At 42.7% G+C, this 72,089-nt stretch overlaps 1 protein-coding gene across 3 annotated transcripts; it reads right to left on the bottom strand.

Moving 5' to 3' along the window:
* Window positions 1-24,013: 24,013 nt before the first annotated feature.
* On the bottom strand, window positions 24,014-40,402 carry LOC140718935 (E3 ubiquitin-protein ligase TRIM39-like). Of its 3 annotated transcripts, none has more exons than XM_073033236.1 (6): window positions 39,743-40,402; window positions 31,803-31,898; window positions 30,453-30,686; window positions 30,342-30,364; window positions 29,650-29,762; window positions 24,014-27,123 (listed from the first exon to the last, which is right to left on the bottom strand). In XM_073033236.1, exons 1-6 carry the CDS (start codon window positions 40,151-40,153, stop codon window positions 26,537-26,539), a joined length of 1,464 nt encoding a protein of 487 aa, XP_072889337.1. In that variant the 5' UTR covers window positions 40,154-40,402; the 3' UTR covers window positions 24,014-26,536. The 3 variants fall into 3 exon arrangements, with proteins under 3 accessions (XP_072889337.1, XP_072889338.1, XP_072889347.1); XM_073033237.1 differs by having other exon boundaries at window positions 29,650-29,684; XM_073033246.1 differs by lacking the exon at window positions 29,650-29,762 and having other exon boundaries at window positions 26,918-27,123.
* Between the last annotated feature and the right edge of the window lie 31,687 nt (window positions 40,403-72,089).

Here is a 72,089-nt window from a genome sequence, read left to right as displayed (position 1 = left end):
AACTAAATATGTCTGGGATGGGGTAAGAAGGGGAGGAGGGGCATTAACGGAAGTTAGAGAAGTCAATGTTCATGCCATCAGGTTGGAGGCTACCCAGCCGGTATATAAGGTGTTGTTCCTCCAACCTGAGTTTGGATTCATTTTGACAATAGAGGAGACCATGGATAGACATATCAGAATGGGAATGGGATGTGGATTTAAAATGTGTGGCCACTGGGAGATCCTGCTCTTTCTGGCGGACCGAGCGTAGGTGTTCCGCGAAACTGTCTCCCAGTCTGCGTCGGGTCTCACCAATATATAAAAGGCCACACCGGGAGCACCGGACGCAGTATACCACACCAGCCAACTCACAGGTGAAGTGTCGCCTCACCTGGAAGGACTGTCTGGGGCCCTGAATGGTGGTGAGGGAGGAAGTGTAAGGGCAGGTGTAGCATTTGTTCCGTTTACAAGGATAAGTGCCAGGAGGGAGATCAGTGGGAAGGGATGGGGGAGACGAGTGGACAAGGGAGTCGCGTAGGGAGTGATCCCTGTAAAAAGCAGAAGGGGGGGGGGAGCGAAAAATGTGTTTGGTAGTGGAATCCCGTTGGAGGTGGCGGAAGTTATGGAGAATTATACGTTGGACTTGGAGGCTGGTGGGGTGGTAGGTAAGGACAAGGGGAACCCTATCCCGAGTGGGGTGGCAGGTGGATGGGGTGAGGGCAGATGCGCGGGAAATGGGAGAAATGCATTTGAGAGCAGAATTGATGTTTGACGAAGCCCCTTTGCTTAAAAAAGGAAGACATCTCCTTCGTCCTGGAATGAAATGCCTCATCCTGAGAGCAGATGCGGTGGAGCCGGAGGAATTGTGAGAAGGGGATAGCCTTTTTGCAAGAGACAGGGTGGGAAGAGGAATAGTCCAGGTAGCTGTGAGAGTCTGTAGGTTTATAGTAGATATCAGTAGATAGGCCATCTCCAGAGATGGAGACAGAAAGATCAAGAAAGGGGAGGGAGGTGTCGGAAATGGACCAGGTAAATTTGAGGGCAAGGTGAAAGTTGGAGGCAAAGTTAATTAAGTTGACGAGCTCAGCATGCGTGCAAGAGGCAGTGCCAATGCAGTCGTTAATGTAGCGAAGGAAAAGAGGGGGATGGATACCGGTATAGACTTGGAACATGGACTGTTCCACAAAGCCAACAAAAAGGACAGGCATAACTGGGACCCATACGGGTGCCCATAGCTACACCCTTGGTTTGGAGGAAGTGGGAGGAGCCAAAGGAGAAATTATTGAGAGTAAGAACTAATTCCGCTAGACGGAGGAGAGTGGTGGTAGAGGGGATTTGGTTAGGTCTGGAATCCAAAAAAAACCGAAGAGCTTTGAGACCATCTTGGTGGGGGATGGAGGTATATAGGGACTGGATGTCCATGGTGAAAATAAGACGGAGGGGGCCAGGGAACTTAAAATCATTGAAATAATTCAAAGCATGAGAAGTATCACATACATAGGTGGGAAGAGATTGAACAAGGGGGGATAAGACAGTGTCAAGGTATGCCGAAATGAGTTCAGTGGGGCAGGAGCAAGCTGAGACAATGGGTCTACCTGGACAGGCAGGTTTGTGGATCTTGGGTAGGAGGTAGAAACGGGAAGTGCGGGGTGTGGGAACTATGAGGATTGTGGCAGTCGTTGGGAGATCCCCAGAGCTAATAAGGTTGGTGATGATATTGGAGACAATGGCCTGGTGCTCCTTAGTGGGATCATGGTCAAGGGGTAAATAAAAGGAGGTATCAGAGAGTTGTCGCTGTGCCTCGGCCAGGTCGAGGTCAGTACGCCAGACAACAACAGCTTCCCCCTTATCAGCAGGTTTTATAGTGAGGTTGGGATTGGTGCGGAGGGAGCGGAGAGCAGAGCGTTCGGAAGGAGTGAGGTTGGAATTGGAACAGGGTATGGTGAAGTCAAGACGGTTGATGTATCGTCGGCAATTAGCAATAAAGAGATCCAGAGCAGGCAGAAGACCAGAGCGGGGTGTCCATGAAGAGGAGGAGGGTTGAAGACGGGAGAAGGGGTCATCGGTGGGGATAAGAGAGTCCTTGTCCAAGAAGTAAGCTCGGAGACGGAGCCGGCGGAAGAAGAGTTCAGCGTCAAGGCGTACGCAGAACTCACTGAGGTGTGGACGAAGGGGGACAAGGGTGAGGCCCTTGATGAGGACAGAGCGCCCTGCCTCAGAGAGTTGAAGGTCGGAGGGAATGGTGAAGACCCGGCACGGATGACAGATGGGATCAGAGGGGGGAGGAAGGCTTGTAGTGTCAGTGGAGAGGGAATGGGTTGGGGTGAGAGGAAGATAGAGCCTCTGAGGGCCCAGGAGCTGACGATGGGATCTGAGGGAGAGGGGATTGCCGAGTGGTGGTGGGGGAAGGGGAGACGGGAGTCACAATCGCAGCATGTGAAGACCCGGCCTGGAGTTCAAGGCTGGAGTCGCAGTCGGTGGTTGCGTAATCGCTTTGAAGCTGTCCATGGTCGTTGGAACCCGCGTCGATGGTGCTGGAGTCCGGGTTTTCAATATGCCCTGGGTTGCTGGGGCAGCCGAGATCGACGGCCGGGCCCGGGGCCGCGATACGAAGTCCATGCTCTGGGGTCTGCAGGTGGAAGATCTTGCGATCCTTGCAGGACGTGATAAACTCAAAGAAACGGCGATTGCTTGCATGGATCTGATGGAGGATGAAATAACGGACAGGTCCATTGCAAACGGAGAAGAAGGTGTCCCGGAGGCGTGGAAGGGATTGTGACAGGGACGCCAGGTACCTTCTCATGGCGGACAGTGTCGCCCTCAGAGCTCGATGGGAGAAACAACGGGAGGCAGTGTCAATTAAATGTCAGTACCTGGGATCCTCTGAAGGTCCAAATTGAGAAGCTCACTGAGAAGGATATTGCTGACTATTGTAAAAGGTGCCATACATGTCAAGTGGTAGGAAAGCCAAACCAGCTTATCCCTAAGGCACCTCTCAGACCGATACCCGCTTTTGAGGAGTCCTTTTCCGGAATCATTGTGGATTTTGTGGGTCCTTTGCCTGGAACTGCGAGTGGGCGGCAGTACGTCATGACCATGATGTGTGCTGCTACTCGATTTCCAGAGGCTGTGCCCCTGGGAAACATTAGGACCCCTGCGGTGGTAAAGGCACTCATTAAATTCTTCACCACTGTAGGGTTACCTAAAGAAATACAGTCAGGTCAGGGGAGTACATTTACATCCCATGCATTTCAGCAAATTTTGACACAGATGGGAGTGAAACAAATTTTAGCCTCTGCATACCATCTGGAATCTCAAGGAGCGTTGGAAAGATTCCACACGACTTTAAAGACAATGATCAAAACTTCCTGTCAGGAAAACACTCGAGACTGGGATGATGCATTACCATTTCTGTTATTTGCAGTGAGGGACACGGTTCAGGAATCTCTGGGGTTCAGTCCATTTGAGCTCGTTTTTGGTCACAAGCCCAGAGGACCTTTAACCTTACTTAAAGAGAAGTGGTCTAGTCCGAACGTTCAAGTCAGTGTGATTGACTACGTTTTGAAATTCCGGGTAAGACTCCATAAGGTATGCGACCTGGCAAAGCAAAACCTTAAAGACTCCCAGACTAAAATGAAACAATGGTATGATAAACGAGCCCGAGAGAAAGAATTTCACGCGGGAGACAAGGTTTTGGTCCTGTTCCCTGTCCTTACCAACCTCCTACAGGCAAGGTTTCAAGGACCGTACAAAGTGATTAAGAAAATAGACTCGCTGAATTATGTGATCGAAACACCTGATAGACGAAAGCCGAGACGGTTGGTTCACGTAAACATGCTGAAAGGTTATCATGAATCGACCCCCGCGGTGGTCGGTGCGGTCACGAAAACCGATGAGGCAGAAAAGAGTGTGGAGGAGGGACCTGAGCGTTTTGAAAAGATAAGCATAGTACCCACCAGACTAGAGAACTCTGTTATTTTAGCCAACCTTGCTGATAAGGTCAGTCATTTAGAGCCTAAACAAAGACAGCAGCTAACACAGCTCATTAAACGGCATACAGATTTATGTCCAGATGTTCCAAGGAGGTGTAAAGGAACAAAGCATGATGTCATTGTTACCTCGGCCCAGCCTATTAAACAATCCCCTTATCGGATGAATTTGGAAAAGAGCAAGCTAGTGGAAAAAGAAATTGAGCATTTGCTAGCTGCTGGTATAATTCGTGAATCTTCTTCTGCGTGGTCCTCTCCCTGCCTGGTAGTACCGAAACCGGACGGTACCATAAGATTCTGTACAGATTACAGAAAGGTGAATGCTGTCACACAGACAGATGCTTACCCTATCCCTAGGGTGGACGATTGTATTGATAAAATGGGGAAAGTGAGATACATCACTAAGATTGACTTGTTAAAGGGATACTGGTGCGTTCCTTTAACGGACAGGGCTCGAGAAATTTCAGCCTTTGTCACCCCATTCGGGTTTTACGAATACAATGTCTTGCCGTTCGGAATGAAAAATGCACCAGGGACATTTCAGAGGATGATTGACATAGTGATAAAAGGGTTAACAAACACCAAGGCTTATATTGACGATGTAGTAGTTTGGAGTGACACCTGGGATGAACACATTGAGGCTGTAGAAAACCCGTTTAAAAGAATGTCTGCAGCCCATCTTAAAGTGAACCTCGCAAAAAGTGTGTTCGGTCATGCCACGATCACATACTTGGGGTATGTGGTAGGACAGGGGCAGCTGGCTCCTGTGCAGGCTAAAGTACAGGCTATTTCCGAGGTTCCTGTACAAACAAATAAGAGGGCACTGAGAAGGTTTTTGGGCATGGTGGGGTACTATCGAAAATTTTGTAAGAACTTTGCGGATATCGCCCTCCCGTTTACAAAACTCCTACGGAAGGACAAAAAGTTTGTGTGGAGCAATTCTTGTCAGGAAGCTTTTGAAAAGTTAAAAACCATACTGTGCCATCACCCTGTGTTAAAAGCACCTGACCTTTTTAAACCTTTCTCCCTGTCGACTGATGCAAGTGATGAGGCTGCAGGGGCAGTCCTATTGCAGAAAGCAGGGGATGGAGTGGAACACCCCATGGCGTATTTCTCTCGAAAGTTCAATGTGCATCAGAGAAATTACTCTACTGTGGGAAAAGAATTGTTGGCACTTATCTTGGCGATACAGCATTTCGAGGTCTACATTTGTTCAGCACAGAGGCCATTAATTGTTTATACTAATCACAACCCTTTGGTATTTTTGGCTAATATTAAAAATAAAAATAGGAGGTTACTAAGTTGGAGTCTGTTGTTACAGGAATTTGATATTAAGATACAACATATTAAAGGGAGTGACAATGTAATTGCTGATTGTTTATCTAGATGTTAATTTGAACGTGTATCTGTATTTTAGTAGTTAAGACAACTACTGTACTTGTTAAACTCTGTAATTCAGTCATGTGCTTTATTAGTTAATTTTCCCCCTGGTGAAAATTCCCAGAAGGATGGAGGTGTTTATGAGTGATGAATAGACCTGATGGACAATGGGGTACAGAGTTAACCATTCCGAGAAAGAGAGACGGAAAAACAAGCAAGAACATCGGCGACAGATCACAGAAAGGGGGACATTGCTGATTAACCATATTGTGACTCCTTTTTGAATTATTTACTGTTTCGCTGCAAGGACAATAGTTTGCTCATAAACATTCCTCAGTGGATTGAAGGAGTGGCCTTATTTGATGGACATAGTCATTCAGGAGTGATGGATAGCTGAGTCCCCGTTAGTTGGGATAAAAAACAGGTCTGGAGACGCCAGTGGACACTTATTGAGTGTTGGAACCCACAAGAAAGGTGGGGGCTTCGAAGACCGAACCAGGAGGTCGGTCATTAAGGCTATCAGTGTTAAAGCTGGGCCAGTGGGGACTTGTGTGTGTGTGTCCACTCATTCCAGAGTGACGAGTCCACCACAGAAGAACGGTCTAGCAGAAGGACGGGGAGGTCATAACTGAATGACCACACCAATACGACGGATTAAGAAAGCAAAGAAAGGTTTGCCTGACGGTAGCTGTTACATCTCGCCCTCTCTCTCTCTCTCTCTCTCTCTCTCTCTCTCTCTCTCTCTCTCTCTCTCTCTCTCTCTCTCTCTCTCTCTCTCTCTCTCTCTCTCTCTCACACAATTACAATACAACAACTATATCTACATCAGCACTCATGAACTGAACTTTATACTTTTCTATGACAAATTATTTACCCCTAGACATCGATAGAGCTTGTTTATTATTGATTATTATTATTCCTACACTTTTAGGTTTATTACTGCTAACTGGTTTTATATGTATATTTGCATTATTGATATGGTTTTGATTATTTTTTATTAATAAACACCTTTAGTATAGTACCACCAGACTCCAACGGATTCTGCTTTCTCTGCTGGTTAGACACCCAGTTACGGGGGTACTAACAACTTGAATACAAGAGCAGGGATGTGATGCTGAGGCTTTATAAGGCACTGGTGAGACCTCACCTTGAGTATTGTGAACAGCTTTATGCTGCTTATCTCAGAAAAGATGTGCTGCCATTGGGGAGTGTCCAGGGAAGGTTCACAATGATGATTCCTGGAAATAAAGTTAGAAACAGAGAAGTTAGAAAAGAGTTTAATTGGAGTAAGGGGAATTATGAGGCTATCAGGCAGGAAATTGGAGGCTTAAATTGGAAACAGATGTTCTCAGGGAAAAGTAAGGAAGAAATGTGGCAAATATTCAGGGGATATTTGTGTAGAGTTCTGTATAGGTACGTTTCAAAGAGACAGGGAAGTTATGGTAGGGTACAGGAACCGTGGTGTACAAAGGCTATAATAAATCTAGTCAAGAAGAAAAGAAAAGCTTACAAAAGGTTCAGAGAGCTAGGTAATTTTAGAGATCTAGAATATTGTAAGGCTAACAGGAAGGACCTTAAGAAGGAAATTAGGAGAACCAGAACGGGCCATGAGAAGGTCTGGGCAGGCAGGATTAAGGAAAAGCCCAAGTCATTCTACAAGTCTATGAAGAGCAAAAGGATAAGACATGAAAGAATAGGACCAATCAAGTGCAACAGTGGGAAAGTGTGTATGGAACCGAAGGAAATAGCAGAGTTACCTAATGAATACTTCAGTATTCGCTATGCAAAAGTATTTTGGTGATTGTAGTGATGACCTGCAGCAGACCTAAAAGCTTGAGCATATAGGTATTAAGAAAGAGAAAGTGTAGGAGCTTTTGGAAAGCATCAAGTTGGATAAGTTGCCGGGACCCGGATGAGACGTACCTCAGGCAACTGTGGGGGGGGGGGGGGCGAGGGAGGAGATTGCTGAGCTTTTGGCAATGATCTTCGCATCATCAATGTGGACGGGAGAGGTTCCGGGGGATTGGAGGGTTGCAGATGTTGTTCCTTTATTCAGAAAGGGAGTAGAGATAGCCCAGGAAATTATAGACCAATGAGTCTTACCTCAGTGGTTGGTAAGTTGATGGAGAAGATCCTGAGAGGCAGGATTTATGAACATTTGGAGAGGTATAATATGACTAGGTATAGTCAGCATGGCTTTGTCAAGGGCAGGTCGTTCCTTAAGAGCCTCATTGAATTTTTTGAGGATGTGGCTAAACACATTGATGAAGGAAGAGCAGTAGATGTAGTGTATATGGATTTCAGCAAAGCATTTTATTAAGGGACCCCTTGCAAAGCTTATTGAGAAAGTAAGGAGACATGGGATCCAAGGGGACATTGCTTTGTGGATCCAGAACTGGCTTGCCCACAGAAGGCAAAGAATGTTTGTAGACAGGCCATATTCTGCATGGAGGTTTGTCACCAGTGAGTTGCCTGAGGGATCCGTTCTGGGACCCTTAAAATGACCAGGATGAGGAAGTGGAGGAATGGGTTAGTAAGTTTGCTGATGACACAAAGGTTGGAGGTGTTGTGGATAGTGTGGAGGGCTGTCAGAGGTTACAGCGGGACATTGATAGGATGCAAACCTGGTTGAAAAGTGACTGATGGAGTTCAACCCAGATAAGTGTGAAGTGGTTCATTTTGGTGGGTCAAATATGATGGCAGAATATAGTAAAAATGTTAAGAATCTTGGCAGTGTGAAGGGTCAGAGGGATCTTGGGGTCCAAGTCCATAGGACGCTCAAAGCAGCTGCACAGGTTGACTCTGTGGTTAGGAGGGCATACTTTGTATTGGCCTTCATCAATCGTGGGATTGAATATAGGAGCCTAGAGGTAATGTTGCAGTTATATAGGACCCTGGTCAAACCCCACTTGGAGTACTGTGCTCAGTTCTGGTCGCCTCACTACAGGAAGGATGTGGAAGCCAGAGAATGGGTGCAGAGGAGATTTATAAGGATGTTGCCTGGATTGGGGAGCAATGAGAATAGGTTGAGTGAACTCTGCCTTTTCTCCTTGGAGTGACGGAGGATGAGAGGGACCTGATAGAGATGTATATGATGATGAGAGGCATTGATCATGTGGATAGTCAGAGGCTTTTTCCCAGGGCTGAAATGGTTCCCTCAAGAGGACACAGTTTTGAGGTGCTGGGGAGTAGGTACAGAGGAGATGTCAGGGGTAAGTATTTTACTCAGAGAGTGGTGAGTGCGTGGAATGGGCGGCCGGCAACGATCGTGGAGGTGGATATGATATGGTCTTTTAGGAGGACTTTTAGATAGGTACATGGAGCTTAGTAAAATAGAGGGCTATAGGTAAACCTAGTAATTTCTAAGGTAGGGACATGTTCGTCACAAATTTGTGGGCTGAAGGGCCTGTATCGTGCTGTAGGTTTTCTATGTTTCTATGAAAGAGTTATCATTCTAGGCATGTTTGATGGCTCTGTGTCTGTACTTGTTGGAATTTAGAAGGATGAGGGAGGATCTCATTGCAAGCTTTCAGAATTTGAAAGGCCTAGATAGAGCAGATGTGGAAAGGATGTTTTCTAGGGTGGGGGAGTATAAGACAAGAGGGCACAGCATCAGGATAGAGGGGTGTCCATTTACAACAGAGATGCAGAAAAGTTTCTTTAACCGGAAGATGGTGAATTTGTGGCACTTATTACCACAGGCAGCTGTGGAGACCAGGTCTTTGGGTGTATTTAAGACAGAGACTGATATGCTCTTGATTGGACAAAGCATCAAAGATCAAACAAAGAAGGCTGGGGAAAACAGGATCAGCCATGATTGAATGGTAGAGCAGACACAAGGGGCTAAATGGCCTAATTCTGCTGCCACATCTTCTGGTCTTAAGGAGTTATCTACTTGTTACCCTGCTGGCTCATCCTCAGCTCTATCATACTGGTTCCCATCACCCTGTCATATTAGTTCAAACCACTCCCAACAGCTCTAGTAAACCTGCCAGTAAGATTGTTGGCCCCGATCGGATGCAAGTGCAACCCAACCCATTTGTACAGGTAGCACTTGCCCAGAAGAGGTCACAATATCTGAAACCCACCCCCACTCCCGCTCCAATGCTTCAGCCATGCATCTATCTACCACCTCCTCATTCTATTCCTATCCTCACTGTCACTTGGCACAGGCAGAAAAGCAGTCTGGAGATTACTACCGATGAATTCCGGCTTCTCAGCATTCTTCCCAGCTCCTTGTATTCTTTTTTCAGAATCTGCTCCCTGTTTCTACCGATGCCGTTGCTACCAATATGTACCACAGCTTCTGGCTGCTCACCCTCATTTTTCAGGATATTGTGGACATGTTCAGAAACATTGCATACCCTGGCACCTGGGAGTCAAACTACCATCAGTGTTTCCTTTCCATGTCTGAAGAATCGCCTAGCTGTCCCCTATTACTGCTGCAATCCTCTGCGATTCCCTGCCCTTCTGAACTACGGTCCAAACTCAGTGCCGGGTACTGGAATTTATTATGATGAAACCAGGGTACAATACAATGTCGTGTTTGCATGAAGACTGCATGATCTGCAGTTCCTTACAGTCACAGCAGATCAGTTGCTACTGTCATTATGCGTCCACATAGAATGCTTTCTATGCTGTTTTCTTAAGTTGTTATGTATATTGTTATCAATAAAATTGGTAAGAGTTGACAGGGTTATGCAAGATTTCTTTAGCCTTCTGAGTATGTGAATGATTGGCCGGGTGTCAGCCCTCTGGCATCTGTGTCTCCATGTGTGCCTGTCAGTGAGAAGGCTGTTCTTCGGTCCACACTCTCGCTACCTCCTATTCTGCCCCTGCTCCAGCACTCTTGTGATGAAGTAGCCTTTATCTGACAGAAGCTTCATTTGTGAGATCAACCCAATAAAACTTCGTGCATTGACAGATTCAGTGATCTCTTCACGCATTGGATTTGGATTCAGATTCAGGTTAGTAAATTGTCATGTACTGCAGCGTGCAATGTAATTCCTCACTTCCGTGAGGCTCACAGAGTAAACAGTGTGCATGATAATAGCGAGTACATCAGTGAAGTTAGTGAAAGTGCAAAGCAAAGGAATGGTGCAATCAAGAGCAGTCCTAAAATAAATGCTAAAGAGATGATAAGGGAAGAGCTGGAAGTGAGAGTCCAAGAACATAGTAGAAACACTGGACGGGGATGGGAAAGATGTGGTTTGTTCAAGAGTTAGCAGTGGGGAAGAAACTGTTGTTGAGTCTAGTCACCCAGAATTTGTCGCTCCTGTATCTTCTCCCAGTTGGTAGATGAGAGAAAAGAGAACTGGAAGGGCAACATGCATTTTTGATGACACTGTTGTCCTTTCTGATGCAAAACACTGTGTAGGTGAATGGTTAGAAAGAAATGATGGGCCTGTGATGGACTGGGATGTGTTTAATACGCTTTGCAGGTTCCATTGTTCCATTGCAGAGCAGTTGCAGTATGTGACGTGAGATGTAACCGGTTAGGATACTTCCTACAGTGCAGTGGAGTAAGTTTGATGATATCTCATGGAGAAGCTATATCTTCCCAGATGCTGGATGTACATCCTGCATTCCATTCAAAGCCCAGTCACAGTGGTGTTTGTTGTGCCTCTTCTCTCTTTCAATAAGGTCATGTCTGATCTCCTACTTCAGCACCGTTTTCCTGCTCTAACCCCACATCTATCGGCCCCTCTGAAATCCACCTTTGCCCTGAACTCAGTGACTGAACAGCAACCAGCCTCCCATCTATGGATTCCGTCTATACTTTTCACTGCATCAATAATCAGTTAGTATAATCAAAGAACCTACCCACTGCAAGCATTCTCTCTCCTCCACTCTTCCATCAGTCAGAAGATTAAATAAAACTGAAAGCACGTAACACCAGCCTCTAGGACAATGTCTACCCCTCTGTTTCTAGACAACTGAATAGCTCCCTGGTATGATAAGTTGGACCCTTGACCTCAGAATCTCCCTCATTATCTGTTTTGCTCCTTTATGTTCACCTGCACTGGAATTCCTCTACAGCTGTTACACTTTATTCTGCATTGCTATTTTTTTTACCTGAATGCACTGTAATGATCTGATCTGCTTGTACAGTATGTAACACAAGCTTTCCAGTGTGTCTTGGTACATACAACAATAACAAAACAATGCCTGTTCCATCATCTATAGCACTGAGCAAAATTCTTAGGCACAAGAGATTTGTTGTATAGTTTCAGATGATCTACCTACACCAAGCCCTGATTTCAACATCATCAAGGCTGTCTGGGATTACCTGGAGAGACAAAAGCAATTGAGACAGCCAAAATCTACAGAAGAACTGTGGAAAGTTCTCCAAGATGCTTGGAACAACCTACAAGCTTGTTTTCTTATAAAACCGTATGACAGTTTACATAAGAAAATTTTTAAGGCAAGTGTGGTCAGAACAAATATTGACCTGATTTATCTTTTACTGTTTGCTGCTTTTTATTGCAATTTTTGATACTTAAAAACTTCTCAATTCATTACTTTTGAAAGAAGCTACTTTGCAGATTTTTATTTTGCATCTTCCCAAGAATTTTGCACAGTACTGTAGATGAGATTTCTTCTTACTTTATCCAGACAGGTAGAAATGTGAAATAGTAGAGAGCGTAGTTTTACGTTGAGAGGAGGAACATTCAAGGACATTGCAAGGTAAGTATTTTACACAGGAAGTGGTGGCTTGCTGCGGGAGGTGGTGGTAACAGTAATGTTTAAGAGGCATTTAGACAGGCACATGACCAGTCAGGAAAGGAGGGATATGGATCATAGGCAGGCAGGTGAGATTAGTTAAAATTGGCATAATTGACAGCACAGACAAGGTGGGCTCAATGGCCTGTTCCTATGTTCTAGACCTATAATTTCCTAACTCTTTGTTTTACACTGTGACCTGTCATTCTGAACATGCATCCAGGCAAAACATTATTCCCACAATATTCTGTCACCCCATTAATATTTGTCATGTTTCAAAGTGATGAGGCTTTTTCTTTTAAACCCTAGGAAGGCCCAGTTTTGTTTTGATACTCTATGTCCTCCCATGACACATCTGCCAACCCAGGAATCATTCTGATGAACCATAATTACACTGTTTGTACAAATCATTGGAGTATTGTGTGCATTTCTGGTCACGCTGTTGTAGGAGACCTATCACATTTCTAGATTGGGCCCAAAAAATTTTCCCGAGTGCACTGCTGGTTCTGGAGGGCTTGAATTATATGGAGAAACTGGAAAGGCTTGGACAATTTTTCTTGGAGTTTAAGAGGCCATGAGTTAATCTTTGAGAGCTTTATACAATCATGAGGGGCATTCAACATAGGGGAGTCAAAATTACTAAAATGAGGAGTTGGTGGGGTAGGTTAGTAGGTTTGCTGTGGATAGTATAAAAGGTTGCTGTAGGTTAGAGTGGAATATACACAAGACACAGGATTGGGTGGAGAAGTAGCAGATGGAGTACAATCTGGGAAATATGAAGTGATACACATTGGAAGATTGAACTTGAGTATGGAGTACAGGGTTTATTTCAGAATTCTTAGCAATGTGGAGCAGCAGAGCAATTTTGGTGTACACATCCATAGATGTGTCAAAGTCATTGCACAAGGCAATTGGGTGGGGAAAAAGCCATATAAAAATTAGCACACCACTAGTCAGGGTTGAGTTCAAAAGCCATGATCCAAAGTCATAATGATGCTGCTCCACAAACCTCCAGTTAGACCAGATTTAGAGTATTGTTCTCATTTTTGTTTGCCTCATTACAGAAAGAATATGGAAGATTTAGAGAGTGCAGAAGAGATTTGCTAGAAATCTGCCTTTATTAGAGAACTTGAGCAAAGGTTGTATGAACTCGGGTCTTTCTCTTTGGAGTGAGGGAGGATGAGAGGTGACTTGTTGAAGGTGTACAGGATGATAAGAGGCACCGGTAGACTGGAGATCCAAGATCTTCTTTCCAAGGTGGCACTGGGCAATACCAGAGGATACTGTAGCAGAGATGTCAGAGGTAGTTTTTTTTTACAGAGTGTGGTGGGTGTCTGGACCCTACTGTTGGGGTCCTGGTAGAGACTAATACAATAGGAACATCTTAAACAGGTACATGGATGTAAGGGAAATGGAAGGCTATGTGCTGTGTCGGAGTGAAGTATCAGAGCTATTGTCAAGTAGGATTACATGGGTCTGCAAAACAGGGCCTATACTCTGCTGTACTGATCCATGATCCATGCCCTAAGTTTTATGTGCACTTTGCAAACCATAAACATTACCAACAGTCTGTCCTGATCCAGCAATGCAGACCTCATGGCCTAAACAAAAAACACTCCATCAAATCTACTTCCTCAGGAAGCTAAAGAAACCCCTTTGACCCCCGCCCACCAATTTTTATTGATGCACTATGGTCTGGCAAGAACTTAGCCAAAAGCACTGGGGGGCTGTGAACTCTCTACCATCTTTACCATTACTGTAATGCCCTGGGCAAGGTTTCTGCTGCTAATACTATAGGGTATGCATTTAGTAGCTTCCTGTAGAAGCAGTCTGTCTTGCTGACAGTATGTTTGGGTTTCGGGCAAGAATGAGGGACTGTGATGTTCAACTAAGAAATGTTGTGTCAGCCAATCAGGATAGTGGAATTGGAAGAAGGTTCTCGAGAAAGGTGTGTGGAGAGAGATTTGTGATGGTCACTGGTGGGGTACAGGCTCTTTTTGGCAGGAGCTGCAAAGAGGACCATAGGGAAGATGCTTGAGGATACCATGGGAAGGAGCATCCCCGTTGCACAAGGTGCTTTGTGCAGATGGATGGCTCCAAGAAGGAGGGGCAAACACTCCAGAGAAAGTGCCCGTTTGTCCGAGATGGATTTTCAAGCAATGTTTGGGAAGTGGTGTGGGCTTTCTCACAGACGGTGAATTCAGCACGCAATTTAAAGATGACTGCAGTATGAGCTTCAACTTGATGTAAACATTTGGACTGGATTAACCGAAAGTGGCCCTTTTATTGTTTCCCCTTTTCATTTTCCTACTAACAGTTTGATAAAGCTGAAATTTGTAAATATATTTTCTTTATAATTTTTTGGGTGTATGATCTACTATATTGTGCTGACCGGCAATTGTGTATGGGCAGTATTTATGTAACATTAGCTCAAGCTGAGGTTTCTTTAACCAGAACATCACACATTCCTGTTTACCCAAAATCATATTGACCCAAGACACATTTATGAAAAGTGCCCTCCTCACCATTGAGTCTCATGGTTGTTAGCGGGGCTGCAGAGAGCCAAATGTCCATAAAGCCCAGTGGGGGGTATGGGCAGCTTAATTACACTCAAGCAGCTCCATCTCAGACACAACCCTCTCCGATATCAATGACATCTTAAAATCCTTAAAAAATGTAGTGGATAATATTTTAAGGATTCATGAAGGATTTATTGAAATTGAATCACAGGGTTATATATGGTGACATATATGTACTTTGATGATAAACTTACTCTGGGCTCCATGAAACACAGTCCAGCTCATTAATATAGATCAAGGGTTCCCAAACTTGTTTAGCCATTGACTTCCTACCATTAACTGGGGGAGGGGGAGGCGAGTGAGTCTGTGAACCTGTGATAATGACTGTGAAACTCTGGAGTCCCAGTGCCCATGACAGTGGCTCCCCAATACATAAAACTGAAATGACCCACTTATTTCTCCACTGTTCTCTATCTGCTCGCCGATGCGCAAACCACACTGGCATGCATCCCTCAGCCCGGCATGTCCTAACTTCTCGAGTGCCAGTATTGAAAGGATTCGAAAATCTGAATACACCACACCTCCTTATTTACTATCTATTCTGCTAGTTATAGTCCCCTCAAAAAATTCTGGTAGATTTCTAAGCTATGACTTCCCCCGTTGTAAATCCACATTCACGTGCCCCGTTCATTTGCACTGTTACAATATCCCCAGAATCAGATTCTGGTATTCTGGTGATGGATGGTGTGAGGAACGCATAAACAAAACCATGTGGTTAGCAGACTATAACCAAACAGAGATTACTAGCTTGAGCAAACCAGGTAGATCTGCTCTGTTCATGACCACAGGTTCAGGCTCAGGTGACCAGAAGTCACCACCTTCCCATGCGAATATAGCGGTAACTCATGCACAATAACAATCCAGAAATAGACTGGCAGAGTGATAAGTCATACCAAGCAGGAACAGGCTTTTTGACCCAACTCGTCCATGCCGATCAAGATGGACATCTAAGCTGAGTGTTGCCTTATACAATTTCCAGCCCACTTGATGTTGACTGGTGGATAAATGTGCATTGGCGATGGATAAATGTATAAGTACAACCAGCTATTGTATAAGGTGTAGTCTGAACCCTCTGAGCACTTCCCAGTCCAAAGGTTATAAAGACAAGATGCGTGCAATATTAAACATCCTGAAATCCAACATTTCCAATGATAGAGTCACAAAAATCAGAAAACAAAACATTTCCTTCAGCCCCCAGCAATCACTTCATTTTTACAGTAATAGTGACCCGGGAAACTGCAGATGCCGGAGGAACTTGACGGGCCAGGCAGCATCTATGGAGGGTAAGGGCCAGTCGATGTTTTACGTTAAGACCTGAAAGTCTGGATTCTAATCTTCCACTAATGTTGTTCCAACACAGTTTGTTCTCTATATTCTCATCAGTCCTCATTTTCTCAAGTTGCACCACTTACTCACACCCGAGGGTAATTAATCGACGGACACGCAATTCTTTCAGATATGGGAGGACCCATGCAGGGAGAACTTCACATTGACAATGCCGGATGTTGGGACAAAACCCAGTCCTGCCCTCCTATAAGTCACATAGTGCCATAATTCTGTTCTCTGTCAAGTCCTTGTGTTTAGCTATACACCATTACCAGCAGCTGGATCTTTATCTTTGTCCCACCATTTGCTTTCTGGGTCCATCAAACACCCGCACTGATCTTGCGTCCTCTGCTTTGCTCACCCCTCCCCCCATCTCCGTCCGACTCTCACCTCCATCTCCATATCTCTCCTCCACTCCACATCCTCCAACTTCCTCTTCCACTTCTCCACTCCTCTCTTCAAATCGACACCATCCACCCCACAAAAGTCTCCACCTCATCCCTCCCCAACTCCCTCTGCTATATACTTTTCCAAATCTCCCCATCCTGCCTAACTATCTCTCTCAATTCTCCACCCCATCTCCCTATACACATCTCCTTGCCAACCTGCTGTTAGTGTGGAGTGAGAGTATTAAAAGTAACAACAATCTCTATCAACTGGGAAACTCTTCTACATTCAGAGGGTGGCAAAGTTCAGACAATTCCTCACCCAGCATTGAGATATTACATTGAACATAGATCAGTACAGCAGAGATCAGGAACAGACAAATTACTCCACCATGTCTGTGTCCACCATAAAGGTAGTTTGAAGTAATCCTATCTGCCAGCTGCCGCCAGTCCAGAGAAAATGATCAAAGCCTGACTAACCTATAGCTAATATCATTCAGGCAGCATCCTGGTAAACCCCTGCACCCTCACTAAACCTTCCACATTCTTCCTGTAATTGGTGATTAGAACTGCACACAGTTCTCCCAATGCACCTATTTTGCTCTTTACCATACTGTATGCTTATGTTGACCCTTCCGGGGAGTAATGGACTTGGACTCCAAGATCCCTCTGTACATCAACACTGTTAACTGTCTGGTCATTCACTGTGCGCATTCTTGCATTTTGGCAACACCCCACACTTGTCTGAATTAACCTTCATCTGCCATTTCTTCCCCATATTTGTAAAGTTAACTCTATTAGGATGGTGGTTAATGTACAATATTAAAGGACAACAGGAAATCATGTAGAGACAGATAGATACTTAATATGTGCCCGAAAGCCATTATGTTTATGAGCTCATGGAGATGGCACACAGGTCTCCACAATCCTATCTAATAGCACAATATCTGGGTGCTAAGCAACAGACTTTCCCCACAGTGTGATATTTTGGTTAAAGTGCCCATAGAAGTGAACAGACTTATTCCTGCCCAGTCAGCCACTCTCAATGAGTTGAGCAGGGAACCAGAAAAATCTATATCAAAAGTACTGTGATGACATGTTGAAGTAGTTATTCTGACTTCACTCTCTGTCAGGGTATTGAAACACACTGAGATGTCAAACAAAACACTGTCACCTGAGATTATATCCTATTTCACATCAAATGCAGAAACTTGGGCTGAACACAATCAGAGTGTCAGAAACATTGCTGGTCTCCCTATTACTGCAGGGATAATGAGCAAATGAAGATGATGGAAAAAACAGGTTTGAGGAAGGACAGAGAGATTTTTACCATCAGCAATATCTTATTAGATCAAGATATTTTTCTCCATCAGAGGGAATACTTAAGACGTCAACAAGAAGTCGATTATGAAATTGTGAGCATAGAGATATTTGCACAGGATGAGAGAGCAATAATACGATATAATTATCCAGCAATTTAATAGAGACATAACGTAGCAGCCTGAAGAGTGGTTAGTGTGTGGACTATTTGGACAAACTGCATCAAACTATGTAATTAGTTTTGCTACAACAAGTGTATGGGACATTGGAAAAAAAGTTGAATTTCCCCATGGGGATGAATAAAGTATCTATCTATCTATCTATCTATCTATCTATCAAAGTTGTCTACATTAGGGAGAAAGGAACTAAAAAATAGGAAGATTTTGGTTCAACAGTTTGGAAAAGTATGGATAAAGTAAGAGCACAACAGAGGTTACTGAAGTCTGTAGAGTAAAGAATGCCAGAGATTAGAAAGGAATAAGAATTTAACTCCAGTCAACATGGAGAAAAACCTGAGAAATAGGGTGGTGAATATAGAGCTGAACATGTTACATGTGAATGCCTACAATATATGAACTAAGATAGATGAGCTTATGAGCACAGCTAGAAATAGTAGGTATAACATATTGGCCAGATAGAGCACTGGTTGAAAAAGATCACAGCTGGGATCTAAACACCCAAGAATACATATCATTTTGAGAGAACAGGGCCCCTAGCAGAGATAGTTAAATCATCTCTGGTGACAGTTGTGGTACCAGAAGACTGAAGATTATTTATGGATAGCTAATGTTGTTCTGCTGTTTAAGAAAGGCCCTATAAATAAACCAGGAACTTATAGGCTAGTGAACCTGACATCAGTAGTGAGAAAGTTATTGGAAGTTATTCTAAAGGGCTGGATAAAGATTTGGATAGACATGGACTGGTTAAGTGTGGCTTCATGTGTGGCAGATCATGTTCAGCCAATCTTATAAAGTTTTTTAAGGATTTTACCTGGAAAATTGATGAAGGAAAGGCAGTAGATGTTTTCTAGCTGGACTTCAGCAAGGCATTTGACAAAGTCCCGTATGACAGGCTGGTCAAGAAGGTTCAGTCATTTAGCATTCAAGATGAGGTAGTAAATTGAATTGGACATTGGCTTTGTGAGAGAGCTAGTGAGTGGTTGTATGCAGTTGCCTGTCTGACTGGAGCCCTGTGACTAGAGGAGTGCAGCAGGGATCGATGCTGGATCCTTTGTTGTTTGTCAAATATATTAATGATCTAGATGATAGTGTGGTTAACTCAATCAGCAAATTTGCAGATGTCACCAAGATCTGGGGTGTCATGGGCAGCAAGGAAGGCTATCATGGTCTGCAGTGGGCTCTGCACAAGCTGAAAAAATAGTCTGTAAAATTTCATATGGACTATAATGCAGAAAATTGCAAGCTGTTGCAACCAGGGTAGTTCTTACACAGTGAATGATAGGGCACCGAGGAGAGTGAATGAACAAAGGGATCTGCGAATGCAGGTCCATAATTAAAAGTGAGTGGCATCACGGGTAGATACAATTGTAAAGAAAGCTTTTAGCACATTTGCCTTCAAATATCAATGTATTGAGTACAGGAGATTCCATGCTATGTTGAATTTGTATAAGACATTGATGAGGCCTGATTAGGAGTATTGTGTGTAGTTTTGGTGACCTACCTACAGGAAATGTGTAAACAAGTTTGAAGGAGTACTGAGAAAATTTGCAAGGACCTGAGTTGTAAGAAAAATTGAATAGGACTATATTCCTAAGAACATAGACGACTGACAGGAGATCTGACAGAAGTATACAAAATTTTGAATGTTAGAAATAGGGTTAATGCAAGCATGCTCTTTCCACTGAGTTTGGGTGGGACTACAACCAGAGGTCATGGGTCAAGGGTGAAAGCTGAAAAGTTTAAGGGGAATATGAGGGAAACTTTTTCATTCAGAGGGTAGTGAAAATATGGAATGTACTGGCTGCAGTGGAGGTGCATGCAAGCTCAATTTCGGTGTTTAAGAGAAGTTTGGATAGGCACATGGATAGTAGGAGTGTGGAGGACTATGGACCTGATGCATGGAGTGGGCAGATTAAATGGTTTCTGCAAGGACTAGGTTGCCAAAGAGCCTGTTTCTGTGCTGTACTTTTCAAAGACTCTGAATAGGCAGGGAGACAAAGGGGGTGAGTGGGCTCTGTTGGTAAAAAATGAAATCAAATCCTTAGGGAAATGGGGCCAGAAAATTGGGAATTCTCTTGGGCAGACTTAAAGAAACTGCAGGGATAATAAGGCCCTGATGGGAGTTCTGTATAGGGCTCTGAATAGATGCTAGGATGTCGGGTATAAATTGGATTTCTAAGCCTCTGCTGATAATCCTTGCATCATCAATAGGGACAGGAGAAGTACTAGTGGATTGGAAGGTTGCAAACATTGTTCCCTTGTTCAAGAAATGGAGTAGAGATAACACAAGAAATTATAGACCAGTGAATTTTTCTTCATTGGTAGGCAAGTTGTTGGGAGAAGATCCTGAGAAGCAGGATTCATGAGCATTTGGAGAGACATCATCTGTGTAGGAATAGTCAACATGACTTTGTCAAGATCAGGTCATGCCTTATGAACTTAATCAAGTTCAATTGAATTCTTTGAGGATGCAACAAAGCACACTGTTGAAGGTAGAGCACTAAATGTAGTGTGTATGGATTTCAATAAGGTTTCCCATGCGAGACTCATTCTGGAAGTAATGAGTCATGGGATCTAAGGGGATCCAAGGAGACCTTACTTTGTGGATCCAGAATTGGCTTGAACACAGAAGGCAAAGGTAGTTGTGGATGGTTCATCTGCTGCATGGAGGACAGCGTTCAGTGATGTTCCTAAGGGATCTGTTCTGGGACCGCTCCTCTTTGTGATTTTCATGGCTGCCCTGGATGAGGAAGTAGAAGGTTAGTGAGTTTGCTGCTGACACAACAGTTGGGAGCGTTGTGGACAGTCTGGAGGGTTGTCGGATGTTACAGCACAACATAGATAGGATGAAGAATTAGGCTGAGAAGTGGCAGATGGAGTTCAATGCAGACAAGTATGAAGTGGTTCATTTTGGGAAGTCAAACTTGAGGGCAGAATATAATGTTAATGGCAAGACTCTTGGCAGTGTGGAGGATCAGCAAGATCTTGGGGTCCATGCCCATAGGACACTCAAAGCTGCTGTGCTGGTTGACAGTGTTGTTAAGAAGGCGTATGTTATGTTTGCCTTCATCAATCATGTGACTGAGCTCAAAAGCTGTGTGAGTTCTAGTCACCTCTTACAGGAAGGATGTGGATACTATAGAAAAAGTGCAAAGGAGATTTAAAAAGATGTTGCCTGGATTGGAGAGCATGCCGATGAGAATAGCTTGAGTGACCTTGGCCTTTTCTCCTTGGAATAACAAAGCATGACAGGTGACTTAATAAAGGTGTATAAGATTATGAGGTCATGTGGATAGCTAGAGCTTTCTCCCAAGGCTGAAATGACTACCACAAGGGGGCATAGTTTTAAGACGCTTAGAAGCAGGTACTGAGGGGATGTCAGGGGTAAGTTTTCACACAGAGAGTGGTGGGTGCATGGAATGTACTGCCGGTGGAAGTGGATACAATAGGGTCTTTTAAGAGCCTCTTAGATAGGTACATGGAGCTTAGAAAGATAGAGTGTTATGCGCTAGGGAAATTCTATGCAGTTTCTAGACTAAGTTAATAAAAAACACAAAATGCTGGCAGAACTCAGCAGGACAGACAGCATCTATGGGAGGAGGTAGTAACAACGTTTCGGGCCGAAATGTCGTCACTACCTCCTCCCATAGATGCTATCTGGCCTGCTGAATTCTGCCAGCATTTTGTGTTTTTTATTTATTTCCAGCATCTGCAGATTCACTCGTGTTGCTTCTAAACTAGGTTATTTGGTTAGCACAACATTGTGGCCACAGCGCCTGCAAAGTGCTGTAGATTTCTATGCTCTATTAACACATAAACACGGCAGCCTGTGATGTGCTTCAGTTATGAGCTGGCTGAGCCAGGTTCTAAAGCATGCAATCACCTCTCATGAATTAAAAAGGCAATTACCTGCAGATGCCGCAGAACTTGCAATTAAAACAAACTGTGAGGGTATTCAGGTTAGGCAGCATTTGCAAAAAGTGGAGCTGGGTAAATGTTTTAGGAACAGTTCATGCCAGTGAACTGGATGCCAGAGAGTAAAGTCTACATTGTGTGGAATGTTTTAGAAATGATAATCAGGGAAAATATTAACAGGTGCTTGGAAAAGTCCAGATTGATAAAGTAGAGGCCAGAGTGATCTATATAAGGCAATAAATGAAGAAAGAAATTGGAAGATGCTGGAAATCTGAATTCAAGTAATCTGAAATCTTTGTTAAAGACAATTCATGTATGACAAACCAGACTGGATAGTCTGATGTAGTAAAGGCTGATTTATGTAAACGGTACTGTTAAATGATAGTTACCAATTCACAAAGACAAATACAACAGGGTTGCATTTAAACCTCATTCAAAAGCTGGTTTGGTAAATGGATTACCTTGGAATTAAAATATTAATAGTAATGTGGATAGAAAATAGACTTCAAAGAGGAGAGAATGGTACTCAATGTTTGTATTCAAATTGGTGGAAGGTAGACTTGGCATTTACTGGCATCCATGCTGGGATCACTGCTTTGGTTACTGCAAATTAATAACATAGATCCAAATTCATTCTGCCAGTCACAATTCGCTAACCTTTTTTTTAAACCTGGCATTAATCACCAAAGTCTGTAGAAACAAATAGTTACTTAATCAGCACCCATGATCTAACTGCTATTATTGTTTTTTTGGAGATAACATGTAGAGCAAGCCCTTCCAACTCAATGAGCCACACCTCCCAGAAATTCACCTATTTAACAGTCAACCTAATCACAGGACCATCATTTATGACCAATTAACTTACTGGGTACACATTTGGACTGTGGAAGGAAACCAGACCTGCCAGAGGAAACACATGCAGTCATGGGGAGAACATATAAACTCCTTGGAACTGAACTCCAAACTCTGATGCCCTGGGCTGTAATAGTGCCTCGGTAACTGCCACACAATCATAACTTGGAATGATGTGACTAATTCTTCAGCTAGATGGTAGGAGTAAATAAATAGGAAATACGCAGGAGTGATTGTCTGTTTATAATGTAAGAAAATAGATGTCTCAGTGAATTTATTTTATTAAGGCTTTCTGTATCAGAAGAAAGGTAGAACACATGTATACAAAGATTTAGTATTTATTATAATTAGAGTTATAGCAAAGAATTGGCCATCCAAAAATACCACTCTGGGCTGATGCTTATATTCAGGGGCCACTTTATTATGTACATCTGTCCGTTAACACAAATGTCAAATCATGTGACAGCAATTCAATGCATAAGATCATGAAGGCAAGGATCAAGATCTTCATTTGCTGTTCAAATCAGAATAAACATTAGAATGAAGAAGAAATGTGATCTAAGTAATTGACTGTGGAATGGTTGTTGTGCCAGACGGTGTGTTTAGAGTATCTCACTGATCTCCACAGATTTTCACACACAACACTCTGTATCGTTTACCAAAAAAGGTGTGAAAAACAAAAACAATCTACTGAGCAGCAGTTTTGTCAGTGAAAATGCCTTGTTAAAGAGAGAAGCCAGAGGAAAATAGTTAAACTGATGGGAAGACGAAGGCAATTCAAATAAACACACATTGCAACAGTGGTGTGCAGAAGTGCATCTCTGAACAAAAAACACATTGAACCAAAGTGGATGGGTGACTAATTTAAGGGCTACCTAAGGATTACCTAAAATGGCCACTAAGTGTACGTCTGTGGTCTCCTGCTGCTATTCTGAATGTATAGTCCGCAAAGCAACATTCATTTCTGTAAACTTGCAGTGCAAGTGCTAGTCAGAGTTATTTTATAATTCTGGCTACATTTTAAAAAGTTATTAGCTTGGAAGTGCTACATGAGTGCTGCTGTAGTGATTCTTTTTTGCATTGGTGTTTACTTGCTAACAAACACACCATCCCTTTGAGATGGTGTTTCCTGGGTGTCAGATGTGTCATAAGTCAGGTGTTGAATCGGGACCCAACTGCAGGACAGACATTGGAGTCCCAGAAACAGGACTAAACGGAACCCAAGGATGGGATGGGATGCAGCCAAAGCAAAGGAAGCAGGACCAGAACGAGGTACTGGGAACAAGGAGCCTGGGGTGGACTCCGAGCCCGAGACTGGACAAGGACCCAGAACCTGGGTCTTGCCTCGGGCTCAGACCCCCAAACCCAGGCAAGGACATGACGAGGCTTAGGTGGAGACTTGGGGTCCTGAGGCTTGGCTGGAGGCTGCGGTCCTGGAGTTTGGGGAACTCGGAGGCTAGAGCTAGGGGAAGACTAGGAACTACACATCAACATGGAGCTGGGACTTATCCTCCAACAAGCCAGGACTCATCTTTGACAGGACACTGACATGAGACAGACAGTACACAGACCTAGAGCCGGGACTTACCCTCCGACAAGCCAGGACTCATCTTTGACAGGACACTGACATGAGACCGACAGTACACAGACCTAGAGTTGGGACTTACCCTCCAACAAGCCAGGTCTCATCTTTGACAGGACACTGACATGAGACCGACAGTACAGAGACCTAGAGCTGGGACTTACCCTCCAACAAGCCAGGTCTCATCTTTGACAGGACACTGACATGAGACAGACAGTACACAGACATAGAGCCAGGATTTATCCACCAACAAGCCAGGACTTATCTGTAACTCTGCACCAAGGTAGGGCAGGAACATCTGCAGGGCAACAGCAGAACAGCCTGACTTACCCCAAGGTGAGGACAAGACAAGACAGATTCCCCCCACAGGGCAACGGCAGAACAGTCTGACTTACCCCACAGAGGCAAGGACAGGAAGAGACAAACACCAAAGAACAACAGACAGTTCCACTTTGCACCAGGGTAGCTCCAAGTAGCCATTACAGCCAGCAGCCTTGGCTGGCTACAGAAGCAACCAGATTCCCACCTAGCTCAGAGTGGCTGACAGCCATCCAGCTGGCCCAGGAAACTGCTGAATCCCTACTGCAATGACAGCTCCAACTACTACCAGCAAGGCTCCCAGAAGCCATGGTTCTTCAACACAGCCCCAAGGATGGCAATAGCCTATTCTAGCCATTTGTGCCATGAGCCTCTGACAAGACAACCCCCAACCACACTCAATTCCAGGGCCACTTATATTCCCAGTTCCAATATGAGCCTCAGATGTTTCTGGTTAAGTCAAACCGCAGCAAGAGACCGCTGGAAAACCCGGAGTTCGGAGTCCACGGACCAGACCATGGACTTCGGACTGAACCACCACAAGATGCTTTGCACTGTTGTGCAGGTGAGTCGGTGAATGACCTCTGGTGGATGCCCTTGACTAATATACTGAGACCGATTTTTTAATAGTACGATGATGAAAATCAAAAAGTGTCATCTGGCACCTTCCTCTATCAACGTACCACTTCCTACTTGTAGTAAGGAAAATAGATGCTGCCTTTTCTCCATCTCCTCCTGGCTGATGTCCATTCTGGAAATTGTGCTGAAGCCTGACAGATCCAATTGGATGTTCGCACACTCAGAGACAGAGCTGTGGAAAATATTCAGATCTCACATTGACATGGGATAAGGAAAAACCTTCACCTCACTGAGCCTTGATACTCTGTAATTAATTCAAGGTTACTGACCAGATACATGGTAAATAGGATTAATACAGATAAGACACTCGATATTTTTCTCAGACTCAGATGAGTACAGGCCCTTTGTCTGAGTTGTCTGACTTAATAACTCTACCATTTTTAATGTTGTATAATGTAGAGAGGCATGGTGGCACAGTGAGCAAAGCCACAACTTCCCAGCCTCTGCAATGCTGGTTCAATGTCAAACCCCAGCACTTCCTGTATGTGGAATTTGCAGGTTTTCCCTGTCTATTTGTGGCTTTCCTCTGAGTGCTCCTGTTTCATTCCCACAATTAGTTTAATTGACCACTGAAAATTGCTTCTACTGTGTATAAAGATGGGAAAATACATGGGAATATGGGGGAAGAATCTGGTATTATAGCATCATGGAGTCTTCTTGGAAACTTCTCTTAAATGTTTCAAATAAACCTGCATCCATCACTTCCACTAGCAGCCAATTCTGCACTTACGCCTCCCTCTGAGAGAAGCAACACACAAAATGCTTGAGGAACTTAGCAGGCCAGGCGGCATCCATGGAAAAAGGTACAGTTAACCTCTGGCTGAAGGGTCTCGGCCCAAAACGTCAAGTGTACTTTGTTTCATAGATGCTGCCAGGCCTGCTGAGTTCCTCCAGCATTTTGTGTGTGTGGCTTGGATTTCCAGCATCTGCATATTTTCGCTCATTTTCCCTCTAATAGAAGTATTTTTTTCCCTCAGATTTCCCTTAAATATTTCACTTTTCACCCTAAAACTATGACCTCTAGTTTGACTCAATAAAACTGAGGGGAAAGAGTCTGCACTCATTCACTCTCTATACCCCTCATAAATGTGTAAACCACTATACGATATTTCTCATTCTTCTGCATGCCAGGTAATAAAGTCCTAACCCATTCAACCATTTCCTATCACTGAGTTTCTCAATTTCAGGAAATATACTTGTAAATTTTCCCTGCAATTTTTTCAAGATTATTGATTTGATTAAATTGGAATATGTACTGAGTTGGTGAAAGATCTGTTTCACTGCTGTAGGACTTTGATCTGCTGAACATCATGGGAGTAAATGTTGAACTGTGATTTAGAGAGGGGATGGAACATTCACTGTCTTCCTTTTACGCACAGTGTTGTACATGATGACTGAGTGCTGTCAAATGACTGCACAATATTAGCGGTTCATAGTTTCGGCCAGTCAGGTTATTGCAAGGGTTGAAGATGGGGTAAAGTTTCTCATTGAAGGTGTCATTGAAAGTGTACAGGTGAGACATCCTGTCAGCATTGTAAAAGGACACTCGACCCCCTTCATAGTCTAAGTAAACCCCCAGCTTGCAAAGTTTTCTATCAACTGGAATGACAGCATCCTGGCAGGTAGATGCTCTGTAGTCATTTTCGCCAAACAAACCTATGACCCAGTAACCATGTGAAGGAATGGTTATAATGTCACCCTTCCTGTTGGCAGACTCTCTGCAGACACCAATAACCCACTGGACTTTGTGACCAAGATCCACCTCCCAGAAGTGTCGCCCAGACGTAAATCCCTGAGAGCTCAGAACACACAGGTAGACATCGAACCGGGCCGGTGAATCGAGCACGTCTTCCTCCTCATCCTGCTCTTCCTCACTTTGCTTCACACTAACCAGGTCCTGGGACAGTAGGAGCTGCCTGTTTGCAGTCTCTGGGTCCAGAGTGAGATGCTCTGGGACTGGAATAAATCAGGAGAAGAACACGTTACAATCACAAAACACCATCTGGTATGGGTAGGCGAGGAGGACAAGTGCAGAAGGAAAGTGTCTCATGATCCCTCAGTCATTATTAAGCAAAGGACCTAAATTAGGCCAATTGCTCATTGAGATTCTCTACCAATTAACATAGGGAAAGGAGCAGTGCAGCATGACAACAGGCCTTAGCATCAAACATCTAACAAGCTTCTATCATGCAGAGGTTATTTATATATATATATATAGCATACAGACAGGTTTTTCATCAGCACATGTAGCAATAATAAACAAAGTTGCCAATTTACATTTATCCCATGATTTCTGTGCTGAACTCAGTGCCAACTTAAAGTAAATCTTTTCTGCTCCTGCTTGGTCCAAAATCCTTCCATACTCTGTATTTTCATGCATCTAACAGCTGCAGTATGTTTGTTTCCACCAACAACCTTGGAATCCTTTACTAGACTCTACCACACTATGTAAAATGTTTCTGTGAAGGTGATAGATAGAAACAGCTGAAGAAGAAGGAATATGATAGGAGTGGTAGTGGTCTATGGGAGAAAGGGAAGGAGGAGGCACTAGAGGCAGGCGATAGGCAGATGAGGAGAAGATAAGGGTAAGAGCCAAAATATGAGCTTCCATAAAGCAGCAGCATGATTTCCTGTTCACTCTGACCACCCATAAAGGTAAACTGCAAGAAGAATTTGTCTAACCTCTCATTATATTTTATAACCTCTATTTCAGGTGAACCTCTACAGCACCTTTTCCAAAACACTCACATCCTTCCTATAACTAGGGCAATCAGGATTAAACACAATACTCCAAGTGTAGCCTAACCATTGTCTTGTTTAGAATAACATGCCACAATTTGTCTGTCATGTTACACTCACGAAGGACTGGGGACAGGTGCAGAGGAATGGCTGGATCCCCAGGGAGAGAAAGAAACAAGAGGTTAGACATCAAATTACCTTCATGGCCTCTGAGGAATGACTAAGTGACACTACAAGACTATTCATTCTTTCCGACAGAATGGACCCCGGCCCCAACCCTGACCCCTACCACCCCCACCAGCTTTACAGCATTTGTAGCTTTTTTTTTAAACTTCCAGCTCCCTCCACTAGCTTATACTCTTATATCTGCTTCCGTCTGGTAGGCGCTTCAGATCCCTCCAGACTAAGACTAATAGGCACTGGAGAAGTTTTTTCCCTACTGCGGTCACTTTGCTGAACAGTTAACTGCCGGTTAACTGTCGGCTATCTATTACTTGGATTGCACTACCTGTATGTATAATCTATATTTTCATTTATATTTATCATTATTATTGTTATGAGCAGAGAGACAACATCTGCCGGAAGTAAATTCCTTGTATGTGCATAGGTACTTGGTGATTAAAATCTGATTCTGATTCTGTTATCAACCTCCATCCATTAACTGAGTGACTTATTGATCAAAGAGAACAATCAGCTTGACTGCCTGTTTAAAATGAAGAGGCAACTATTCAATTTCCATCACTGTGATCATCAGTGGACATTTCCATCACTGTGATCATCAATGGACATTCCCAAACCAATGCCATTCTTTTTATGCATGGGACATCCACCACCCTATGTCTGAAAAAGATGTCAGAACCTCATTTAAATCTTTACCTTCCCATTTAAACTCTTTATATTACCCTAACTTTAGAGCTGTATATATCCCTACCATGAGTCCATTTAATTTATCCATGCCCCTTATGATTTTTTGGTTCCATTCAAATCCCACAAGCTGCCTATCTGTTGTAGGGGCACTTTCATGTGTCTTGGGCTTGTGAGACCTGGATCTCTCCAGATCAGACAACAGCCAATGTTCTCCAATTCGGAGGCTCACCCTGGTCTTGGCCACATGGCCACTGTAGATCTTTGGGGTACTCATATGCCCTGGCTGGTGTTTTTGTTGAAGAGGTCCTTTAAACAGTGGTGCCGTGCTAACACCATGTCCTCATGTCATTTAGCCTGCCAGCTGAAATGGATTACCACAATGTGCCACATGGAGGTAAACATGAAAACTTCTGGAGGTGGATGAAGACCAGCGATGCCTGTCCACCCTATTAGGTAGGGTGCAGCTGCCAAACATCAAGTGTACTACCTCTATCCAGAGCCCCCTACAACCTCATGATTTTACAAACCTCCATAATGTCATCCCTCAGTCTCTTTCACCCCAGAGAAAACAGCTACAGGCTATCCTGTCTTACCTTTTAACACAAACACTCCAGTCCCAGTAATATCCTTCTGAATATTTTCTACATCCTTTCCAGCTTAATGACATCCATCTTCACCCAGTCAACCAAATCTGCACACTGCATTCCTAACACAGTCTCACGAATGTCTTGGACAGTAGTAACATGGCGTCCCTGCTACTATACTCAATGTCCTGGCTGGCAGATTAAATATTCAGTTGAAAGATTGAGTATTTAACACAAATAACACACTCATTCTCATGGCAAACAGAGAATAGGAGAGTCCAGTCAGTTTTACCTGGTTCAATTATTCTCCTCATGGCTTTCCACACTCTGAAAGAATGGAAGGGTTCGGTGAAGGTTTCTCTGCTCAACTCCTCTTCACCTACTCTTACTTGGTCAACAGTACATCTTGGGAAAGACACGACATGGTGCATACACCAGAATCAGAATTAGGTTTATTATGATTGACATATGCTGTGAAATATGTTGTTTTGTGGCAGCAGTACAGTGCAAGACATAACATTTAATGTGTTAGAATAAATAAAAAGTCCAAAAGAGGTATAGTGAGGTAGTATTCATAGGTTCCTGGGCTGCTCAGACATTTGACTGTAGAAGGGAAAAACTGCTACAAAACATTGAGTATGTGTCATCAGGCTTCTTCTCCTTGATGGCAGTCATTAGAAGAGAGCATGTTGCAGATGGTGAGGATCCTTAGTGATATTTCTTTCCCATTTTTGAGGCACCTTCTCTTCAAAATGCCCTCAGTGGTGGACAGGGTTGTGCCTGTGATGGAGCTACCTGGGTCAACACTTTGCAGTCTCTTTCAGTCCTGCGCATTGGGCCCTCCATACCACATGATGATGCACCCAATCAGAATGCTCTCCAAATGTACATCTATAGAAATTTACGGGGGCAGAGGTGGGATTCTACATAGGAAACAACAACAGAATAAGTACATGGCAAGAACAGACAATGAGATGGACGCACCTGCATAGAATGTCTTTAATGTCCTAAACAGAGAAAGACAAAGGACAGTGATTAGAATCAAGCAGACGTAGTTCTGAAATCAGCCAAACTTAGTTCCATATTACTAGCTACCTTCATCATATTGGTGTCATCACTAGTCTCTAGGTGTGCTTGTATCTCAGAGATTTTGATCTCAGTAGATGACATTTCATCCTCGATTTCCTTCACTCTCTCCTTCAGTTTCTTCAACATTTTTTTCTCATCCTCTTTTATTTGATGTCTCAAGATCTCTTCCTGCTCTTTCAGGAAATTGTGCATCCTCTCGAATTCTGCTCCAATTTCATCTGTCACTTGCTCCACCCACACCTGCAGAGAATGAGGAGGAAAAGCACAAGCAACAGTAAAGATCGACTAACTTGAAGAAGTTCTGTCACATGTTATTATGACCTGGGAAACCACAGTTTCAACAGAAGATGAGCTGCAGCTTCCATGAACTCTTTTGCGGAGTCTGAAGTAAGCTGAACCCAGTAACATTTAAAAGACATTCAGACAGGTACATGGATAGGAGGTTTTATATGGATTTGGGGCAAACACAGACAAATAAGACCAGCTGAGGTAGGTGATGGTTGGCAAGGATGAGTTGGAGTGAAGGGCTTGTTTGTGCTGTATGATTCTATGACATTTTTCTTCCTCATAATATATTTTGTTTCTTTGGTAAGATCCAAGCATTTTGTTGATTTGCAGCGATTTCTTCCTCCTGATATCTCAGAATACATGGACACAGCAGTGCTTGACTTGCCTCCGTTAACTGGTATATTGTTTTGGTGTTGGTGCAGTGTTCCCGCTGTCAGACTATAGAATGGCGAAGCAACTTAGCTCTCAAAGCTCTCAGTGACTCTGAAGGTGATGCTACAGAAGAGCAGGGGGATCCTTTTGCAAATCCAGATCCAGTAACTCTTCAAACACCCACTTACATATTGTGACTCATTTTGGCATATTCCAGGCTACTGGAGTACATGCTGATGGATGCACTGAAGCTTGGTGAAGCTAATGTTAAGAAGCTGTGGGACAGAACACAATCTTGGGTTCTTGCACTGCCTCACATGGAGGGGTTGATCTTGATGTGGAGACCCTTGAATATTGAAAGTGATATCAATTCAGGGAACGACATGAGAGGCAATAGTGCTATGAATGTAAAACAATGTTTAATATTTTTTTGGCAGGATTTCTTTGATTTCATACAACATATATCTTCGTTATGTCTAAAGACTATTTTAAAATTCAGAAAGGCCCACATTAGGAATCACACCCTGGTGCTCTTGAGCAATTAAATAACTGGATGTGGACATTACCCTGGATCTCAGCATGGATAGTAATACCAGTTAGAGCACCAGACATTGGCGGCAAATCTAGCCCTTCTACTGATGGCTAAATTCTTTGAATTAATTCACAGTAAGATCATTAAAAGTGGATTGGATTTACCTTTGGCTCTCCCAGCATTGCTTCCTCTTTCATTTTTCTTTTAGTAAGGCTCTCCATTTTCCTTTTCAGTAAATCCGAAACAGCTTCTAGTCTGCCCTGAAACATTTGGTGTTTTCAAGATGTGTAAATGATTATGGTTTGTTACATGGTCAGTGTACCGGTCAAAATATAATCAATTCAGTCTTTGTTATGGTAGTCAGCAGCGAAAGATACAATCTTGTACAGGTACACTTAATTTTCCACTAAACTTACCTTGATACCAGGATTAAGGATACAGCTATAGCCCACCAGTGAAATATGCTCAATTGATATCTGGATATTTGCATCACTAATATACAGTACCCTTTAAATATTTAAGGGAGATATAATAGACAAACACCAGCAATCCAAAAATATTTTTATAAGTATTGGGATGTCCAATATTATAATTATAGATAAACACTAGCAAGCACATTTACACGTACTGGTGTACCCAATAGATGTACAAAAACACACACAACCTCAAACTATCCACACAAATACTGGGTCACCCCATATATATGAACAAACACCAGGCTGGCTGACATACACGGGCAACTACATTGGCACTCAAAACAGACCAATAAACACTGGGACTATCAGTGGTATGTGATTAAAAATAAGTGGGGGAATTGATGGCAGCTGAAAGGCACTGAGGATTTTATTTATCTGCAGCTATGCTTGTGCGAGATGAGTAACTGCTAAGGGTTTGCAGAAATGTGGCTCCAGGACAACTTCCATGCACCATCAGTCTACAGGCCATGGCAAAGACTTGGGCTATATTATTATTATTCATATTATTGTATTGTGTCACTGTATGTTTTTTTTCTGTATCATAATTATATGTGTGCTGCGCATTACTGTTGGTACTGTGTTCTGTACGTTGGCCACAAAGGAACACTCTTTTGCTTGGCTGTATTCATGTGAATGGTTCAATGGCATTTAAAATTGAACTTGAACAAAAGGCCAAATGACCTTTGTCCCTGATGTAAGAAAATAGAAAAATTTATGGACAGATATTGAAAACACAAAATACATGAATAATTGGACATTCTATTTATACAAAGACACTAAAATAGGTACTTCATACATTCCAAAGATATTAAGACACGGGGAAATTAAGACATTCCGCTGATCAAGTCTGCTTATGCATTCATTCACCACCCTCTGGCTGAAGAAGTTTATCTTCATCTTTGTTTTAAAGGGGTGTCCTTGTATTCTGAGGCTGAGCCCTTTGGTCCCAGACTCTCCCACTATTGGAAATGTCCTCCCCATGTCTACTCTATCTAGGCTTTTAGATTTTCGGCAATATTCGGTGAGTTGCAATTAGATCCCACCCCCACACAAATTCTGCTAAACTCAAGGAAGTACAGGCCCAGAGCTATCAAATGCTCCTCATATGTTATCCCCTTCTTTCCCAGAATTATTCTCATAAATCTTTTCTGATGCTCTCCAATGCAAGCTTTTTATTTAGATAGTGGTTCACAATACGCTAAATGTGGTCTGGCCTGCACATCACAAAGTCTCAGCTTTACATTCTTGCCTTTATCTTCTGTTCTTCAGGAAATAAATGTGAATATTGCATTTGCCCACCTTACAACTGGCTCAGTCTGCAAGGTAACCACTTAGGGAATTCTGCTCTTGAAATCCTAAATCCTTGCGCAACTCTGATTTCTGAATTTGCTCTTTGTTTATATAATAGTTGGTTAAACACTGAGATATGGCAGAGATGTGATTTGCAAAATAATATAAGCATCCAAGGAATTTTAAAGCTGAGTAATCAGGTCAAACCCAGTCTTAAGGCAGGGAAGAAGGCATTAGAATGGGGCACCAAATACTAGATCAGAGGTGAGTTTAAAGGAATATCCCTAAGAAACAAGGGTGATGATCTCGAAGAATTTTGGAAGGCAGGAGAGTTAAGTCATCTTCCCCATTCAGGTAAGGGAGAGAGGGGTTGGACATAAATCTTCAGTAAAAATGCTTCATCATATTATTCCATTGTCATTATGCAGTGTGCATATGAAAGAAGGCCAAGACCAGAGGTTGTGTAAGGCTGTAGACCCAGCCGGTGCATTGCACAACCAGGAAGAGTGTGAACAGAATGAGGAAAGTTTTTAATTCTGTGTTTTCAACTTGGTGGAAAAGTAAATCAGACTCTCTGTGGTCTCCTTGTTAACTTGCAATCCACCTCCTCTTCCCTCAGTTCCCCCGTCTCCCCACTGTCCTATTCCTCAGGATTCCCCATCTCTGTTGTACACCCACCTAATTTGAAACAACTTTGTCGATCCTTCATTGTCAGTGGATCTAAATCCAGAAACGCCCTCCCCAACAGCACATTCACAAGAAGAACAGTAGCAGATTAAGGAAGTAGCTTAGTTCCACATTCTAATGTCTAAATACTTTGAGTCACTGAGAACTACAACACAGAAACAGGCCCAATGGTGACCCAATCATCTAACTAAGCCCATCCATTTGTACCCAGACCTCAAAACCCTTTCTAGGAGGAACATGAGGGATAATTTCTTCACTCAGACATTGAAGTGTGGAACGAGCTACCATTGGAAATCAAGGATGTGAGTTTGATTTTAACATTTAAGAGATGCTGGGTAAGTGTATGGACAAGAGGGGTATTGAGGGCTATGTTCCCAGTACAGATCACTAGGACAAGCTGGAATAATAGTTTGGCAAGGAGAAGAGGGGCTGAAGGGCCAGTTCCCATGCTGGTGTACTCTATGATTCTAATATCACAATTGAACCTCCTCGACCACTTTCACTTATTTTACCATTTAAATTTCCAAAATGCCTTTGGTCTGTATGTTATTGCCACCAAATAACCCAATGCATTGAATTCTCAGCAAAATGATGTCCTTTTGAGCCCGTCAAGAAACGGATAGAATTAATAGCTAATGTTTAATGCAAGAGGGCATGAATTTAATATGAGAGAGTGTAAATTCAAAGAAGATGTGCCGGCAAGATTTATTTTCGAGAGTGGTGGGTGCCTGGAATGCTCTGCCAGAAGTTGTAAGTCTGATAGAGGATTTTAAAAAACTCTTGGATAGGGATATGGATGTGCAGAGAATGGAGGAACATGAACACAATTTAGTTTCATTAGGTGCACAAGTACTAATTTAATTAGTCTCAAGTTTCAAGATTCAAGACTCAAGCTTGTTTACTGTCATTCATCTGCACACCAGTGTAAAGGAAAATGAAACAAATTATATTCCAGATCCGATACAGGATAAAACACAATAAGCACAAAGAACATATTGTTCAAAGAATAAATACATAAGATTAACTTATCTACATAGGGTATGTAAATAAAGTGACGCTAAGTACAGGAATATCTCTACATGAAGTAACTCTGACAGGAAATGATAAGTTAGTGGTGCTGAGTGGTGTCATAGGGTTAGTTAATGGGTGGAGGTTTTGATCAGCCTGACAGCTTGGGAGAAAGTAACTATTTGTCAAGTAACACTGTGGTCCAGAAGGCCTGCTCCATAGAAACATAGAAAACCTACAGCACAATGCAGGCCCTTCAGCCCACAAAGTTGTGCCGAACATGTCCTTACCTTAGAGATTACTAGGCTTACCTATAGCCCTCTATTTTACTAAGCTCTGTGTACCTACCTAAAGCCTCTTAAAAGACCCTATTGAATCCACCTCCACCACCTTTACCAGCAGCCCATTCCATGCACTCTCCGCTCTCTGAGTAAAAAATTTACTCCTGACATCTCCTCTGTACCTACTCCCCAGCACCTTAAACCTGTGTTCTCTTGTGGCAATCATTTCAGCCCTGGGATAAAGCCTCTGACTATCCACACGATCAATGCCTCTCATCATCTTGTACACCTCTCCACGTCACCTCTTGTCCTCCTTCGCTCCAAGGAGAAAAGGCTGAGTTCACTCAACCTATTCTCATAAAGCATGCTCCCCAATCCAGGCAACATCCTTGTAAACCTCCTCTGCACCTTTTCTATGGTTTCTACATCCTTCCTGTAGTGAGGCGACCAGAACTGAGCACAGTACTCAAAGTGGGGTCTGACCAGGGTCCTGTATAGCTATAACATTACCTCTTGGATCCTAAATTCAATTCCACGATTAGATGAAGGCCAATACACCATACGCCTTCTTAACCACAGAGTCAACCTGGGTAGCTGCTTTGACTGTCCAATGCCCTCGGACCCCAAGATCACTTTGATCCTCCACACTGCCAAGAGACTTACCATTAATACTATATTCTGCCATCATATTTGACCTACTGAAATTAACCACTTCACACTCATCTGGGCTGAACTTCATCAGCCACTTCTCAGCCCAGTTTTGCATCCTATCAGTGTCCCACTGTAACCTCAGACAGCCTTCCATACTATCCACAACACTTCGAACCACGTGTCATCAGCTAACTTACTAACCCATCCCTCCACTTCCTCATTCAGGTCATTTATAAAAATCACAAAGAGTAAGGGTCCCAGAACAGATCCCTGAGGCACTCCACTGGTGATCGACCTCCATGCAGAACATGACCCGTCTACAACCACACTTTGCCTTCTGTGGGCAAGCCAGTTCTGGATCCACAAAGCAATGACCCCTTGGATCCCATGCCTCCTCACTTTCTCAATAAGCCTTGCATGAGGTACCTTATCAAATGCCTTGCTGAAATCCATATACACTACATCCACTGCTCTTCCTTCATCAGTGAATTATGAATGATTAAGCGGTAATGGGACGAGAATTTGTAGGAAGTATGTGTGTGAGGCCAGTTTTCTGTGCTCAGTGTCAGATGTGGGGGGTCCTGGAGTGTCTCAGCCTCCTGGACAGCCATATCTGCACCAGATGTGTTGAGCTGCAGCTCCTGAGGGACCGAGTTAGGGAAACGGAAATGCAGCTCGACGACCTTCACCTGGTCAGGGAGAGCAAGGAGGTGATAGAGAAGAGTTATAGGCAGGTGGTCACACCAGGGCCATGGGAGATGGACAAGTGGGTCACAGGAGGGGGAAGGGGGAATCAATGATTATGAATAGAGCTAATGATCTGTAAGGATTAAAAGACCCTGATGAGAGTTGTATACAGACCCCCAAACAGTAGTAACAATGTGGTCTAACAATTACAAAGGAAGATAAAAAATGCATGCTAAAAAGGCAATGCTACAATAGTCATGGGGTACTTTTATTGGGAAAACCTGGTTGGTGATGGATTCTAGGAGAGGGAATTTGTAGAATGCCTATGAGATGGCTTGTTAGTGCAGCTCATAGTTGTTTCCATTAGGGGATCACCTATTCTGGATTAGGTGCAATGAACAGAATTGAGTAGAGTGCTTAAGGGAAAAGTGATTATAATATGATTGAATCGCAAACAAGAAAAAAAATCTGGAAACCTGAGCAACACACACAAAATGCTGGAGGAACTCATCAGGCCAAGCAGCATCTATGAAAAAATGTACAGTCGATGTTTCAGGCCGAAACCCTTCGGCAGGACTCATATGATGGAATTTACTCAGAAATTTGGGAAGGTGAAGCTAAAATCAAATGTATCAGTACTACAGTTGAGTAAAAGGAATTACAGAGGCATGAGAGAACATTTGGCCAGAATTGATTGGGAAAGGAACATTGGCGGGGATGATAGCTGAGCAGCAAAATCTGGAAGTTAACCATAGAACCATAGAACACTACAGCACAGTACAGGCCCTTCAGCCCTCCATGTTGTGCCGACCCATATAATCCTTAAAAATGTACTAAACCCACACTACCCCATAACCCTCCATTTTTCTTTCATCCATGTGCCTGTCCATGAGGCTCTTAAATACCCCTAATGTTTTAGCCTCCACCACCATCCCTGGCAAGTCATTCCAGGCACTCAGAGCCCTCTGTGTATATGTATATATATATATATATATATATATAAACTTACCCCTGATATCTCCCCTAAACTTCCCACCCTTAAATTTTTATACATGTCCTCTGGTGTTTGCTATTGGTGCCCTGTGAAACAGGTACTGACTATCCACCCTATCTATGCCTCTCACAATCTTGTAGACCTCTATCAAGTCCCCTCTTATTCTTCTACGTTCCAAAGAGAAAAGTCCCAGCTCTGCTAACCTTACTTCATATGACTTGTTCTCTAAACCAGGCAACATCCTGGTAAATCTCCTCTGCACCCTCTCGATAGCGTTCACATCCTTCCTATAATGAGGTGACCAGAACTGAACACAATACTCTAAGTGCAATCTCACCAGAGATTTGTAGAGTTGCAACATGACTTTTCTACTCTTGAACTCAATCCCCCTGTTAATGAAGCCTAGCATCCCATAGGCCTTCTTAACTACCCTATCAACCTGTGCAGTGTCATTGAGGGATGTATGGATTTGAACCTCAAGTTCCCTTTGTTCATCTTTGTTCTGGAAACAATTAGGAAGGCACAGGATATATACATCCCAAAGAGGGAGAATGTTCAACAGGAAAAATGACCCAACTGGAGTTACCAAGAGAAGTCAAAGCCAACATAAAAGCCAAAGAGAGGGAAAATAATAGAGCAAAAATTAGCGGTCAGTTAGAGGATTTTAAAAACCAAGAGGAAATAACTAAAAAGTCACTAACAAGTTGTAGATGGATCACAAGACTAAGCTAACCAATAATATTAAAATAGATACCAAAAGTTTCTTCAGAGAGAAAAAGTGAAAAAGAAAGATGAGACTGAATATTGGACTGGTGGAAATTGATGCTGCTGAGGTAGTAATGGGATTCAACGAAATGGTAGATGAACTGAATAAGTACTTTGCATTCCCGGTGGAAGACACCAGCAGTTTAATGGAAGTTCCAGATATAAGGTGTCATGAAGTGTTTGAAGCTACCATAACTAGAGAGAAGGTTTTTGGGAAGCTGAGAGGTCTGAAGGTAAATAAGTTACCTGGACCAGATGGTGCACACCCAAGAATTCTGAAGGAGGTGGCTGAAGTGATCCTGGGGTTATGAGTAATAACCTTTGAAGAATCGCTAGATTCTGGAATGGTTCTGGAAGACTGGAAATGTACAAATGTCACTCCACTCTTCAAGAAGTGAGAGGCGTAGAAGAAAGGAAACTATAGGCCAGTTCGTCTGGTCTCAGTGGTTGGGAAGGTGTTGGAGTCGATTATTAATGATGAGCTCTCAGGGTACTTGAGGGTGCATGATAAAATAGTCCATGTTCTGTCTGGTTTCCTCAAGGGAAAATCTTGCCTGACAAAATCTGTTAGAATTCTTTGAAGAAATAACAAGCACGATAGACAAAGGAGACTCAACTGATGTTGTGGACTTTTCAGAAGGCCTTTGTCAAAGTACCTCACATGTGGCTGCTTAACAAGCTATGAGCCAATGGCATCACAGGAGAGGATCTAACATGAATAAAGCAGTGGTGAATTGGAAAATGGTGGGAATAAAGGGAGCCTCTTATAGCTGGCTGATGGTGCCACAGAATTCTGCATCGGGGTTGATTCTTTCAATGTTATATGTCAATGATTTGGATGATGGCATTGATGGCTTTGTTGTAAAGTTTACAGACAATCTGAAAACATGTGTAGTGGCAGATAGTTTTGAGAAAGTAGAGAGGCAACAGAAAGACATTGATTAGGAGAATGCGCAAAAAAAATGGCAGATGGAATACAGTGTTCAGGAAGTGTATAGTCTTGCAGTTTGGTAGAAGAAATGGAAGGGTTGACTACTTTCTAAATGAAGAGAAAATACAAAGAACTACTGAGGTTCAAAGGGACGGGTGTATTTGATCAGGATTCCCTAAAGGTTAATTTGCAGGTTGGTCTGTGGTGAGGAAGGCAAATGTAATGTCCTGTTTCTCTCACCAGCTTCTTCACCTCTTGACTTTTTTTCATCATTCGCTTATCTTGCCTCTCGGTCCCCATTTCCCCCTCCCATTCTCCTCTGCGATACGTTTACCTTGTACTTCTTGGCTGCAGCCTTGACAGTGATCACGCTGTGGGTCTGGTGCTGAGAGTTCCAGCAGTCCGCACAGATCAACTCCAGCTCCTCTTCGCAGAACAGTTTCAGCTTCTCGTCATGTTCGCGGCAGAACAGTTCCAGTTCCCGCTGCTTCACCCTCACGCTCAAACGCCGGAGCTGCTCTGCGACGTTGCCCAAGGTTCGGGAGGGTCTTGTATTCCGCTGGGTGAATACCTGCTGACACTGGGGGCAGGAGACATCTCCCAGGACGTTCTCCCAAACCTGAGAGATGCAGGATCCACAGAAGCAGTGGTCACACTCTAGAGATACCGGATCGGTGAACAACTCAAAACAGAGGGGACATATTAGCTCCTGGCATAGTCCCGCGATCAGTTTTCCGGACGCCATCGTCCAGCTTGTTCATTATCTGCTCTTCTGCTTTCAGTTTTGATTCCGGAAACATTTGTTCTTTTACAAATCATCCCGAGGTTCAAAAAAAATCTAAAGTGTTTGCATGTTTCCTCTGAGTCACCACTGAACTATGAACCGGCTGGCAGCGAACCAAGTTCGCATAGAGAATCATCGTGAAGAAAACAATACACGTCATTGAACAAGTACACTGCTGGAGGCATTCAGCGGATCGAGGAGCCTCTGAGCTGGAAACTGAGTCGGAGGGAGGGGAATTGTCTGTACAGGTCGAAGCCCCACATCTATGGAGAGGAACAAACAGTCGATGTTTCAGGACTGGGAAAGAAGGTGGAAGAAGACAGAATTAGAAGGTGCGGTAGAGTAAGGAGTACAAACTGGCAGAAGGTAGTTGAAACTTGGAGTAGGGTAAGGTAGCTGGTGGGCATGAGTGGTAAGAAGTAGAAGTCGTGATAGGTGGAAGAGGTAAAAGGCTGAAAGTGAAAGAATATGATGGGAAAGGATAGTTGAACACGGGAAAAGAGGACGTATGACGGGCTACAAAGTGAGGTGATATGCAGGATATAAGAAAAGGGGCAAGAGGCGAGTCAGAATGGGGAATTGAAAAAAGAGAGATGTGGAGAGTTGAATAATTTCCGGAAGTCAGAGAAATTAATGTTTCAAGACATCAGTTTGGAGGCTAGCCAAATGGAATATGAGGTGTCGCTCCAGCAACCTGAGTGTAACCTCATCCTGGCAGAAGCAGAGGCGATGGACTGACATGTCAGAATGGGAATGGAAAATCGAATAGAAATGAGTGGCCAAGTGGAAAGCCTGACTTTTGTGGTAGTCAGAGCGAAGGTGCAGGACAAAGCAGTTCACCAATCTACATCTGGTCTCATCGATGAAAGTGAGGCTACACTGGAAGCACTAAATATAGTAGATGAACCGGACTAGCAGGTGAATGGTCTTCGCACCCATTTGGTGCCCTTAATGCTGGGGAGGGAGAAGCTGTAGGTGTTGGGTAGGTGTAGCAGGTCTGCTTACAGGGTTTAGTGATAGGAGAGAGATCAATGGGTAGAGACGAGTGGACAAGGGAGTTACATAAGGAGTGATCCCTGCAAAGAATGGAGAATGGGGACAGAGGCAAGTGTGGTTAGTCTTGGAATCTCCTTTTAGATGGCAGAATAACTGAAGAATAATATGCTGGATAGAGAAGCTCGTGGGTGGTAGCTAAGGCCAAGAGGAACAATATCCCTGTAATGGCTGCAGGAAGATGACTGTTTAGGAAATGGAGGAGATGTGAGTTTAGGGTAGCATCAATTGTGGAGGAAGGGAAGGCCACTCTTTGAGGATGAAGGACATTTTAGATTCTCTGGAATGGAAAGCCTCATATTCATTTCAGATACGGTGGAGATGGAGAAGCTAAGAAAAGGGAACAGTAATTTTACAAATGACGGGTTAGGAAGAGGTATGGACAAGTTAGCTGTGAGAGACAGCAGGTTTATAAAAGATCAGTGAGCAGTCTGTCCCCAGTGATCGCGATTGAGAGACCGGGATAAGGGAGTCAGGTGTCAGAAATGCGCCAAGTGAACTTGAGGGCATTGTGGAAATTGGAGGCAGGAACTAACACCAAAGCAGCTGTTGATTAAACATAGACAAAGTTACGGAGAATTACCGGTATAGGTTTGGAATATGAACTGTTTCATATAGCCGATGAAATGATGGGCACTACTGAGCCCTTTTGTGTGCCCATAGCTATGCCTTGGATTTGGAAACGTGGAAGGACCCAAAAGAGAAATTGTTGAGAGTGAGAACCAGTTCTGCCAGATGGAGGAAATCGGTGGGTAGTGGAGGGGAACTGTCTTCACCTGCTGTCTATATAGAAGTAGAGAGCTTTAAGGCCTTCCTGATTGGGGATAGAAGGCCATAAGGAATGGACATCCAGACTGAAACTGAGGCAATCACACAGGGTAATTTAAACTGACAGTGTGTGCTTGAAGTGTCATGGATATAAGTGATAAAGGTCTGAACCTCGGTGTACAAAATGGAGCCAAGTTCAACATATGCCAGGCAATGTCTGAAAAGTTTGTTGCACTGAGGTGGGGTGTGTGATAACAAGCAGTTTGGGAGGGGCTTGTTGGGTAGGAATTGGGAGTCGTTGGTAAGGGAACTGGGAGCAGCCAAAGAGAGAAATACTGAGAGAATGAGAGAGTGAAAGAAAGAGAAAGAGAAGGGGGAGAAAGATGAGAGGCAAATGGAGAAAGGTGAGGGAAGAGAAGGGTGAAAGTTGGAGACAAAGGCTGGAAAAAGTTCAGGAGGCATACAAGGACTAAAATATGTTAGGTAAAGGATGGAAGAATGGGAAGAATTTGAGGAAAGGTGAATGCAGATGGAATCAGAAGGTAGGCTATGTCACAACCACGGATTCGGCCGTGCAGCAGATACTGCATTTGAGTTCGTGAATATGCACGTGTCAGCTAATTATTATTTCAATGTGATCATATTTTTCGAGACTTGGATACAGAAACACTTCCCTGCCTGCTTGCATTCCGACTTGCCCGAGAAATTGGATTGTCGAGTCAACTGACTCTGAAGACTAGTGGTCTGAAGACTAGTGGTATTCATTTTACTCTTAGTTGTTCTTTTCATCCACAGTTTGGGCTTTGTTCTCCATTTCAGAGTTTTAGTTAGCGATCCAGTTTGGCCTGTTGTTTACTGTTTTCTTTTTCCATTAACACCATTTGTATTAAAGGCTGTGAACTATTGATCTGCTTCAGATCTGTTAAAAAAAGATTATTATCTGAATGGTGGCTGATTAGGAAAAGGGGAGGTGCAACGAGACCTGGGTGTCATTGTACACCAGTCATCGAAAGTGGGCATGCAGGTACAGCAGGCGGTGAAAAAGGCGATTAGTATGTTGGCATTCATAGCAACAGGATTCGAGTACAGGAGCAGCGAGGTTCTACTGCAGTTGTGCAGTTCTACTGCCTTGGTGAGACCACACCTGGAGTATTGTGTGCAGTTTTGGTCCCCTAATCTGAGGAAAGCCATTCTTGCCATAGAGGGAGTACAAAGAAGGTTCACCAGATTGATTCCTGGGATGGCAGGACTTTCATATGAATAAAGACTGGATCAACTAGGCTTATACTCACTGGAATTTAGAAGATTGAGGGGGGATCTTATTGAAACGTATAAAATTCTAAAGGGATTGGACAGGCTAGATGCAGGAAGATTGTTCCCGATGTTGGGAAGTCCAGAAATAGGGGTCACAGTATAAGGATAAAGGGGAAGCCTTTTAGGGCCGAGATGAGGAAAAACTTCTTCACACAGAGAGTGGTGAATCTGTGGAATTCTCTGCCACAGGAAACAGTTGAGGCCAGTTCATTGGCTATATTTAAGGGTGAGTCAGATATGGCCCTTATGGCTAAAGGGATCAGGAGGTACGGAGAGAAACCAGGTACAGGGTCCTGAGTTGGATGATCAACCATGATCATACTGAATGGAGGTGCAGGCTCAAAGGGCCAAATGGCCTACTCCTGCACCTATTTTCTATGTTTCTATGTTTCAGTGTCTCTCACTCCACACTTGGGCCATATTTGAACCGTGTGGCAGGATATCCTGCAGATGCTGGAGATGTTGGAGGAACTCTGACGATCAGGCAACATTCCTAAAACCATAAGAGGTAGGAGCAGAATTAGCCCAGTGAGTCAGCTCCGCCATTCAATCCTGGCTGATACTTTTTTTAAAATCTTCTCCTCAACCCCATTTACCGGCCCTCACCTTTTAACTTTTGATGCTATGTCCAATCAAGAACCTAACAATCTCTGCGTTACGTACACCCAATGACCTGGCCTCCGTATCTGCATGTGGCAATAAATTCCACAAATTCACCACCCTTTGGCTAAAGAGTATTCCCCGCTTCTTTGTTTTGAAAGGGTGCCCCTCTATCTTAAGGCTATGCCCTCTTGTCCTAGATTCTCCCACCATGATCCCCCTCACCCTTCGGAATTCTGGCAAGTACAGACCCAGAGCCATCAAACGTTCCTTGTATGGTAACCCTTTCATTCTTATAATGTTTCCACATACATTATATCGTTATATACATAAATACATGTGCTCTATATAGTTAAATGACAATAAACATGACTTGACGACTTGACTTGATGAAATGCACAGACCACCCCATCTGAGAACAATAAACGTTCCACAGTCAAATTCACTTAGATCACATTTTGACACTCTAAAGTTCAAAACACATTTATTATCAAAGTGTGTATATATATATAATATATACATACACTTTGATATGTGTATATATACACACACACACACACACACACACACACTTTGATATATATCACACCATATACAACTCTGAAATTCATTTTCTTCCAGGTAGTTATAGTAAGTACAAGCAACAATGAAAACTGCACTGCACGCACGGACACACAAGCAACATATAAAAGACAGCAAACTGTGTAAATACAATAAGATGGAAAATACATAATAAAAATAACTCAATAAGCAATGACTACCAAGAACCTGAGATCAAATGTCCTTGAGAGTCTGTAGGTTGTGGGAGTAGTTCAGTAATGGGCATGAGTGGTTGAGTGAAGTTATCCCGTGTAGTCCAAGAAACTGATGGTTCAAGGGTAATAACTGATCTTGAACTTGATGGTGTGGGTACTGAGGCTCCTATTCCTTCTTCCTGATGGCAGTAGCGTCAAAACAACATGGCGTGGATAGTGGAGATCCTTAATGATAGCTGTTGCATATATATATTCTCAATTATATTGGAAGGACATTACTCATAATGGCCCCGACCATATCCGCTACTTTTTGTAGGCTTTTACGTTGAAGGACGTTGATGTTTCTATACGAGCCGAGATGCAACTAGTTAAAATACTCTCCACCACACACCTATCGAAATTTGGAAGTGTTTTTGATGACATACCGAATCTTCACAAACTTTTAAGAAGGTAGAGACGCTGGCATGTTTCCTTCGTAAAGACAAGTGCTGGAGCCAGCACAGATCCTGTGAAATTATAATACTAAGGATTTAAAGTTGTTTACCCTTTCCTCCTCCTATCCCCCAATGAGGACTGGTTCTTGCACCTCTGCTTTACACCTCCTGAAGTTAGTAATACTTTAATTGTCCTTCTGAACTTGAGAGAGTGGTTGTTGTGACAGAGCTCTGCTAAAATTTCAGTCTCCCTCCTAAATGCTGATATGTTCCCACCCTCAATTTGACCAAGGACAGTGGTGCCGTCTGCAAACTTAAATATAGTTTTGGAGCTATGCTTAGCCTCACAGACATACATATAAAGCAAGTAGAGCAGGAGACAAACACACACACTTGTTTCCCCATTTCTTACCTATTTTGATGTTTGAAGACAATAGAACCTCTTGACCATATATGCATACTCTTCTGCATTCAGTTGCTGGGAGACCATTGGCTGATTACAAGCTGATCTACCTACAAGGCAGCCATTGAGTGTAAAAATGTATTTGACAATCAGCATAAACCAATGGGCCGAAGGACAACTGTTTGAATGGACAGAGGTTATACCAACCTCCTGCGGTTGTCTTTTCTCTGTCTCTGTCCCGTCACTATTTCCCCTCTCCTCCAATCTCTGCAGGTGCCCAGTCCATGTCTTCTGGACTCCAAAATGAGAAGCCAAATATGAAATAAAAGGGAAGTTCTGGAAATACACATTGAGCAAGACACCTTCTGTTCAGGGAGAAACCAAGTTAATATCAACTAAGTATCATCAGGGTTCACAGTGCCATCACAGGTATATTGGAAATGGATTTTTAATTGTTTTTGCAAGTTCCAAAATAGAGAGAAAGGCTTGTCTTGCACACCTTTCATACAGATCAATCATTACAAAGTGAATTAAGATGGTGCAGGGTAATACAATAATAGAATGCAGAATGGATGATGCTTAGTTGATATTAACTCAGTTTCTCTCTGAGCAGAAGTTGCAATAGAGACAGGAAACGGTCAGTGCAATAAGGTGCATGAGAAACAATAAAGTGGATTAGACCAAAGATACTGTATATTGGCATATAAAGTGATAGTGGAATGCTCGTCTTGCGGGAGTTGTCTACAACCACTCTTTGCTTTCTGTGGGCAAGCCGAGTCTTGATCTACAAAGCAAGGTCCCCTTGGATCCCATGCCTCCTTACTTTCTTAAAAATCCTTCCATGGGTACCTCATTAAATGCCTTGCTGAAATCCATATAAAGTACACTACATCTACTGATCTACCTTCATCAGTCTGTTTAGTTACATTCTCAAAAAATTCAATCAGGCTCCTAAGACACGACCTGCCTTTGACAAAGCCATGCTGACTGTTTCTAATCATATTATGCCTCTCCAAATCTTCATAAATCCTACCTAGAACCATAGAACACTACAGCACAGAAAACAGGCCATTCGACCCTTCTAGTCTGTGCCGATACTTTATGCCGCTAGTCCCATTGACCAGCCCCAGTCCATAACCCTACAGACCTCTGCCATCCATGTATCTATCCAATTTATTTTTAAAACTTACGAGTGAGCTCGTATTTACCACGTCAGATGGCAGCTCATTCAATACTCCCACACTCTCGGAGTGAAGAAGTTTCCCCTAATGTTCTCCCAGAATCTTTCTGCTTTCATACTAAAGCCTCTCGTTTTTATCTCTCTTACCCTAAGTAGAAAGAGTCTACTCGCATTTACTCTGTATAAACCCCTCATCATTTTGTAAACCTTTATCAAATCTATGTCGGTGCGGGCAGCGGAGCGGGAGCAAGGAGTGCTCGAGGTCGACAGACGACTGGAGATCGGAGGATCAGCCGCTGTAGGTAGGCCGAGACCGTCGGACCTACCTGGACAGTACCTGAGGAGGAAGGTAATACTGCGCAGGCGCGGGTGACGCCAGCGGCGAGCGCGGGGTTTAAAAAGGGTCCACTTTTAGGAGCGGGCAGCGGAGCGGGAGCAAGGAGTGCTCGAGGTCGACAGACGACTGGAGATCGGAGGATCAGCCGTTGTAGGTAGGCCGAGACCGTCGGACCTACCTGGACAGTACCTGAGGAGGAAGGTAAAACTGCGCAGGCGCGGGTGACGCCAGCGGCGAGCGCGGGGTTTAAAAAGAGGCCCACTTTTAGGAGCGGGCAGCGGAGTGCGTGGGAGCAGGGTGCTGGGCTTTGGAGCAAGGGGACTTAGGTGAGAGGAAATCAGTGAGCCTCAGTACGTGCATGCTGAGGTAAAACAGGTAAGGTCAGTAGGTACTTTTTCATTTATTCTGACTAATCTGGGATCAGGTAATGGGGGAGACAGGGCAGTGGTGTGCTCCGTATGCAGTATGTGGGAGGTCAGGGTCAACACAGCTGTCCCTGATGACCACACCTGCAAAAGGTGCATCCAGCTGCAGCTCCTATCAGACCGAGTTAAGGAATTGGAGCAGGAGCTGGATGAACTACGGATCATTCGGGAAGCAGAGGCTGAGATAGATAAGAGTTATCGGGAGGTAGTCACACCGAAAAGACAGGAGGTAGGCAAATGGGTGAGAGTCAAGAGAGGCAGGGAGAGCAGAGCACCCCTGTGTCCGTTCCCATCAACAACAAGTATACCGGTTTGGATACTGTTGGTGCGGATGACCTACCAGGAACAAGTTGCAGTGGCCCTGTCTCTGGCACTGAGGTTGGACCCTCGACTAGGAAGGGGCGGAGGGAAGAGAAGTGAGCGGTAGTGATAGGGGATTCTATAGTCAGGGGGGCGGATAGGAGATTTTGTGGGGAAGATCGGGAGTCTTGATGGTATGTTGCTTCCCTGGTGCCCTGGTCCGAGATATCTCAGATCGGGTGCAGGTTATTCTCAAGAGGGAGGGCAAGAACCCAGATGTTGTGGTCCATGTAGGGACCAACGACGTGGGTAGGATGAGTGAGGGGGTCCTTCGTAGTGAGTTCAGGGAGTTAGGTGCGAAGCTGACGAGCAGGACCACCAGGGTAACAATCTCAGGTTTGCTACCTGTGCCACGTGCGAGTGAGGCAAGGAACGGAAAGAATATGCAGATTAATAAGTGGCTGAGAATATGGTGCAGGAGGGAGGGCTTCAGGTTTTTAGATAATTGGGCTTTGTTCCAGGGAAGGTGGGATCTGTTCCGAAGGGACGGTTTACACCTGAACTGGAGCGGTACTAACATTCTTTTATTTATTTATTTATTAATTTTTAGAAAATTACAAAGAATAAATGTAATGATAAAATAGTAAGAAAGAGAAAAATAATATTAACCCTCCCCCCTAACCCTTGTCTAAAGAAAGAAAAACAAAGAAAGAAAGAAGAGAAAGATTGCCTGGATATCAGAGGATCCCCACATGCTCCATGGAGTTCAAAATAATTTTAATATTTATTTTTACTTTCCCCAATTACTTTATAATTTTATCTTCAGAGGACCTCTGTATTTAATCCTATCTTTTGTAGGTATGGGAGCCAAATTTTCAAAAATGTATCATATTCATTTCTTAGATTGTATGTAATTTTTTCAAGTGGAATACAACTATATATTTCATTATTCCAACGATCCATAGTTAAATATAAATCAGATTTCCAGGTAACTGCGATAACTTTTTTGGCTTCTGCCAATGCAATTTTTATAAATTTTTTCTGATTCAATTTAAGCTTCGGTATTGTCCCTTCAATGTCTCCTAACAAAAATAATCTTGGACTATGTGGGAGTTGTACTCCAGTAATTTGTTCCAATAAAAGTCTTAGATTTATCCAAAATGATTGAATTTTAAAACAAGACCAAGTAGAATGTAAAAAAGTACCAATTTTTTGATTACATCAAAAAAATTGTCAGACATATTTGAATTTAATCTATTTATTTTCTGTGGTGTTATATATAATTGATGTAAAAATTATATTGTACTAATCTAAGTCAAACATTTATTGTATTTATCATACTATCAGAACATAATCTTGACCAGCTTTTTCCATCAATTTTAATATTCAAATCAGATTCCCATTTTTGTCTTGATTTATGAATTCCTGATTTAATTGTCTGTTTTTGAATCAAATTGTACATACAAGATGTACATTTTTTAATTTTTCCTTTTTGAATTAATATTTCTATTTCACTAGGTTTTGGCATCAACATTGTTTGACCCAGCTTTTCTCATAAATAAGCCTTTAATTGAAAATAACAGGAAAGAGTGTTGTTTGATATTTTATATTTATTTTTTAATTGATCAAACTACATCAATATACCTCCTTCAAAACAATCACCTATATATTTAATCCCCTTTTGGAACCAATTATGTCAAAGTTTATTATCCATTGTAAAAGGAATAAGCCTATTTTGAATTAAATTTCTTTTTGCTAATAAAGATTTCTTTATCTCATCGTCCATATTTACCTTATTCAATAAATCAATCAAGTGTCTTAATATAGGAGATTCTTTTTTTTCACGTATCCATTTGGATTCCCATTTATATATAAAATCTTCTGGTATGTTTTCTCCTATCTTATCTAATTCTATTCTAATCCATGCTGGTTTTTCTTCATCAAAAAAAGACGTAATAAATCTAAGTTGATTTGCTTTATAATAATTCTTAAAATTTGGAAGTTGTAACCCTCCTAAAACAAATTTACATGTCAATTTTTCCAATGATATTCTTGACATCTTTCCTTTCCAAAGAAATTTCCTTACATATTTATTCAGTTCTTGAAAAAACTTGAGGTAATTGTATTGGTAAAGTTTGGAATAAATATTGCAATCTAGGAAATACATTCATTTTTACAGCATTAACTCTACCTATTAATGTTATTGGTAATATCATCCATTTATCAACATCCTCTTTTTTTAATAATGGCAAATAATTTTGTTTATATAATTTTTTTACATCATTATCAACTCTAATACCTAAATATTTTATCCCATTTATAGACCATCGAAATTGAGTTATTAATTGACATTGATTATAATTTCCTTTGGTAAGGGGTAAAATTTCACTTTTATCCCAATTTACTTTATACCCTGATACTTTCCCATATTCTTCCAATCTAAAAGATAATATAACCATATAACATATAACATATAACCATATAACAATCACAGCACAGAAACAGGCCATTCCGGCCCTCGTAGTCCATGCCGAACTCTTAATCTCACCTAGTCCCACCTACCCGCACTCAGCCCATAACCCTCCACTCCTTTCCTGTCCATATACCTATCCAATTTTACCTTAAATGACACAACTGAACTGGCCTCTACTACTTCTACAGGAAGCTCATTCCACACAGCTATCACTCTCTGAGTAAAGAAATACCCCCTCGTGTTTCCCTTAAACTTATGCCCCCTAACTCTCAAATCATGTCCTCTCGTTTGAATCTCCCCTACTCTCAATGGAAACAGCCTATTCACGTCAACTCTATCTATCCCTCTCAACATTTTAAATACCTCGATCAAATCCCCCCTCAACCTTCTACGCTCCAATGAATAGAGACCTAACTTGTTCAACCTTTCTCTGTAACTTAAGTGCTGAAACCCAGGTTACTTCCTAGTAAATTGTCTCTGCACTCTCTAATTTATTGATATCTTTCCTATAATTCGGTGACCAGAACTGTACACAATATTCCAAATTTGGCCTTACCAATGCCTTGTACAATTTTAACATTACATCCCAACTTCTGTACTCAATGCTCTGATTTATAAAGGCCAGCGTTCCAAAAGCCGCCTTCACCACCCTATCTACATGAGACTCCACCTTCAGGGAACTATGCACTGTTATTCCTAGATCTCTCTGTTCCACTGCATTCCTCAATGCCCTACCATTTACCCTGTATGTTCTATTTGGATTATTCCTGCCAAAATGTAGAACCTCACACTTCCTAGCATTAAACTCCATCTGCCAACGTTCAGCCCATTCTTCTAACCGGCATAAATCTCCCTGCAAGCTTTGAAAACCCACCTCATTATCCACAACACCTCCTACCTTAGTATCATCAGCATACTTACTAATCCAATTTACCACCCCATCATCCAGATCATTTATGTATATTACAAACAACATTGGGCCCAAAACAGATCCCTGAGGCACCCCGCTAGTCACCGGCCTCCATCCCGATAAACAATTATCCACCACTACTCTCTGGCATCTCCCATCTAGCCACTGTTGAATCCATTTTATTACTTCAGCATTAATACCTAACGACTGAACCTTCTTAACTAACCTTCCATGTGGAACTTTGTCAAAGGCCTTGCTGAAGTCCATATAGACTACATCCACTGCCTTACCCTCGTCAACATTCCTCGTAACTACTTCAAAAAATTCAATAAGGTTTGTCAAACATGACCTTCCACGCACAAATCCATGCTGGCTACTCCTAATCAGATCCTGTCTATCCAGATAATTATAAATACTATCTCTAAGAATACTTTCCATTAATTTACCCACCACTGATGTCAAACTGACAGGTCTATAATTGCCAGGCTTACTTCTAGAACCCTTTTTAAACAATGGAACCACATGAGCAATACGCCAATCCTCCGGCACAATCCCCGTTTCTAATGACATCTGAAAGATCTCAGTCAGAGCTCCTGCTATCTCTACACAAACTTCCCTCAAGGTCCTGGGGAATATCCGGTCAGGACCTGGAGATTTATCCACTTTTAAATTTCTTAAAAGCGCCAGTACTTTCACCTCTTTAATTGTCATAGGTTCCATAACTTCCTTACTTGTTTCCCACAGCTTACACCATTCAATATCCTTCTCCTTAGTGAATACCGAAGAGAAGAAATCGTTCAAAATCGCTCCCATCTCCCTCGGCTCCACACATAGCTGACCACCCTGATTCTCTAAGGGACCAATTTTATCCCTCACTATCCTCTTGCTTTTAATATAACTGTAGAAGCCTTTCGGATTTACTTCCACCTTATTTGCCAAACCAAACTCGTAACTTCTTTTAGCTTTTCTAATCTCTTTCTTAAGTTTCCTTTTACATTCTTTATATTCCTCGAGCAATTCCTTTACTCCATGCTGCCTATATCTATTGTAGACATCCCTCTTTTTTCGAACCAAGTTTCTAATATCCCTTGAAAACCATGGCGCTTTCAAACCTTTAACCTTTCCTTTCAACCGAACAGGAACATAAAGATTCTGTACCCTCATAATTTCACCCTTAAATTACCTCCATTTCTCTATTACATCCTTCCCATAAAACAACTTGACCCAATCCACTCTCTCTAAATCCCTGCGCATCTCCTCAAAGTTAGCCTTTCTCCAATCAAAAATCTCAACTCTAGGTCCAGTCCTGTCCTTCTCCATAATTATATTGAAGCTAATGCTATTGTGATCACTGGAGCCGAAGTGCTCCCCAACACATACATCTGTCAGCTGACCTATCGCATTCCCTAACAGGAGATCCAACACTGCCCCATCTCTAGTCGGTACTTCTATGTATTGTTGCAAAAAGCTATCCTGCACACATTTCACAAACTCTAAACCATCCAGCCCTTTTACAGAATGAGCTTCCCAATCTATGTGTGGAAAATCTTTGCAAAGATTGCAATGGGTTTCTTAAATAAAACAAAACATCATCAGCAAATAAATTAATCTTATATTCTTCTTGATTAACTCTAAAGCCCCCGATGTCTGAATCTGTTCTAATTAATTCAGCTAATGGTTCTATTGCCAATACAAATAAAGCAGGTGATAATGGGCAGCCTTGTCTAGTTGACCTCGTTAAGCAAAATGGTGTTGAAATCTGACCATTTGTAACTACTTTAGCTTGAGGATTAGTATTTAAGGTTTTAATCCATTGTATAAAAGATTTTCCCTACTCATATTTTTCCAATACCTTAAATAAAAAATCCCATTTCAATCTATCAAATGCTTTTTCTGCATCCAAAGCAACTGCCACACTCATTTCCTCTCTTTTGTGCCAAATGAATTATACTAAGTAAATGGGTTATATTATCCATTGATTGTCTGTTTTTACTAAAACCTGTTTGATCTATATGTATTAAATTTGGTAAATATTTAGATATTCTATTAGATAAAATTTTTGCTATTATTTTATAATCTGTATTCAACAAAGAAATAGGCCTATATGATGTTGGTTTTAAAGGATCGCTATCTTTTTTTGGCAGTACAGTTATGATCGCTGTTAAAAACAGATTGTGGGAGTTTATGCATTCTTTCCACTTGATATATGAATTCCATAAAAGGAGGTATTAATAAATCTTTAAATTTTTTTAAAATTCAGGAGGAAAACCATCTTCTCCTGGGGATTTATTACTCTGAAGTGATCCTAAAGCTTCTTCAACCTCTTTTAATGTAAAGGGCATATCTAATCCTTTCTGTTCTTCCAAATTTAATTTTGGAAGGGTTATTTGTGATAAAAATTTATCTATCTCAGCAATCTTATTTTGTGATTCTGATTGATATAGTTCAGTATAAAATTTTTTTAAAGTTTCATTAATTTGTAAAGGTTTATAAGTAACCTTATTTACACTTGTTCTAATTGCATTTATTGTTTTAGAAGCCTGTTCTGTTTTCAACTGCCAAGCAAGAATCTTATGTGATCTTTCACCTAATTCATAATATTTCTGTTTAGTTCTTATAATTACTTTTTCTGTACGATATGTCTGGGGTGTATTATATTGTAATTTTTTATTAACAAGTTGTCTTTGTTTTTCTTCTGTCATATATCTTTGAGATTCTTTTTCTAACTTTATGATATCTTTTTCCAATTGATCTATTTCTGCCATGTATTCCTTCTTAATTTTAGATGTATAACTTATAATCTGACCCCTTAAATATGCTTTCATCGCTTCCCATAATACAATTTTATCCTCAACTGAATGTAAATTTGTATCCCAAAAAAATTGAATCTGTTTTTTCATAAAATCACAAAAATCTTGATGTTTTAATAAAATTGAATTAAATCTCCATCTATAGTTCAATTCCTCCTTATCCATCATTATCATTGTCATTATCAAGGAGGAATGATCTGACAGTATTCTTGCTTTATATTCCACACTTTTCACTCTATCCTGAATATTTTTTGATAATAAAAAAAACAATCCTTGAGTAAGTTTTATGTCTATTTGAATAAAATGAATAGTTTCTTTCTCTTGGATTAATTTTTCTCCATATATCAATCAGGTTTAAATCTTTCATTAATGATAAAGTTAGTTTTATTACTTTTGATTTTGTAGCAACTTTAGTTGACCTATCCAAAACTGGATCGAAACAAAAATTAAAGTCTCCACCTATTAAGATTTTATCATGTGGAAAGTTTGCTAGTGCTTTTCGGGGGGGGGGGGGGGGTTTAAACTAAATTTGCAGGGGGCTGGGATCCAGAATGCGAGAGAGGATAGCGAGATGAAGAATAAAGGACAGGTGGGGACTACACGGTTCTGGAATATTAAGTGTGTAGTAGAGAAAGGTGAGGCGGAACAAGTGATAAGGAGGACACATGTACAGAGGGATGGCCTGACGGAACATGGAGTTAAATGTGCAGAGAGAATAAGTAAATTTAGCAAGGTCAACAAAACTCAAGGGGTGTATAGCCAGATGGGAGTTCGGGGAGCTGGGTTAAGCACAATAGGCAGCGATTCCAACAGAGAGAGGAGAAATGGGCTAAAAATTCTATATCTGAATGCACAAAGTGTCAGAAATAAGGTGGATGAGCTTGAAGCTCAAGTGCGAATGGGTAACTATGATGTTGGGATAACGGAGACATGGCTGCAGGGAGATCAGACCTGGGAAATGAATGTACAGGGGTATACGTGCTATCCTGGGGACAGAAATGTGGGCAGAGGGGGTGGGGTGGCCATGTTGGTGAGGAATGAGATTCAGTCCTTTGCAAGGGGGGGACATAGGATCAGGAGAAGTAGAGTCTGTGTGGATAGAACTGAGGAACAGTAAGGGCAAAAAGACCCTAATGGGTGTTGTCTATAGGCCACCAAACAATAGCATGGATTTTGGGTGCAAGTTGAATAGAGAGTTAACATTGGCATGTGGCAAAGGTAATATCGCAGTAGTTATGGGGGATTTCAACATGCAGGTGAACTGGGAGAGTCAGGTTGGTGCTGGACCCCAGGATAGGGAGTTTGTAGAGTACCTACAGGATACATTCTTGGAACAGCTTGTACGAGAGCCGACCGGGGACAAGGCAATTCTGGATTTAGTGTTATGTAATGAACAGGATTTGATAAGCGATCTTGAAGTAAAGGAGCCATTAGGAGGTAGTGACCATAATATGATAAGTTTTTATCTGCAATTTGATAAGGGCAGATTGGAGGTGTTAGTGTTGCAGTTGAACAAAGGAGACTATGGAGCCATGAGGGAGGAGCTGGCCAAAGTTAACTGGATGGATATCCTAGCAGAAAAGACAGTGGAACAGCAATGGCAGGTATTCTTGGGAATAATGCACAAGGTGCAAAATCAGTTCATTCCCCGGAGAAGGAAGGATGCAAAGGGGGGAAAGGGGCCACAGTGGTTGACAAAGGAAGTCAGAGAATGCATAGCATTAAAAAAAAAGGAAGTATGACAGAGCTAAGGTGAGTGGGAGGACAGATGATTGGGAAATTTTTAAGGAACAACAGAACTTAACTAAAAAGGCAATACGGGGAGAAAAAATGTGGTACGAACGCAAGCTAGTCAGGAATATAAAGGAGGATAGCAAAAGCTTTTTTAGGTATGTGAAGAGAAAGAAGATAGTTAAGAACAATGTTGGGCCCTTGAAGAATGAATTGGGTGAAATTGTTATGGGAAACAGAGAAATGGCAGAAGAATTTAATGAGTACTTTAGATCTGTTTTCACTAAGGAAGACACAAGCAATCTCCCAGATGTATGGATAGGCCAAGGACATAGGGTAACAGAGGAAATGAAACAGATTGACATTAGGAAGGAAATGGTGATGAATAAAATGATGGGACTGAAGGCTGACAAATCCACAGGTCCAGATGGTCTGCATCCTAGGATACTAAAGGAGGTGGCCCTGGAAATTGTGGATGCATTGGTAATCATTTTCCAATGTTCCTTAGATTCAGGATCAGTTCCTGAGGATTGGAGAATGGCTAATGTTATCCCACTTTTTAAGAAAGGAGGGAGGGAGAAAACAGAGAACTATTGTCCTGTCAGCCTAACATCAGTAGTGGGGAGTCCATTATTAAAGATGAAATAGTTGCATATCTAGATAGCAGTGATAGGATTGGGCCGAGCCAGCATGGATTTACCAAGGGCAAATCATGCTTGACTAATCTATTGGAGTTTTTCGAGGATGTAACCAGGAAGTTAGACAAGGGAGATCCAGTGGATGTAGTGTACCTCGATTTTCAGAAGGCATTTGCTAAGGTCCCACATAGGAGATTGGTGGGTAAAATCAGAGCTCATGGCATTGGGGGGAAGGCATTGACATGGATAGAAAACTGGTTGCAGATAGAAAGCAAAGGGTAACGGTGAATGGATGTTTCTCGGAATGGCAGGTGGTGACTGGTGGGGTGCCACAGGGCTCGGTATTGGGACCACAGCTGTTTACGATTTACGTCAATGATTTAGATGAAGGCATTGAGAATAACATCAGCAAGTTGCTGATGATACTAAGCTGGGAGGCAGTGTGACATGTGATGAGGATGTTAGGAGAATTCAGGGTGACTTGGATAGGCTGGGTGAGTGGGCAGATACTTGGCAGATGATGTTTAATGTGAATAAGTGTGAGGTTATCCACTTTGGGAGTAAGAATAGGAAGGCAGATTATTATCTGAATGGTGTAGAGTTAGGTAAGGGAGAAATACAAAGAGATCTAGGAGTCCTTGTTCATCAGTCACTGAAGGTGAATGAGCAAGTGCAGCAGGCAGTGAAGAAGGCTAATGGAATGTTGGCCTTTATTACCATGGGAATTGAGTACAAGAGCAAGGAAATCCTTTTGCATTTGTACAGGGCCCTGGTGAGACCACACCTGGAGTATTGTGTACAGTTTTGGTCTCCAGGGTTAAGGAAGGACATCCTGGCTATAGAGGAAGTGCAGCGTAGATTCACAAGGTTAATTCCTGGGATGTCCGGACTGTCTTACGCAGAGAGGTTAGAGAGACTGGGCTTGCACACGCTGGAATTAAGGAGATTGAGAGGGGATCTGATTGCAACATATAAGATTATTAAGGGATTGGACAAGATAGAGGCAGGATATATGTTCCAGATGCTGGGAGAGTCCAGTACCGGAGGGCATGGTTTGAGAATAAGGGGTAGGTCATTTAGGACAGAGTTAAGGAAAAACTTCTTCTCCCAGAGCGTTGTGGGGGTCTGGAATGCACTGCCTCGGAAGGCAGTGGAGGCCAATTCTCTGGATGCTTTCAAGAAGGAGCTAGGTAGGTATCTTATGGATAGGGGAAGCAAGGGATATGGGGACAAGGCAGGAACCGGGTATTGATAGTAGATGATCAGCCATGATCTCAAAATGGTGGTGCAGGCTCGAAGGGTCGAATGGTCTACTTCTGCACCTATTGTCTATTGTCTCCCCTCATTCTTCTATGCTCCAAGGAATAAAGTCCTAACCTGTTCAATCTTACCCTATAACTCAACTCCTGAAGACCCAGCAACATCCTAGTAAATCTTCTCTGCACTCTTTCAATCTTACTGATATCCTTCCTATTGTTACATTACCAGAACTGCACACAATACTCCAAATTTGGCCTCACCAATGTCTTATACAACCTCACCATAACATCCCAACTCTTACACTCAGTACTTTGATTAAAGAATGCTAGGATGCCAAAAGCCTTCTTTGTAACCCTGTCTACCTGTGACGCCACTTTCAGGGAATTATGTATCTGAACTTATAGATTCTTTTGTTCCTCCACACTCCTCAGTGCCCTACCATTTACTGTGTATGTCCTACCTTGATTTGTCCTTCCAGAATCCAAAACCTCACACTTGTCTGCATTAAATTCCATCTGCTATTTTCTGGCCCATTTTTTCAGCCGGACTAGATCAGTCTGTAAGCTTTGAAAGCCTTCCTCGCTGTCCACAATGCCTCCATTCTTTGTGTCATAAAAAAACTTGCTAATCCAATTCACCACATTATCATCTAGATCATATATATAGACAACAAAACAGTGGTCCCAGCACTGATTCTTGAAGCATACCACTAGTGCCAGTCTGAGAAGCAATCATCCACTACCACTCTGTCTTCTCCCACACAGCCAATTTCAAATCCAGTTTAACTCTCCATAGTGTCTGAACCTTCTGAACTAACCTTCCATATGGGACCTTACCAAAGGCCTTACTAAAGTCCATGTAGACAACATCCACAGCCTACACGATCTACCACGCACAAAGCCATGGAAACTATCCTTAATCAGCCCTCAGCTGTCCAAATATTTGTATATCCGATCTCTCAGAACACCTTCCAATAATTTACCTAACACTGATGTCGGGCTCACAGGCCTGTAATTACCTGGTTTACTTTTGGAGCCTTTATTAAACAACAGAACAACATGAGCTACCCTCCAATCCTCCAGCACCACACCTGTGGCTAAGGACATTTTAAATATTTCAGCCAGGGCCCTTGTAATTTCTACACTAGTCTCTCTCAAGATCTGAGGAAGTATCATGTCAGGCCCGGGGGGATTTACCTAACTTTATTCACAGTAAGGCAGCAAGTGCCTCCTCCTCTTTAATCTCTATATGTTCCAGGACACTACTGGTTGTTTCCCTTCCTTCCATATACACTATGCCAGTTTCCTGAGTAAATAGTGATGCCAAAAAAAACTGTTTAGATCTCCCCCATCTCCTGAGGCGCCACACATAGACAAATACTCTGATCTTCTAGGGGACCAATTTGTGTCCCTTACTATCCTTTTACTCTTAATATACTTGTAGAAACCCTTCGGGTTTACCTTCACATTATCTGCCAAAGCAAGCATGTCTTCTTTTTGCCTTCCTGATTTCCTTCTTTAGTATTTTCTTACATTTTATATACTCTTCAAGTACCTCATTTGTTCCTTGTTGTCTATACCTGCTATACACCTCCCTCTTTTTCTTAACCAGATTGCCAATATCCCTTAAAAACCAAGGTTCCCTATGTCTGTTAACTTTGCTTTTAATTGTGGCAGGAACATGCAAACTCTGCACTCTCAAAATCTCCCTTTGGAAGACCTTCCACTTACTTAACACATCCTTGCTAGAAAACAACTTATCCCAATCCACGCTTCCTAGATCCCTTCTCATTTCCACAAAATTGGCCTTTCTCCAATTTAGAACCTCAACTCGAGGAGCAGCTTTATCCACAATTATCTTGAAACGTATGACATTATGGTCACTGAACCCAAAATGTTCGCCTACACATACTTCTGTCACCTGACCTGTCTGGTTCACTAATAGGAGATCAAATATTGCATCCTCTCTCGTTGGTAACTCTATATATTGATTTAGAAAACTTTACTGGACACATTCGACAAACTCCAAGCTATCCAGCCCTATCACAGTGTGGGAGTCCCAATCAATATATGGAAAGTTAAAGTCCCCTACTATTACAACTTTCTGTTTCTTACATCGGTCTGCTATCTCTCTACAGACGTGCTCCTCCAATTCTCTCTGACTATTGGGCAGTCTATAATACAACCCTATTAGTGTGGGCACACCTTTCCCGTTCCTCAGCTCGGCCCATATGGCCTCTGTAGACAAGCCCTGTGGGCTGTCCTGTCTACGCACAACTGTGATATTTTCCCTGACTAGTAATGCCACTCCTCCTCATTTCAACCTTCCCCCCTCTATCACGTCTGAAACAAAGGAACCCCGGAACATTAAGCTGCTAGTCCTGCTCCTTTGCAAACAAGTCTCACTAATAGCAATAATGCCGTAATCCCACGTGCCAATCCACGCCCTAAACTCATCTGCTTTACCTGCAGTACTCTTTGCATTGAAATAGATGCACCTGAGAACATTTCTATCACGTACAAACCTTTGATTTCTGTCTATACATGCCATTTTCGCATGACCTTTATCCTCTTCCACCTCGCTGTCTGTTCTAACACTCTTTTTCCCCTCCCCTTGCAAATCTAGTTTAAACCCCCCAGAGCAGCACTAGCAAACCTACTCGCCAGGATGTCAGTCCCCCTCCAGTTCAGGTGCAAACCGTCCCATCGGAACAAGACCCACCTTTCCTGGAACAAAGCCCAATTGCCCTCCCTCCTGCACCATCTCCTTAGCCACGGATTTAGCTGCATTATCTTCCTATTTCTAGTCTCACTAGCACGTGGCACGGGTAGCAATTGTGAGATTGCAACCCTGGAGGTCCTGTCCTTCAACTTTGTACCTAACTCTCTAAACTCTTTGCAGGACCTCCTCTCTGGATCTTCTCCATCAAATTACCAACCACTGATGTGAGACTCAGTGGTCTACAATTTCCTGGGGTATCTCTACTCCCTTTCTTGAATAAGGAAACAACATCTGCAACCCACTGATCCTCCAGAACTTATCCAGTCCTCACTGATAATGCAACGATCATTGCCAGAGGCTCAGCAATCTCCTACCTGGGCCGGGGCCATAGTATCTGGTGGTACATCTCGGCCTGTCCAGGTAACTTATCCAACCTTTCAAAAGCTCCATAACATCCTCTTTCTTAATGTCTATATGCTCAAGCTTTTCAATCCGCTGTCCACTGTAAGTCATCCTTACAATTGCCACGTTTCTTTTCTGTGGTCCTATTCTCTCACATCTTAACCTCTTGTTCTTCACATACTTGTAGAATCCTTTGGGGATTTCCCTAATTCTACTCGACAATACCTTCTCATGGCCCCTTCTGATTCTCCTAATTTCATTCTTATGCTCCTTCCTGTTAGCCTTATAATCTTCTAGATCTCTATTATTACCTAGTTTTCTGAACCTTGCGTAAGCTTTTGTTTTCTTTTTGATTAGATTTTCTACAGCCTTTGCACACCATGGTTCTTGTACCCTATCATCCTTTCCCTGTCTCTTTGGAATGTACCTATGCAGACTGCCATGAAAATATCCCTGAAAATTTCCACATTTCTGCCGTCCATTTCCCTGAGAACATATGTTCCCAATTTATGCTTCCAAGTTCCTGCCTGATAGCTTCATATTTCCCCTTACTCCAATTAAACATTTTCCTGACACATCTGCTCCTATCCCTCTCCAATGCTATGGTAAAGAAGATAGAATTGTGATAATTATCTCCAAAATGCTCTCCCACTGAGAGATCTGACACTTGACCAGGTTCATTTCCCAATACTAGATTAAGTAGAGCCTCTCCTCTTGTAAACTGATCTACATCCTGTGTCAGGAAACCTTCCTGAACACACCTAACAAACTCCAATCTGTCGAAACACTTTGCTGTATGGAGATGCCAACCAATATTGGGGAAATTAAAATCTCCCATTAAGACAACCCCTGTTATTATTGCACCATTCTTGAAACTATCTCTCTATCTGCCCCTCGATTTACTAAAGCGCCCAGAAACATCCAGTTATAAGAAATGTTGACCGGCACACTGCTTGTATAGAGAGAGAGAGAGAGAGAGAGATGGAGAAAGAGAGAGGGAATGGAGAGAGAGAGTGAGAGACAGAGACAGAGAGAGAGCAAGAGAGAGAGAGAGAGAGAGAGAGATAGAGATAAATAGATAGATAGCAAGAGAGATAGGGAGAGAGAGAAATAAACATGGCAGGAGGCAACAAAGGTTCCAAACTTAATGGTATAATTTCAACAACACCTGGCGACAAACGATTGTTCTTCGAAAATTGTTGTGATCTTCCTTCTTTCCAGGTGTAGAGGAGAACGGCATAAGAGTCTGACCTGAAGATGCCATTTTCGCAGCTATTTACAACATAATCTCATCTCCTGTCACTGGATTCGTCAGATTGCCAAGAAACGGTCGGCGGATTAGATGCCCGTCTGTTCAATATATCATTTTCCCTTGAAGTGCCCGGAAAATCCGTAGGTTAAACGATGAGACAAATCATGTAGAATCTGGTCTGAGTGTTCAGGAGCTGCTATGGATATCTTAGAATTCTGACATAATTAAATGTATGCATTTACTTTTTTATCATCAAGTAATTTAAACAGCTGAATCGTATTGTCCTTTATACTCGTGGGATGCGTTAAAAGCGAAGCCAATGTCTTCACTTGTCCCGTCTCTGTCCCGCAATGAGGATGGATCTTTAACAGTTTTCATAGACCACAGAACCTGCTGTTCCTAACACTGGCAGCCAAGGACGTCTCCAAATCGCGATCCCTGCTGCCGACCTCAACGTATTCAACAGTCCTGAGCAGATTCCGAACCCAGACTCCACAGCCATCAATGCGGGCTCAAACAACACCGGACAACTTTAAAGTGCCCATTGTACTACCTCTCACTCCGACTCCAGCCTGGGCCTTGCCGAACAGCACCTATAGGCTGGTAATTTACGCGCGGCCGCTCGCTGGAACCCCAGTCTCCCTTCCCCCACCACCACTCTGTTATCTCGTTTCTCTCAGGTCCTGAGGCCTGCTCTTGGGTCCTCGGAGAATAAATATTCCTCTCACCGCATCTTCCCTCCCCTATCCCCAGACACCACCATTACTCTTTCCCCCGCTAATCCCAGCTCTCATCTGTGTGGTGTCTTCAGAATCCCATCTGACCTTTCGCTCTCTGAAACAGAACGTTCTGTCTTCCGGAGGGGCTTCACCTTTCTCTCCCTGCACCCACACCTCAGTGAGTTCCGTTCCTGCCGTGACGTTGAACTCTTCATTCGTCTCCGTCTCCGTGTTTACTTATTTGTCAAGGACTCTCCAGCGCACCGATGACTTCTCCCACCTCTAACCCTCGCCCTCTTCCTGGACGTCCCGCTCTAGTCGTCTACCTGTTCTAGGTCTTTTCATTGCTAACTGCCAACGAAACATCAACCGTCTTGAATTTACTACTCCTCTCTCGTATTCTACGGTGACTATTTTCGAACGCACTGCTCTCCACTCTCTCTGCACTGATCCGAACCTCACTATCAAACGCGCAGACTGGAGGTTGCTGGTTCTGTAGTAATCTGGCGGATTAACCTCGACTTTACTGAAGCCAGGCTACAGCTCGCAGACTCCTTCTCTTACTTAGCCCTTGAACAGGACCCCACTAATGAGAACCAGGCCATTGTGATCTGCACTATCACAGACCTTGTTAACTCTGGGAATCTCCCATCCAATACCACCAATCTCTTAGTTCCCTTACCTCGTACCTCCCGTTTCTATCTCCTTCCCAAGATCCATAAATCTGTTCCAATTAGTCCCATTGTTTCTACTTGTTCCTGTCCAACGAATTTAAACCTACATACCCTATCTTTTATCTCCATGGACCATTCGCTTCCTACCTACATCCGTGACACCTCACACGCTCTTGTTCTTCCCAAAGACGTCAAGTGCCCTATCTATGTTCGTCGCATTTTCTCTAAGGATATTTTCGGCACAGACTAGGAGGGCCGGAATGGCCTGTTTCCATGCTGTGATTGTTATATGGTTATATGATGTCCAGTCCCTACACACCTCCATCTCCCATCAGGAAGGCATCAAAAAACTCGGCTTCTTTCTGGACACCTGACATCACCAGCTCCTCACAACTGCCACTCTTCTCCTTCTGAAGGAACTGCTCCTCACTCTCAATGATTTTTACTTTGACTCCTCACACTTCCTTTAAAAAAAAGATTAATCCATGGGCGCTCGCATGAGCGCCAGCAATGACTGCTTTTTTGTCGGGTACACGGAACAGTCTATGTTTCAAGACTGCACCGGTATCACTCCTCAACGCTACATCAGTGGTGATGTAGAGTCTCTTCCCGACACGTCGACTTGTTTGTCAACGATTTAGAGAATGGAAGTGATGCTTTTGTGGATGATACGATGATAGGTGGACGGATAGATAGTGCTGAGAAAGGAATGCGATTGCAGCAGGACTTAGACAAATTAGAAGAATAGGAAAAAAAATGACAGATGGAAAACAATGTTGGGAAATGTATCATAATGCATTTTTGTAAAAGGAACAATAGTGCGGATTATTATATAAATGTGGAAAACACCAGAGGTGCAGAGAGAATTATGGGTCTTCGTACAGTTCTGGGTAACATATCTCAGAAAGCAGACAGTCCAGAGTGGTTTCACGAGGTTGATTCAGGAAAGGAACGCGTTAACATATGAAAAGCGTATGGCAGATTTGGACCTGTACTCACAGAAAGTTAGAATAATGTAGGGGGAATCACCTTGAAACCTACCGAATGTCGAAAAGACTAGATAGAATGGATAGTTCCTGTGGTGCGGCTATACAGAACTAGAAAGCTTACCCTCAAAATTGAGAGGCGACCTTTGCAACAGAGGTAAGGAGGAACTTTTCAGCCGCAGAGTAGAAAATCTGGGGAATGCTCTGCCAGACTACGGTGGAGGCCAAGTCCGTGCGTATTTTTAAGGCGGAATTTGATCGTTTCCTGATCAGTCATGGCAGTAGAGGATATGGTGAGAAGGTAGATCTTTGGAGTTGAGTGAGATCCGAGATTAGTATTATAGAGTGGAGGAGCAGACTCGATGGGCTGACTGGTCTAATTCTGCTCCTGTGTCTTATGGTCTTATGACAATTTACCCTGTTGCACAGAGTAAGTTCAGAGCTGAGATGTTAATTCTAATTAAATCTCCTATTGTTCTGATGAATATTCTGACCGCATTTTATTTATAGAAATAAACCTGAAACATAACCGTATCTTTTTCTGACCACCTTTGAGATTCTCTCGCTATCTGTTGTTCCTCCTCTATCCCATCTTTGTACTTTAGTGCATTAATGTTGTCTTGCTCTATCATCCTTCTTGTCATTTGTCATCTGTCATTCCCCTTGCACGCGCTGTTCCTTCTTCCCGATCCAAAACTCGATTCACGACCCTTTGCAGTTCCCGTTAAAACGTCCTTCGCCTGAAATATTGAGTACTTGGATTTCACAGAGGCTGCTACAATTTGGTGGAAATAAAATCAATATTTCCTTTTTGTATTTTTAAATATTTATGGCACATACAGTAGTTTGCTACTTTGCATTCCACATGTTCACTGCTAGAAACAACTTTTGGGGCTTTGCAGGGGCAAGTTCAGATGTTGTGTTATTTATACCACGGCTGGGAATATATGAAACGGTGCAAAAAGGTTTTGCGAGAACGTTATCAGCAATGCTATGCTTGATGTATTAGTAAAGGATGGATACATTGGAAGATTTACCCTGGAGCGTAGGATGCTGGGATGAAGCAGTTTGTAAAATGAAAGGTGTAGATACAATGGATGGGTTTTAACAGGTCCGCAAAAACTAGAGGACATATATTTAACTTGAGTGGAGTAAAATATAAGAGTTCAGGGTTGCGGGCATCGCTTTGACACAGAACATTCAGTTTATACGGAATGCACTGTCAGAGAAAGTCGGAGGTGTGGAGCGGGGCGTACAGTCCAACTATTTAACATATATTTGCACAGGTACCTGGCACGGAAAGGTTCCGATGACAATGGGTGAAATGTAGGCAATTGGACCAGCTCAGATAGATATACTGGTGTGTGCTGTATGTGGGTAGTACATAGATTGAGATCGATGCTAGTTTGGGGTGAGAAACAAGGGCGTATGAACATGTTGAAAGTGTGCATTACCCAATAGAGCTAATCCTCTAATCCCTGGGACTACTTTACATTTGAAAAATTTGTAAAAGCCTGAAAAGCAGTCAGTATTGATCGAGTGTGCCCACCGATGAATAGTCTTGAATTAGCTAGAGGGTTGGTGGAAAGAGTGCCCTCATGAGTGCCTGGTTCTCTGAGATCCTATGCGTTTTGTGCCAGTACATAGGAGAAGTTTAGCAGATTAGGAAGACCAGAAATTATAAACATTGTCAAATGGTTGCTGTAGTTACCGGTTTGTCATTCTTGCGGAGTTGCAGTTGAGCAATATTTACAACAAAGATGATGGCATTTTTATTGTTTATTGCTTATTTTTATTTATTTTTATTGCTTTTTTGCTTATTCTCAGAACGTGTCTCATTCTTCCTAACTGAAGAAACTACTGCCATAGTTCTCAATATTCGCTGCAAATAACAAGTTTATCTTCTCAAGAAAGAAGGTTGGCAATCCAGACCAGAATAAGTCTATAGTAACTTTGATGAGAATGGTGAAGTATTTCGTAGTAACTGTTAAAGACAGCCTATCCACACCGCCGTCAGAGACACCAATCTGGTTTAGAACCTCAGAGTGCCGCTAGAAATTAGATCCTCGTGAAAATAATTAGAATTTGACCCACTTTGTTACAGATTAGTTACTTCTATGGCTTTTCATTTCATAATACAGTATGTCCCAGCAATTCATTCGTTGGTCAAACTGACAATTTCTGTGTTTTTCCCCACGTATTGTTGAAGGTGTGGAGCCCAGGAACAGGGACTCTGTTCACTAGGTTCACGTTGGATATTAGCCTCTTTCCATTTGCCCGATCTAGGACCGTATCATAGAACGCATACCGTAGAACGTAGAAAATTACAGCACATTTGGCTCACGATGACGTGTCAACTATTTCACATACTGTTAGATCAATCTAACTCCTTTTCCCTCATATCCGTCTATCTCTTTGTCATCCCATTACAAAAGAAATGGAATATTCCGCCGTGTACCGCGGCAAAGGCACCAGAACGCCAACATATTACAGGAATATAGCTGGGAAAGGCATTGAAGTGCGCTGACTCAGCGTAACTACAGCAAAACTGAAGACTTAGTAAGCAAGGATCAGACATGTCTCTGGAGAGTTTCAAAGTAGCCGGAAGGAGCTCAGGGACTGGCTTAGGGAGTTGGAGCATGTATGAGACTGACATGCCTAAGAGGATTGAGGAAAACTCCATGGCCTTCTACACGAATATGAAGAACAGGACTAGAGTAAGCATAGCAGCGATCGGGATAGAGGAGGAAGCATATGCTTGGAGTCAGAGAAGGTAAGGCAGATACTTTCCCTTCGTATTCGTAAGTGAGAGGGCCAGCGGATCACAAACGGATATGCTAGAACATGTTGCCGTTAAGTAAGCGGAAGTGTTGGAACATCTGACAAAAAAAAAACACGTTATGATAGGTAAATCCCCCGGGGCTGTACGGGAGAGATTGAGATGTCTTTGGCGATAATCTCTGCGCCCTCATTGGTAATGGGAGTTGTACCAGATTATTGGAGGGTGGCAAATCGTGAGGTAGACCGTTCGGTTAAAAAGACAGACAGACAGACACACAGACACACAGACACACAGACAGACAGACACACACACACACACTGCTTTATAATTCTGCAGGTTTACATCCACCCGCATTCCACACCGTTACGGACGGAGATCCCCGACTGCAATCGTTACGCTAAGAGTGCGTACTTCAGTGTCTTTCTCCGGCTTATTCTTATAATTTGTTAGGTTTATGTTACCTTTCCCACCATACACGGCGGGATATTCCATTTCTTCAGTAATGGGAATATGTACAGTGCAAATATGTTTATACTATATTTAAGGCAGACACTTCAGTTTATTTTGTCATATGACCGCAATTACTGTATTATATTCTGATTCATGTGTAGTCTAAAGTTAACCTTGTGGGTCACTAAATATACTATGTCATGGAGCGGGTCTCTCTCAGTAGTAAGCAGAGAGTTACCGAGCTTCGCGGAGTTCACTGTCGAAGGGTGAAACTGTTATTGTGTTTTACGGTAGATATCTTTTTGTAAATAGTCACTATTTTCTTTAGGTTTTTTCCGACAGGTTCTGAAAGCTTCTTTTTTGATGCACTTAATAATCATCTGTGCACCATAGTGCAAAGAGACTCCAGCCGTTTTCTTTGGTAATAATTGACGTAACAGAACCGTTACATCTTTGTTCAAGGATTAGATTATGGCTAACCCTGCGAATTATGGACCACTGTGCCTTACTTCAGAGGTGGGCAAATTATTGGAGAATATTCTTAGAGACAGGATTTATGAGCATTTGGAAAATCATAGTTTCATTTGGGATAATCAGCATGATTTTGAGCAGGGAATGGTGTACGCCCACGAGCCTGATTGAAAACTTTGTGGATGCGGCAAAAGATACGGGTAAAGGTAATGATGTGGCGTGGTGTATGTCATTTTCGTAAGGCGCTTGTTCAGAAACGACGCAGTGTTGTTTCAATAGCAGCTTGCCCATGTACGATAGCGAGTGGTGTAGATGTCTGGAAACGCTGAATTCTGGAGGGATCTGTTCTGGGACCCCTGCTCTGTGCGATATTTGTAAATGACTCAGATGGACAAGTAGAAAAGTAGGTTAGTAAATCTGCAGATGTCACAGACCACGTTGGTGGTGCTATGAATCGTGTATATATATTTTTTTTTTATGAGAGTTGTAAGCGGCATTGATAGGATGGAGATTTGGGCTGAGAAGTGGCAGTTGGAGTTTAACCCGAATAACAAATACAAAGTGATTTAATTTGGAGGTCGAATTTGAAGGCAGAATTCAGGTTAACCCCAAGATTCTTGGTGGTGTGGAGGAACGGATGGATTTCGGGTCATTCTGTATTTCGCATATTTAAGTGCCTACTTAATTATATCATAGTGATTGCATCTGACACTAACGTCTCCCATAACAGCTATTAACAAAAGCACCGCTACCATGGGAACACGATTGCGCCATTGACTCCCCTTATGATTGCATATTCTCTGTCAGATTATCTCGGACACTTTTTCACCTCAGTAGAAATCACTGCACCTGATCCAATATCCCCCCTTAACTTAAGTCCTCCACGGCAGGCAGCATGCTACTAAATCCCTTTTTATTCCTCACCCGATGGCAGCCTTCCTCTTGTTAGGAGTACGAAGTTGCGGGCAAAGATGCAAGAACGATATAACCAGTGATTTATCATGGTGTGACATGAAGTTTTAGCCTTCTATACTCTGTACCGAAGTTATTACTTGAACTCTAACTCCCTCTGCAGATTAACATTCTTCAGAGCTATAGCATTTGTTGTATTGGTCCAAAACCTCTTTCAATCTGCAGAACGCATGGAATTCCACTTTTCGAGATTAAATTCCATCTGACAACGCTCTTTCCAATTGAACCAGTATTCTGCTGTAGCCTTGGATACTTATCCTGTATAACCACACACCGCGACCTTTTGTTTTTCGAAGTTCAAAGTTTACAAATTCAACGTAAAATTTATTATCAAAGTTCATGTCTGTCACCGCATACAAACCTGACATTCATTTTCCTGCGGACATACTCAGCAAATCTATGGATGCTAATTACAACAAAAATCATAGTGCAGAGCAGAACACAAGAATCTGTGCAAATGCAAATATAAACAAACCGAACCAAACAACGAGAACATGAAATAACATTATAAACAACACTTAAGTGAATTCATTGGTTGTGGGAACATCTCAGTGAATGGGTAAGTGAGCGTAGTTATCCCCTTTCGTTCAAGAGCCTGTTGGTCGATGGGTAATAACTGAACTTAAACATGGTGGCGAGAGTTCTGAGTCTCTTGAGTCTTCTACCTAATCTGCAGAATGTGACTGATATTTCATGGAGATATTCCACCCCGCCGCTGTCACACTGTTATCAATCCTCGCTGACACGCAATGCGAAAGGTAAGTTTCCATTTCCAATTCGCCCGCCGTGGTTGATCTTCAACTGAACACCTCTGAATCCCGACCTTTCACCATCATTCCAGATCCATGGGCCATAGTAGCGTAGCCATTAGCGCGATGTTATTCCGGCTCTTGGCATCAGAGTTTGGAGTTCTATCACAGAGTCATCTGTAAGAAGAATTTAATCTAAAGATAGAATGGTGGCTCCTCTACGCGTGCTTCCGTTTCCCTCCTCAGTCCAGGGTTGTAAAGGTTAGTAGGTTAAATACTCAGTGTAAGTTGTCCCGTCAGTGGCTAGGGTTAAATCCGGGCTGGGCTCTGCGGCGCCAAGGGCTGGAATGGCTTATATGGCATTGGATCTTGAAATAAATACATACATACATTACATAGATACACACACAAACAAACAAACAAACAAACACATAAAGAGATAAGTAGACAAATAAAAAAACATATAGATAGATAATTACATTAAGCTATTCATAGACGGATAGATAATATATAAATACACGCATATATGCACAGAGCGAATTTCCGTGTCTCGTTTTGTCTCATATCGCAGTGAGAACGTCTGGTTTCGACGTTACTATCTGATTTTCATGTACTTGATATAGTTAGGGGTCTTGGAATCACATTTCACATAAACAGGACTTCTGTCGTAACAAAAATCCTTTGATAATATTTTCCACGTCCTCTCAACTCCGTCGAGATCATAGAACTCACGTACGCAATCGGGCTAATATACAATCACCAATTATTATGATAATCGCCTCATTTTTCGGACGTGTGAGAGAGGTAGACCTTAAGGGACATATCCAACCGGTTGTAGTTTCAAAATGCGAAGAAACAAAGAGAACATATGATGTCTGCATTGAACGCGAGTCGCTGCAGTTATGCAGGTCCACCAGGAGGGCAGGTCCGCGTTCAGGATTTAAAAGTAGGGCTTCGCGCCAGTTTTCTCAGAGTTGGACAATTCACGTCAGAACTGCGTAAAAAGTGCTACTTTTTAATGGGGAGGGCAACCGCGATTTCAAGGGCAGAGATTCGTGGCAGTTTCACTGAGTAGAAGAGCGACCAATAAGCAAGAGGGATTGATTAGAAAGGGTGTGTAGTAGTAACGCAGGTGCAAACAGAGCGGTCATCCTTTTGAGTGTGACAGTCTTTAGAGTGGCTTTGGCTTATCAGACTTCGGCGCAATCAGGCTTCGATGAGATCAGTTTTCTTTGTGTATTTGTTCATTACTCATCTGTTTGATCATAGTAGATTAGTGACAATGGCTCCAGTAGCACTGTTCTGTACTCTGTATGCGATGTGAGAAGTCTGGAAGAGTTCCGGTATCCCAGATAATCACCCTGCACCAAATACACCGAGTTGCCGCTCTTGAAAACACGTAATAAAGAACAGTAGCGGCAGCTCGATGAACTTCGACTCACACGGGAGAATGAGGAAGCGACAGACAGAACCCACAGGGAGGTAGCAGGAGACAGGGAACTGTGGACTGCCAGAAAAAAGACGCGAAATGTACAGACAGTGCAGAGTACACCTGTGTCCGTTCCCCTCAATAATATGTATATAACTTACTATTGAGTGCGAACTATCGGGTGGGGGGGGGGGGAGGGGCTCAGGGGCACAGTGACCGGGCATTGAGTCTCGTTCTGTGGCTCAGAGAAGCAGAGAGACGGACAGGAGAATTGCCAGTATTGGCAGGAGAATCCTTAGTCAGAGGAATAGAGATCAGGTTCTGTAGGCGCGATAGAGTCACCCTGCTGGTATGTTGTCTCCCTGGTGCCAGGATCAGGGATGTGTCGGGCCGGATCCATGGCATTCTTACGTGCAAGGGTGAGCAGCCAGTAGACTTAATACATATTGGCAGCAATGACATAGGTAGACAAGTTGAGGATGCTCTGAAGAGAGATTTTAGGGAGTTAGATAGGAAGCTGCGAAACAGGACCTCCAGGCTAGTAATCTCTGGGTTATTGCCTGTGCCACGTGCCGGTGAGGGTAAGAATAGGACGATGTGGCAGCTGAAATCATGTCTGAGGAGTAAGAGATGTCGGAGAGTGAAAAACAGAACGCACCCAGATGCAACCTCATCTTGCACAGATTCCGATAAAGTATGAAGGAAGGAAGAAAGGAGTAGTGTTCCAACGGAAGAGAGTACAGTGATTGTAGACAGAATAAAGGGAATGGTCCAGTATTAGATGAGAAAGGGGCTTGTGAATAAAATGTCGAGAACTCGATTCTGCACTCCACAATTCCCCTTTATGCGCTCATCAATATTCATCCCACACCACCGCTAGGGATGTGGTTATTTTTCTA

This window comes from Hemitrygon akajei, chromosome 2 (assembly GCF_048418815.1).
Source record: "Hemitrygon akajei chromosome 2, sHemAka1.3, whole genome shotgun sequence".
Taxonomy (NCBI): domain Eukaryota; kingdom Metazoa; phylum Chordata; class Chondrichthyes; order Myliobatiformes; family Dasyatidae; genus Hemitrygon; species Hemitrygon akajei.
The sequence above is the reverse complement of the archived record's forward strand: the minus strand, read 5'-3'. Positions and strand labels throughout refer to the sequence as shown.

What these genes read in the sequence shown, in the direction of transcription:
- LOC140718935 (XM_073033236.1), bottom strand. Translation starts at nt 40,153, where the DNA reads ATGGCGTCCGGAAAACTGATCGCGGGACTATGCCAGGAGCTAATATGT. An exon ending in CAATGCTGGGAGAGCCAAAG is followed by an intron (nt 30,687 to 31,802) that starts GTAAATCCAATC and finishes CATTCTCTGCAG; the next exon opens with GTGTGGGTGGAGCAAGTGAC. An exon ending in ATGACACCAATATGATGAAG is followed by an intron (nt 30,365 to 30,452) that starts GTAGCTAGTAAT and finishes TTCTCTGTTTAG; the next exon opens with GACATTAAAGACATTCTATG.